Consider the following 72089-nt stretch of genomic DNA (forward strand, 5'->3'; position numbering starts at 1 on the left):
TATCAAAATTGGTGAAACCCCTGGGGGTTTGAAATGTACACTATACCCCTAGATGAATTCCCTGAGGGGTGTACTTTGCAAAATGGGGTGACTTGTGGGGGGGTTCCACTCTATTGGTGCTTTGGGAGTCTTGCTAATGCAACATGGCACCCACCATTCATTCCACCAAAATCTGTGCTGCCAAATCCAAAAATCACTCCTTCCCTTCTGAGTCCTGCCATGCGCCCAACTGGTATTTTTTGGTCACATGTGAGGCATTGCCGTACTCGGGAGAAATTGGGGCACAGATTTTGGGGTGCTTTGTCTCCTTCATTCCTTGTGAAAATGAAAAATTTTGAGCCAGAACTGCATTTTTGTGTAAAAAAATGTAATTTTTCATTTTCACTGCCCAGTTGTATCAAAATTGGTGAAACCCCTGGGGGTTTGAAATGTACACTATACCCCTAGATGAATTCCCTGAGGGGTGTACTTTGCAAAATGGGGTGACTTGTGGGGGGGTTCCACTCTATTGGTGCTTTGGGAGTCTTGCTAATGCAACATGGCACCCACCATTCATTCCACCAAAATCTGTGCTGCCAAATCCAAAAATCACTCCTTCCCTTCTGAGTCCTGCCATGCGCCCAACTGGTATTTTTTGGTCACATGTGAGGCATTGCCGTACTCGGGAGAAATTGGGGCACAGATTTTGGGGTGCTTTGTCTCCTTCATTCCTTGTGAAAATGAAAAATTTTGAGCCAGAACTGCATTTTTGTGTAAAAAAATGTAATTTTTCATTTTCACTGCCCAGTTGTATCAAAATTGGTGAAACCCCTGGGGGTTTGAAATGTACACTATACCCCTAGATGAATTCCCTGAGGGGTGTACTTTGCAAAATGGGGTGACTTGTGGGGGGGTTCCACTGTATTGGTGCTTTGGGAGTCTTGCTAATGCAACATGGCACCCACCATTCATTCCACCAAAATCTGTGCTGCCAAATCCAAAAATCACTCCTTCCCTTCTGAGTCCTGCCATGCGCCCCACTGGTATTTTTTGGTCACATGTGAGGCATTGCCGTACTCGGGAGAAATTGGGGCACAGATTTTGGGGTGCTTTGTCTCCTTCATTCCTTGTGAAAATGAAAAATTTTGAGCCAGAACTGCATTTTTGTGTAAAAAAATGTAATTTTTCATTTTCACTGCCCAGTTGTATCAAAATTGGTGAAACCCCTGGGGGTTTGAAATGTACACTATACCCCTAGATGAATTCCCTGAGGGGTGTACTTTGCAAAATGAGGTGACTTGTGGGGGGGTTCCACTGTATTGGTGCTTTGGGAGTCTTGCTAATGCAACATGGCACCCACCATTCATTCCACCAAAATCTGTGCTGCCAAATCCAAAAATCACTCCTTCCCTTCTGAGTCCTGCCATGCGCCCCACTGGTATTTTTTGGTCACATGTGAGGCATTGCCGTACTCGGGAGAAATTGGGGCACAGATTTTGGGGTGCTTTGTCTCCTTCATTCCTTGTGAAAATGAAAAATTTTGAGCCAGAACTGCATGTTTGTGTAAAAAAATGTAATTTTCCATTTTCACATCCCAGTTGTACCAAAATTGGTGAAACCCCTGGGGGTTTGAAATGTACACTATACCCCTAGATGAATTCCCTGAGGGGTGTACTTTGCAAAATGGGGTGACTTGTGGGGGGGTTCCACTGTATTGGTGCAACATAGCACCCACCATTCATTCCACCAAAATCTGTGCTGCAAAATCCAAAAATCACTCCTTCCCTTCTGAGTCCTGCCATGCACCCAACTGGTATTTTTTGGTCACATGTGAGGCATTGCCGTACTCGGGAGAAATTGGGGCACAGATTTTGGGGTGCTTTGTCTCCTTCATTCCTTGTGAAAATGAAAAATTTTGAGCCATAACTGCATGTTTGTGTAAAAAAATGTAATTTTCCATTTTCACATCCCAGTTGTATCAAAATTGGTGAAACCCCTGGGGGTTTGAAATGTACACTATACCCCTAGATGAATTCCCTGAGGGGTGTACTTTGCAAAATGGGGTGACTTGTGGGGGGGTTCCACTGTATTGGTGCTTTGGGAGTCTTGCTAATGCAACATGGCACCCACCATTCATTCCACCAAAATCTGTGCTGCCAAATCCAAAAATCACTCCTTCCCTTCTGAGTCCTGCTATGCGCCCCACTGGTATTTTTTGGTCACATGTGAGGCATTGCCGTACTCGGGAGAAATTGGGGCAGAGATTTTGGGGTGCTTTGTCTCCTTCATTCCTTGTGAAAATGAAAAATTTTGAGCCAGAACTGCATGTTTGTGTAAAAAAATGTAATTTTCCATTTTCACATCCCAGTTGTACCAAAATTGGTGAAACCCCTGGGGGTTTGAAATGTACACTATACCCCTAGATGAATTCCCTGAGGGGTGTAGATTGCAAAATGGGGTGACTTGTGGGGAAGGTTCCTAACTTTTAGCACTTATGGTGGCTAGAAACCTACATGGTGCCTAAAAAAAAATCTCATAAAAAGGAGGCTCCAAAATCAAGTAGGTGCTCCTTCTATTATGAAGCCTGTGGTTTGGTCAACGTGCACACTAGGGCCACATATAGGATATTTTTGAAAACACAAGAATTGGGGGAATCAATTTTTAGTCACATTTCTCTAGTAAAATCTACTGTATTTGTTAGAAAAATGTATTAAAATTGAAACTCTGCAAAAAAAAAGAAATTTTGAAATTTCACCTACACTTTGTTTTAATTCCTGTGAAACACCTAAAGGGTTAACAAACTTCCAAAATGCTGTTTTGAATACTGTGAGGGGTGCAGTTTATGAAATGGCATCATTTATGGGGGTGTCTCACATACAAGTCCCTCAAAGTCACATCAGAACTGAACTGGTCCCTAAAAAAATCAGTGTTTGAAATTTTCTTGAAAATTTGAGAATTTGCTAGTCATATTTGAAGCCTCCTAGTGTCCAAAAAAATGAAAAGGGGGTTGAAATAATGATGGCAACATAAAGTAGACATATGGTCTATGTTAGTTATTAACTATTTTGAGTGGTATGATTATTTGTCTCACAAGCAGAAAATTTAACATTTTGCATATTGCTAAATTTTCCATTTTTTCACGATATTTTGGTATTTTTCACAAAAAAACACAGACTGTATCGACCAAAATTTACCACTAACTTGAAGTACAATGTGTCACGAGAAAACAATCTCAAAATCACTGGGATAAGTAAAAGCAAAAAAAAGTTATCCCCACTTAAGTGAGACATGTCAGATTTGAAAAAAAGGGCTCTGTCATGAAGGCACAAACTGGCTCTGTCATGAAGGGGTTAATAATCTTTTTAAGTGTGTGATAAATGCTCACCAGACAGTACTTTGGGGCAATAGACTAATTACAAAGGACATGCAGAAGTTTATGGGTGGGCACGACATTACTGGTTTGGAAATTTCTAAATATATGTATATAATTTTATGATGTTATCCCCAACGCACAAACATATTGGTGAAAATGACATTCAATGCCCAAGATATCTTATTATGTATATGTAAAATACTGTAATATATATTGAGTCTCCCATATCTCTCCATAAAATTACATAACCAAAGTATTCGGAAAGCTAACAGTTTTTAGCGCAACTAAGATAGTGACTCTGATGGACCTATGTACACAACTTTGTGTTGTCCACAAAATAATTAAACATATATTGTGTAAAATTACACTCAAGCTGCGTGTATAAGGTGTGTGTGTGTATGTCTATATATATATATATCTATATATATAGATATATATCTATATATATAGATATACACACACACAAACACACACATCTTGGCCCTTATTCAGATCTGATCACAGTACAAATTTGCTCTAAAAAAAACATGTGCACTGCAGGTGGGGCAGATTGTCAGATTGGGCTGGTTGGAACAAGATCCTGGTAATGGATGAGGACAAATAACAGTTGACTATTTGCTTTGAAATGCTGAAAAACTGCCAAAAACTCAGATATTACCAGGTTTTTGTTCCAACCAGCCCAATCTGACAATCGATCTGTAGATGTATGGCCAGCTTTAGATTTGTGTGAGTTATTTTGTTTCTGTGCAGGGTAAATACTGGCCGCATTATTTTTACACTGCAATTTAGATTTCAGTTTCAACACACCCCACCCAAATTTAACTCTCTCTGCACATGTTACATTTGCCCCACCTGCAATGCATATGGTTTTGCCCGTTGTAGAACAAAATTGTACTGCGATTAGAGCTGAATAAGGGCCCTTATACACACAACCTGAGTGTAATTTTATACAATCTTTGTAATTATTTTGTAGAAATGGATTTCCTGTAGACTTGGATACCATCCCTAAAATATGCAATCTATGCAAATATTCCCATATGTAAAAAATCCAAAATCCCAAATATTTCCCAAATATCCCAAATATTTCCCAAATATCCCAAATATTTCCCAAATATCCCAAATATTTTCCAAATATCCCAAACATTTCTGGTGCCAAACATTTTAGGGAAGGAATACTATCCTGTATTTTTTTTTTGTGTGTGTCTAAAGCCTGGTACAAACTTGGAGTTTAAATATGGTCCCTATGGAGTATTTGATTCCATCTTCCTTATTCATAAAATCTAGCAAGTCTTAAAGCTGCGTGAATGAATTATGGGTTATGAAGCAATCTCTTCACTCTAGGAGTGATTGAAAATAAATGAATGATGAGGGATATCTAGTCTTGCAATAAATATTCATTACTGTGATCATTAACATCTTAATTGATAATAATATGATGGTGACATATTAACGATTAAAGCCGGGAATTGTTCTATTATCAGTCTGAGAAAGCTTTAAGTGAATATGAACAGAAATACAGTAGTGTTAACTACTGGTATCATTACGCATCAGCTCCAGTGGAGATGAATAAGTAGGGATTCAGTGCATATTTGCTCATAACGGCAACACATTGTCATAGTGAATTACATGGTAAATTGAGGACAGGGATGAGTAAGTTTAAATATTTAATTTGAGTTAAACTTACTAATACTAATGGTCTGAATAGTTTTCTGAAGAATTATATGGTCTGCTAATTTAACAAGGACATTAATGCCACAATCACCGAATCCATTGTTCTGAGTTTTAATTACAATAGAAGAAAATATGGCAATTACTGTAGGTTGCTCTCAAATAAACAGATTGCAATGAGGCGGTTACGTGCGCGTGGTGGTGGGCAGAGCCCTAAGCCAGGACCGCTGTTTAGGATGGCCATGGTGCTCCCTACACTGACTCTATTGACCTTCTCGGGCAGGTGACCGTAGACTGCGGAATGCTAGACTTCTCCTGTAGTCGCCGCGTTCGAAGGAGCGAGTCCAACACCGATACAACCAGGTTTAAGATAATGACAAGTCTACGGCAACCACCAGAGATAGTACCAAGAGGAGATCTAACTAACTGGTGCTATCTGGAAGGAACAACCTACCTGACGGCACCAGGCCAAGGACAGGGAGTGTGACCCAGTCAGAGACAACAAATACGGATGGACTGGGGCTGCCCCCAAACAAAACACACCAAAGTAAATGCTGGGTACACAATAACCTGCGGTATATTTACTCACAACTGTGGGTCTCTCCGCACCGTGGAGAGACAGACCAAAGGTAGACACACTGTAGCAACAAAAACAGGGCAGCGTGTCCACAATAATAAAGAAAGGAATATAGCAGCTTGCCAGAACTTTATAAATAAATAACGAACAGAACCAAGCTCCACTGTGGCACTTACGTGACCTGAACTGGACACCCAGCTGCACCAGATGGATAAGTGCAGGCTCGGAAGGACTGACAGGACTGGACAGAAGCAACGTAGATAGGAACAGGACAGGACCAGACTAAAGGCCCATACAGACACTACGATGTCTTCTTAATGATGATGAACGACCCCATTATAAATCACCTCCTGAACAACCCAGAACGACTACGTTCAGGGTCGTTTAGGAGGTGAATCTTTTAACATCGTCTACTGTTTATGCTGTGAACGACGGACGACTACCAACGATGCACGTACCCGTGGGTCGTTAAAGACCATAGCCATCGTCAATGCATGCAGGTCAATTTGGCTATGGTCGTTAACATTGTTTGTTTTTTCAATAGAAAATGTCCTGCATTGTTTGTGGTCGTTTGTCAGCCGTCGTGCACCAGGGATCACCTGCAATGCTGAGGTCGTTCATTTTCACTTCAAGGGTGAAAATGAAAGATGGTAGTTAACGATGGGTCGTTACTGACACATCTTTGTGTGTGTATGGGCCTTTAGACAGACACACTGCAAGAAGCTGGGCCAGATCCCTGAATTGCAGACTAATTTCAGGTGGCCGAGTGAGCGCCGCCCGGCATCCCCCCATTGCTAAGCAACCGCCGGGTGACACTGACTGTGTGTTCACAGTGTCCCCTAGCCGGGTGGAAGTGATGCAACCCAGCCGGGCGGACATGACATTACTGGAGCTGGTGCCGCCGGCAGAAGTACCCAGGCCACCCTGCTCACTGCGCCGGGACTCCGCAGCAGCACTTATGTCAACGCTGCTGACACAGATATTAAGAATATATTTTTGAACAGGAGCTATGTCCAGTCTTATAATAATAATAATAATAACAATAATGATATTTATATAGCGCTTTTCTCCCAATAGGACTCAAAGTGCTGATGCAGCCACATCCTAAAATGTATGGGGCCAATCCCTTGAGTCCTGTGTGTTTACAAATATTAGTAGAGAGGGTTGAGATGAGGGAGAGAGGGTGCTAGGCTGGTGTTAATCTTAGAAATAGAAGAATACTTGTCCTGATAAGGACTTCATGTGGTTACTCCTTTTTTTTCCCCTCTTATTCTTTCTTCTTTAACTTTGTGGTTTTTCAATCAGTTTACATGGAATGATAATATTAAGGGTGGTTTCAGTTGGGCACTTTTCTACTTAGGAACTATTTTAAAATAATCCTGTCCCAGAGGTGATTCTTTTCACACCTCACTTATATATCAATGTAGTGCGGATAAGTTTATCTGTTTTTTTTTTATTTTACAGATTTTATTTTACAGTTGTCAGTCGATTCAAACTTGAGTACTGGTACACCACAAAAAAAAGATACCTTGATAAGAATAATTCATGTCATATACAGTACATGGGAGTAAGGTATGCCTTTCTTTTTCCATAAGAATTTCAATTTTATTTGGATAAAATCAAATAATAAAAATGTATAAATAAATTATAATATATTACATATAAAAATAATAATTAAAAAATAATAAATAAAAGGGGGATTTTGCTGAGAAGGGAGATGTTTTAGTTCTCAGGGAACAGGCAGGCTTAATCACAGTACTATATCCGTTATCAATGCCTTGATAAAGAGATTTTCATCTTGAAACGCGTTGGTGGAGGACTTGTTGGATTCTAAGGAGTCTTTTTTTGCTGGAGGAACATAGAGCAGCAGTGTCCAGAAGGGGATGGTTGGACGCTTTTGATAATATCAGGTACTATAATTTTTGTAACATACAAATAGAAAAAGAGGATATGTATCCAAAGGAACAAACAATTACTAACTGTATCTAAATAATAAGTGAGTGTATGACTCGCCCTCAAGCTGGGCACATACACCTTGTGGTACACCACTTAAAACTTTGGACAATTTAGAAAATTTTCCATTAACCGCAACTCTCTCTACCCTATTCTGAAGACAACTTTTAACCCAAGTGCAGATTTTGCTTCCTATACCAATCTCCCATATTTAGTAATTCAACCTCATGTGAGGCACCATATCAGAGACCTTAGCAATATCTAGTTAGACCACATCCAATGGCTTTTCAAGGTCTAGGTTCCCACTCACTTCCTCATAAAATCTAATTAATTTGTGTGACATGACCTAACCCTCACGAACCCATGCTGGTTGCCTCTAATAATCTTATTTAACTTTAAGTAATCGAGAATGCTATCCTTTATATTACCATCCAATCATTTCCCCCTATGCATGTCAGAATTACTGGTACTTTAACCCCTTCCTGACACAGCATGTTTTTGCCTTCCTGACAGAGCCCTTTTTTTCAAATCTGACATGTATCACTTAAGTGGGGATAACTTTTTTTTGCTTTTACTTATCCCAGTGATTTTGAGATTGTTTTCTCGTGACACATTGTACTTCAAATTAGTGGTAAATTTGGGTCGATACAGTCTGTGTTTTTTTGTGAAAAATACCAAAATGTCGTAAAAAAATGGAAAATTTAGCAATTTGCAAAATTTTACATTTTCTGCTTGTGAGACAAATAATCATACCACTCAAAATAGTTAATAACTAACATAGACCATATGTCTACTTTATGTTTCCATCATTATTTCAACTTCCTTTTAATTTTTTTGGACACTAGGAGGCTTACAATATGAATAGCAAATTTTCAAATTTTCAAGAAAATTTCAAACACTGATTTTTTTAGGGACCAGTTCAGTTCTGATGTGACTTTGAGGGACTTGTATGTGAGACACCCCCATAAATGATGCCATTTCATAAACTGCACCCCTCACAGTATTCAAAACAGAATTTTGGAAGTTTGTTAACCCTTTAGGTGTTTCACAGGAATTAAAACAAAGTGTAGGTGAAATTTCAAAATTTCATTTTTTTTGCAGATTTGCAATTTTAATACATTTTTCTAAGGAACACAGTAGATTTTACTAGAGAAATGTGACTAAAAATTGATTCCCCCAATTCTTTTGTTTTCATAAATATCCTATATGTGGCCCTAGTGTGCACATTGACCAAACCACAGGCTTCATAATAGAAGGAGCACCTACTTGATTTTGGAGCCTCCTTTTTATGAGATTATTTTTTAGGCACCATGTAGGTTTCTAGGCACCATAAGATGCTAAAAGTTAGGAACCCCCCCACAAGTGACCCCATTTTGCAAACTACACCCCTCAGGGAATTCATCTAGGGGTATAGTGTACATTTCCAACCCCCAGGGGTTTCACCAATTGTGGTACAACTGGGCAGTGAAAATGAAAAATTAATTTTTTTACACAAAAATGCAGTTCTGGCTCAAAATTTTTCATTTTCACAAGGAATGAAGGAGACAAAGCACCCCAAAATCTGTGCCCCAATTTCTCCCGAGTACGGCAATGCCTCACATGTGACCAAAAAATACCATTTGGGTGCATGGCAGGACTCAGAAGGGAAGGAGTGATTTTTGGATTTTGCAGCTCAGATTCTGGTGGAATGTTGGTGGGTGCTATGTTGCATTAGCAAGACCCCCGAAGCACCAATACAGTGGAACCCCCCCACAAGTGACCCCATTTTGCAAACTACACCCCTCAGGGAATTCATCTAGGGGTATAGTGTACATTTCAAACCCCCAGGGGTTTCACCAATTTTGATACAACTGGGCTGTGCAAATGAAAAATTACATTTTTTACACAAAAATGCAGTTCTGGCTCAAAATTTTTCATTTTCACAAGGAATGAAGGAGACAAAGCACCCCAAAATCTGTGCCCCAATTTCTCCCGAGTACGGCAATGCCTCACATGTGACCAAAAAATACCATTTGGGTGCATGGCAGGACTCAGAAGGGAAGGAGTGATTTTTGGATTTTGCAGCTCAGATTCTGGTGGAATGTTGGTGGGTGCTATGTTGCATTAGCAAGACCCCCGAAGCACCAATACAGTGGAACCCCCCCACAAGTGACCCCATTTTCCAAACTACACCCCTCAGGGAATTCATCTAGGGGTATAGTGTACATTTCAAACCCCCAGGGTTTTCACCAATTTTGATACAACTGGGCTGTGCAAATGAAAAATTACATTTTTTACACAAAAATGCAGTTCTGGCTCAAAATTTTTCATTTTCACAAGGAATGAAGGAGACAAAGCACCCCAAAATCTGTGCCCCAATTTCTCCCGAGTACGGCAATGCCTCACATGTGACCAAAAAATACCATTTGGGTGCATGGCAGGACTCAGAAGGGAAGGAGTGATTTTTGGATTTTGCAGCTCAGATTCTGGTGGAATGTTGGTGGGTGCTATGTTGCATTAGCAAGACCCCTGAAGCACCAATACAGTGGAACCCCCCACAAGTGACCCCATTTTGCAAACTACACCCCTCAGGGAATTCATCTAGGGGTATAGTGTACATTTCAAACCCCCAGGGGTTTCACCAATTTTGATACAACTGGGCTGTGCAAATGAAAAATTACATTTTTTACACAAAAATGCAGTTCTGGCTCAAAATTTTTCATTTTCACAAGGAATGAAGGAGACAAAGCACCCCAAAATCTGTGCCCCAATTTCTCCCAAGTATGGCAATGCCTCACATGTGACCAAAAAATACCAGTTGGGTGCATGGCAGGACTCAGAAGGGAAGGAGTGATTTTTGGATTTTGCAGCTCAGATTCTGGTGGAATGTTGGTGGGTGCTATGTTGCATTAGCAAGACCCCTGAAGCACCAATACAGTGGAACCCCCCCACAAGTGACCCCATTTTCCAAACTACACCCCTCAGGGAATTCATCTAGGGGTATAGTGTACATTTCAAACCCCCAGGGGTTTCACCAATTTTGATACAACTGGGCTGTGCAAATGAAAAATTACATTTTTTACACAAAAATGCAGTTCTGGCTCAAAATTTTTCATTTTCACAAGGAATGAAGGAGACAAAGCACCCCAAAATCTGTGCCCCAATTTCTCCCAAGTATGGCAATGCCTCACATGTGACCAAAAAATACCAGTTGGGTGCATGGCAGGACTCAGAAGGGAAGGAGTGATTTTTGGATTTTGCAGCTCAGATTCTGGTGGAATTTTGGTGGGTGCTATGTCGCATTAGCAAGACCCCCGAAGCACCAATACAGTGGAAGCCCCCCACAAGTGACCCCATTTTGCAAACTACACCCCTCTGGGAATTCATCTAGGGGTATAATGTACATTTCAAACCCCCAGGGGTTTCACCAATTGTGGTACAACTGGGCAGTGAAAATGAAAAATTACATTTTTTTACACAAAAATGCAGTTCTGGCTCCAAATTTTTCATTTTCACAAGGAATGAAGGAGACAAAGCACCCCAAAATCTGTGCCCCAATTTCTCCCGAGTATGGCAATGCCTCACATGTGACCAAAAAATACCAGTTGGGTGCATGGCAGGACTCAGAAGGGAAGGAGTGATTTTTGGATTTTGCAGCTCAGATTCTGGTGGAATTTTGGTGGGTGCTATGTCGCATTAGCAAGACCCCCGAAGCACCAATACAGTGGAAGCCCCCCACAAGTGACCCCATTTTGCAAACTAAACCCCTCTGGGAATTCATCTAGGGGTATAATGTACATTTCAAACCCCCAGGGGTTTCACCAATTGTGGTACAACTGGGCAGTGAAAATGAAAAATTACATTTTTTTACACAAAAATGCAGTTCTGGCTCAAAATTTTTCATTTTCACAAGGAATGAAGGAGACAAAGCACCCCAAAATCTGTGCCCCAATTTCTCCCGAGTACAGCAATGCCTCACATGTGACCAAAAAATACCATTTGGGTGCATGGCAGGACTCAGAAGGGAAGGAGTGATTTTTGGATTTTGCAGCACAGATTCTGGTGGAATGTTGGTGGGTGCTATGTTGCATTAGCAAGACCCCCGAAGCACCAATACAGTGGAACCCCCCCACAAGTGACCCCATTTTGCAAACTACACCCCTCAGGGAATTCATCTAGGGGTATAGTGTACATTTCAAACCCCCAGGGGTTTCACCAATTGTGGTACAACTGGGCAGTGAAAATGAAAAATTACATTTTTTTACACAAAAATGCAGTTCTGGCTCAAAATTTTTCATTTTCATAAGGTATGAAGGAGACAAAGCACCCCAAAATCTGTGCCCCAATTTCTCCCGAGTACGGCAATGCCTCATGTGTGACCAAAAAATGGCAGGACTCAGAAGGGAAGGAGTGATATTTGGATTTTGCAGCACAGATTCTGGTGGAATGTTGGTGGGTGCTATGTCGCATTAGCAAGACCCCCAAAGCACCAATACAGTGGAACCCCCACAAGTGACCCCATTTTGCAAACTACACCCCTCAGGGAATTCATCTAGGGGTATAGTGTACATTTCAAACCCCCAGGGGTTTCACCAATTTTGATACAACTGGGCAGTGAAAATGAAAAATTACATTTTTTTTACATAAAAATGCAGTTCTGGCTCAAAATTTTTCATTTTCAGAAGGTATGAAGGAGAAAAAGCACCCCAAAATCTGTGCCCCAATTTCTCCCGAGTACGGCAATGCCTCACATGTGACCAAAAAATACCATTTGGGTGCATGGCAGGACTCAGAAGGGAAGGAGTGATTTTTGGATTTTGCAGCTCAGATTCTGGTGGAATGTTGGTGGGTGCTATGTTGCATTAGCAAGACCCCTGAAGCACCAATACAGTGGAACCCCCCCACAAGTGACCCCATTTTGCAAACTACACCCCTCAGGGAATTCATCTAGGGGTATAGTGTACATTTCAAACCCCCAGGGGTTTCACCAATTTTGATACAACTGGGCTGTGCAAATGAAAAATTACATTTTTTACACAAAAATGCAGTTCTGGCTCAAAATTTTTCATTTTCACAAGGAATGAAGGAGACAAAGCACCCCAAAATCTGTGCCCCAATTTCTCCCAAGTATGGCAATGCCTCACATGTGACCAAAAAATACCAGTTGGGTGCATGGCAGGACTCAGAAGGGAAGGAGTGATTTTTGGATTTTGCAGCTCAGATTCTGGTGGAATTTTGGTGGGTGCTATGTCGCATTAGCAAGACCCCCGAAGCACCAATACAGTGGAAGCCCCCCACAAGTGACCCCATTTTGCAAACTAAACCCCTCTGGGAATTCATCTAGGGGTATAATGTACATTTCAAACCCCCAGGGGTTTCACCAATTGTGGTACAACTGGGCAGTGAAAATGAAAAATTACATTTTTTTACACAAAAATGCAGTTCTGGCTCAAAATTTTTCATTTTCACAAGGAATGAAGGAGACAAAGCACCCCAAAATCTGTGCCCCAATTTCTCCCGAGTACAGCAATGCCTCACATGTGACCAAAAAATACCATTTGGGTGCATGGCAGGACTCAGAAGGGAAGGAGTGATTTTTGGATTTTGCAGCACAGATTCTGGTGGAATGTTGGTGGGTGCTATGTTGCATTAGCAAGACCCCCGAAGCACCAATACAGTGGAACCCCCCCACAAGTGACCCCATTTTGCAAACTACACCCCTCAGGGAATTCATCTAGGGGTATAGTGTACATTTCAAACCCCCAGGGGTTTCACCAATTGTGGTACAACTGGGCAGTGAAAATGAAAAATTACATTTTTTTACACAAAAATGCAGTTCTGGCTCAAAATTTTTCATTTTCATAAGGTATGAAGGAGACAAAGCACCCCAAAATCTGTGCCCCAATTTCTCCCGAGTACGGCAATGCCTCATGTGTGACCAAAAAATGGCAGGACTCAGAAGGGAAGGAGTGATATTTGGATTTTGCAGCACAGATTCTGGTGGAATGTTGGTGGGTGCTATGTCGCATTAGCAAGACCCCCAAAGCACCAATACAGTGGAACCCCCACAAGTGACCCCATTTTGCAAACTACACCCCTCAGGGAATTCATCTAGGGGTATAGTGTACATTTCAAACCCCCAGGGGTTTCACCAATTTTGATACAACTGGGCAGTGAAAATGAAAAATTACATTTTTTTTACATAAAAATGCAGTTCTGGCTCAAAATTTTTCATTTTCAGAAGGTATGAAGGAGAAAAAGCACCCCAAAATCTGTGCCCCAATTTCTCCCGAGTACGGCAATGCCTCACATGTGACCAAAAAATACCATTTGGGTGCATGGCAGGACTCAGAAGGGAAGGAGTGATTTTTGGATTTTGCAGCTCAGATTCTGGTGGAATGTTGGTGGGTGCTATGTTGCATTAGCAAGACCCCTGAAGCACCAATACAGTGGAACCCCCCCACAAGTGACCCCATTTTGCAAACTACACCCCTCAGGGAATTCATCTAGGGGTATAGTGTACATTTCAAACCCCCAGGGGTTTCACCAATTTTGATACAACTGGGCTGTGCAAATGAAAAATTACATTTTTTACACAAAAATGCAGTTCTGGCTCAAAATTTTTCATTTTCACAAGGAATGAAGGAGACAAAGCACCCCAAAATCTGTGCCCCAATTTCTCCCAAGTATGGCAATGCCTCACATGTGACCAAAAAATACCAGTTGGGTGCATGGCAGGACTCAGAAGGGAAGGAGTGATTTTTGGATTTTGCAGCTCAGATTCTGGTGGAATGTTGGTGGGTGCTATGTTGCATTAGCAAGACCCCTGAAGCACCAATACAGTGGAACCCCCCCACAAGTGACCCCATTTTCCAAACTACACCCCTCAGGGAATTCATCTAGGGGTATAGTGTACATTTCAAACCCCCAGGGGTTTCACCAATTTTGATACAACTGGGCTGTGCAAATGAAAAATTACATTTTTTACACAAAAATGCAGTTCTGGCTCAAAATTTTTCATTTTCACAAGGAATGAAGGAGACAAAGCACCCCAAAATCTGTGCCCCAATTTCTCCCGAGTATGGCAATGCCTCACATGTGACCAAAAAATACCAGTTGGGTGCATGGCAGGACTCAGAAGGGAAGGAGTGATTTTTGGATTTTGCAGCTCAGATTCTGGTGGAATTTTGGTGGGTGCTATGTCGCATTAGCAAGACCCCCGAAGCACCAATACAGTGGAAGCCCCCCACAAGTGACCCCATTTTGCAAACTAAACCCCTCTGGGAATTCATCTAGGGGTATAATGTACATTTCAAACCCCCAGGGGTTTCACCAATTGTGGTACAACTGGGCAGTAAAAATGAAAAATTACATTTTTTTACACAAAAATGCAGTTCTGGTTTAAAATTTTTCATTTTCACAAGGAATGAAGGAGACAAAGCACCCCAAAATCTGTGCCCCAATTTCTCCCGAGTACAGCAATGCCTCACATGTGACCAAAAAATACCATTTGGGTGCATGGCAGGACTCAGAAGGGAAGGAGTGATTTTTGGATTTTGCAGCTCAGATTCTGGTGGAATGTTGGTGGGTGCTATGTTGCATTAGCAAGACCCCCGAAGCACCAATACAGTGGAACCCCCCTACAAGTGACCCCATTTTGCAAACTACACCCCTCAGGGAATTCATCTAGGGGTATAGTGTACATTTCAAACCCCCAGGGGTTTCACCAATTGTGGTACAACTGGGCAGTGAAAATGAAAAATTACATTTTTTTACACAAAAATGCAGTTCTGGCTCAAAATTTTTCATTTTCATAAGGTATGAAGGAGACAAAGCACCCCAAAATCTGTGCCCCAATTTCTCCCGAGTACGGCAATGCCTCATGTGTGACCAAAAAATGGCAGGACTCAGAAGGGAAGGAGTGATATTTGGATTTTGCAGCACAGATTCTGGTGGAATGTTGGTGGGTGCTATGTCGCATTAGCAAGACCCCCAAAGCACCAATACAGTGGAACCCCCACAAGTGACCCCATTTTGCAAACTACACCCCTCAGGGAATTCATCTAGGGGTATAGTGTACATTTCAAACCCCCAGGGGTTTCACCAATTTTGATACAACTGGGCAGTGAAAATGAAAAATTACATTTTTTTTACATAAAAATGCAGTTCTGGCTCAAAATTTTTCATTTTCAGAAGGTATGAAGGAGAAAAAGCACCCCAAAATCTGTGCCCCAATTTCTCCCGAGTACGGCAATGCCTCACATGTGACCAAAAAATACCAGTTGGGTGCATGGCAGGACTCAGAAGGGAAGGAGTGATTTTTGGATTTTGCGGCTCAGATTCTGGTGGAATGAATGGTGGGTGCTATGTGGCATTAGCAAGACCCCCGAAGCACGGTGAAATTATGAACCTAATAATCCATAGATGTGTGGTATATTTTAAAACACTCCTTTATACATAGGCCGGGTTTGTCGGGGCAAGTGTCACACTGGAAAATAGTTTGCTTTCTTATTCCCTTTTTATAGCAAACTTTGCACCTTTTTTGTGTCCTGCCCTTTTTTCCAGTGGAGGGGATTTCATCAGGAAAATGCTGCCCTGGTACAATACGGGGGCCAGTACTAGAAGTACTGGGGCCCTCTGCCTGCTGGTTCCCAAATATTAGGCCCTTTATGACTTCCTCTTGAAAGTGCATAAATGTCCCCCTCTGGCTGGTAGAACGGAATAGCACGTAAGCGTTATACAGTGCCATCTGGATGATATACACGGCCAGCTTCTTGTACCAGATTTTTGTTTTCCGCAGGGCACTGTACGGCTTCAGTACCTGATCTGAAAGATCCACTCCGCCCATGTACCTATTGTAATCCAGGATACAATTAGGTTTTGAGGTGTGGGTACTGGTACCTCGTACAGGGACGGAGGTGGTACTGTCTCCGTGAATTGTTGTCAGTATAAGGACATCCCTCTTGTCCTTATATTTGACCAACAACATATTTTCGGTGCATATTCCCCTGCTTTCACCCCTTCTCATTACTTGGGCAATGTGCGTTTTTGGGAGGCCTTTTTGGTTCTTGCGCACAGTACCGCAAGCTGCTGTACCTCTTGAACCAAGGGCCTTAAACAGGGGGATGCTGGTGTAAAAGTTATCCACATAGAGGTGATAACCTTTATCCAGGAAGGGGTGCACTAAATCCCAGACAATTTTTCCACTAACACCTACGAGGGAGGGGGGGCATTCTGGCGGTTCAATTCTTGAATCCTTCCCTTCATATACCCTAAACCTGTGGGTGTACCCTGAGGTGCTTTCACACAGCTTATACATTTTTATGCCATACCTTGCCCTCTTACTGGGAAGGTACTGGCGGAATTTAACCCTTCCTTTAAAATGTATAAGGGACTCGTCTATGCAAATGAATTTATCTGGGATGTACATCTCTTCAAATTTGGCACTGAAGTGATCAATGACCGGCCTGACTTTGAATAGCCGGTCAAAGGTGGGATCATCTCTGGGTGGGCACTGTGCATTATCGTTGTAATGCAAAAATTTAAGGATTAACTCAAAACGAGTCCGGGTCATGGCCATACGGTAAAGTGGGGTGCTGTACAGAACATCTGTACTCCAATATTGCCTAATTTCTGGCTTTTTTACTATGCCCATATGAAACACCAGACCCCAAAACGTCATCATCTCTACTGCATCTACAGGGGTCCACCTAGCAAATGATGACGTGGGGTTTTGAGCAATAAACTGCTGGGCATATAAATTAGTTTGGTCCACCATTAAATTTATAAAATCATCAGAGAAAAATAATTTGAAAAAGTCAATTTCTCTGAGACCTGTGGAATCAAATTGGATTCCTGGGATGGCCAAAAACTCAGGAACCTGGGGCTCAAAATTGTCTGGTGGTGGGGTCCATACGAGATCAATTATTGGGGGGGGGTCTCAGCTGCTCTACGGGGGCATCTTTGAGGGGGTCCCTCATCACTAGAGGAGGAAGAGGAGCTTAAGATGAATCCTTCAAATTCCCCGCTTGCCTCACTGGCTGTGTCAGAGTCAGAGGCAAGCATGGCATATGCCTCCTCCGCTGAATACATTCTTCTGGATGACTGGGATGACATTTGGGATGACATTTGGGATGACATTTGGGATGACATTTGGGATGCCATTTTTATTTTTGTGTTTCTGGTAGTGAAATGTTTCAACACGTGTATAGTGTAGGGGGGGTACAAACTTTATTTCAATGTAGTATGTAGTGTGTAGTGTGTATGTAGTGCAGAATAAAAAAAAAAAGGTCCTGCGCCAAAAATTGAGCACAGATGTTGGTCAGTAGCGTCCGTCACTGAACAGCGCTCAAAGGCAACAGGAATTTGATCAAAAAAATTTGATCAAAAAAAATTTAAAAAAGACCCCACAGCACCCTCAAAAAAAAAAAAAAGGTGATCAGTGATGCGACACTGATTACCAGTGAGGGGCAGCAGGTGAACAACCTTTGGTGCAACTGACAGTGCAACTGGCAGGTATATATAAAAAAAAAACCTCTGCACCCCCAAAAAGTTGCTGATCACCTCAGATATAGTGATCAGCACAAAAGGGGGGGGCAGCAGACACAAAATATAGCACTCTCTATCACTCTCTGTCACTATCTCTCTCTATCTCTCTCTATCTCTCTCTATCTCTCACTATCTATCACTCTATGACACTGCAGCAGCAGCACTGACAGTTATATATATATATAAAAAATAACCCCTGCACCCCCAAAAAGTTGCTGGGGGTGCACAAAAGGGGGGCAGCCGACACAAAATATAGCACTCTCTATCACTCTCTGTCACTATCTCTCTCTATCTCTCTCTATCTATCACTCTATGACACTGCAGCAGCAGCACTGACAGTTATATATATATAAAAAATAACCCCTGCACCCCCAAAAAGTTGCTGGGGGTGCACAAAAGGGGGGCAGCAGACACAAAATATAGCACTTTCTATCACTATCTCTCTCTATCTCTCTATCTCTCACTATCTATCACTCTATGACACTGCAGCAGCAGCACTGACAGGTATATATATAAAAAAAAAACCCTGCGCCCCCAAAAAGTTGCTGATCAGTTAATTTATACTGATCAGCACAAAAGGGGGGGGGCAGCAGTCAGTTGCACACGCAGTACAGCTGTATATATATAAAAAATATATAGCACAATCTGTCACTATCTCTCTATCTCTCTCTATCTCTCTCTATCTCTCTATCTATAACTCTATCACACTGCAGCAGCACAAAATATAGCACTCTCTGTCACTAGCCCTCTCTATCTCTTTCTATCTATCTCTCTCTATCTATAACTCGAACACACTGCAGCAGCACAGCAGCACAACACAGCACAGCACAACACAGGAAGTCACAAGAAGTAACAAGATCCAGGAACGCTACAAGCAGTGATCAGGTAAGTGTTTGCAAGGATCAGGTCAGTATATCGCGGCAGATAGGCACGGTGACCGCACTGCACGCAATTCCAGACCGGAATGGCGTCTGCAGTGCAGTCACCGTTAGTTTAAATCACCCTCCATGGCTGTGATTGGTTCGTCGGTCCGACGAACCAATCACGGCCTTTGGGGGCGGGTTGGGTGAGGTGGGGTGACACCAGTGTCACCCTTACACCCCGTGGTGATTGGTGCTGTACTTTACAGCACCAATCACCACCGATCCCTGTGTCACCGGCGAACGTTATTCGCCGGTGACACAGAAAACGCTGTAATTGGCTGTTCACACTGAACAGCCAATCACAGCGATCGCCGACGGGAGGGCGGCATCGCAGCCCCCCCTGGGTATGCAGGGACATGTCTGCTGTCAGGGACAGCAGACATGTTTGAACTGTTACCGTGTCTATAGACGCGGTGACAGTTTAAAGCCATGACGTACATTTACGCCATGTGTCGGGAAGTACATCCCGGCCATGACGTAAATGTACGTCAAATGTCGGGAAGGGGTTAAGTAATAATTTTCTATTTGAGTATTCTTACCTTTTTAAATAGAGGCATTATGGGCCTTATTCTAGTTCACTCTTAGAGGCAAATTCCTTCTTAGCACTGCAGGGGGGCAGATGTAACAGGTGCAGATAGAATTAGATTTGGTGAGTTATTTTGTTTCTGTTCAGGTAAAATACTGACTGCTCTATTTTTACACTGCAATTTAGATCTCACTTTGAAGAAAAACCCCACCCAAATCTAATTCTTTCTGCACAAGTAACATCTGCCCCATCTGCAGTGCACATGGTTTTGTCCAGCTAAGAAGGAATTTACCTTTAAGAGTGAACTAGAATAAGGCCCTATGTCCGCAATTCACCAGTCCCTAGGCAATCTTTCATAAAGATTGATCGTTTAAAGCCCATACCAACTTGAGGGTGATTGTTCCTGGTGCAAAGTGTGCACTAATGAGGATGATGATGAGCAAAAATCTAAATGAGCTCAGCATGCCTTGGTCATACTGCTAATAAATTATTAGTTTGGCTGTTACAGTTAATTTGATTTATTTAATTGATATTTGCAAAGAAGATTCCCATTAGTATTTTTTTTAATTGGGAGACAATTGACATTTATATTTAACTGAAATTAATTTGTACTTTTAGGTATTATTTCCATATGTACTTTGCATGATAATAACAATATCAATATTATGGTAAGGTTAATTTGGCTGCAGCCACAAGGTTAGGTTTAGACACTAGGGCAGAGTTTAGGGTTAGGCTGCGAGAGGGGAGTTAGACACTAACGGGAGACCTAGGAGTAGAGATTAGGGTGATAGAAAGCTCACACAAATGCTAAAGGGGTCACATGACCACCAGGACCCAGAAGATATCCCTGGAGCCGTTGGAAGCAGGTAATTGCCAAATGGGACAATATGTTAACATACTAACTTGTCGAAATTCTATCAGTGTCTACATGATGAATGTCGACATGCTCGATATCAACATTATAACAATGTTGACAGTCTCTTGTCAACAAGATGACTGTCTACATTTTGTACCAAACCCAACTAACACTATCCAGATTCAGGTAGACTATCTTATGTATATTACCTTAAAAAAAACACTTTGTTGTGCACAAATGAGGCACAAATGACATAAACTACCAACACTGTGAATCCACTGCATCTGGAACAAACCATGAGCATATGCTTCTGCTTTATCGCGGTGTAAAACTGGTGCACATAGCACTCTTGTAATGTTTATTGAATTTCTAGATGTGTCTAACTCATCCTACAGACTATGCAAAATGTATTTTACACCCAAAAAATTCAGCATCTATGTTTTTTATTATTATTATTATTATTATTATGATTACTAGTGTGCTCCTGCATTAAAATGGAATACATTTGTTTTTGCATCTGCATTTACTATTATACTGAACTTATTTTTAGTTAGTTATGTACAATTGCTCCTGCGAGTTTCTTGCCATTGTAATGGTCATTAAATTATAGAGTTGGTTTGATCGCGCTTCCTGTCTTGATGGAGAGCTCCCACCACAGAAGCTCATCCCTATCTTGAATGTTCTATTGAAAAGTACCCCGTTGAGCGCTGGCACTCTGGCGTTTTTTGCATTTTCTGCTTTAATTCACTGCTTCCAGGCATTATGTTTTTCTTTTTTTTCTTCTTTTTTTTTGTGGGTAAAGTTCATTTAAAAATGATATGTATATGCACAATACCTTTCTAAATGCTTTCATTTACTTCTAAGTCTGAGCCTCAAAGTATTCGAATAGACTTTCAAACTGGTAGTTGCAACAGGCACAGGCAATGCAACCGATAGAACAGGCTGAATGGCCGCGATGATACCAAACAAAACACACAAATGGTCCATGGAATTTTTGAGGAGATTTCTTAGCCCGTCAGAGCAAAGCTGCCCAAGCTTAGTGGAAAACAGTAACGGCATGAAAATTAAATAGACAAGTGGAATAAGCACATACAAAAACTACATAGATGGAAAAGAGCTTTATGCAAATCGGAGCGACTCAGTGAAACCTTGGGCAGAAATGCCATCTACCGGGAACAATTAGTTTGGATTCCTAATCCAATATGTATCTGTGCGTGACCAATAATGAAAGACCTAAAGTTATTTTCCTTTTTAGCAAAAGCTTTTAAATTCAGGTATTATATTAGTTATAAACTAAATGATTTAAATAAAATTTGCAAAGTAAATAGTTAAGTTTTAAACTGAAAACCATACATGGGGCTAAGTGATGTCAGCATATAAAACAATATTAGATGTTGGTACTTATTAATAACATGAATGTGTTTGATAGGCTAGCAAAGGGTATAATGTATATTTAAGGTATACTCTATGTCATTTAAAAAAAACACTTTTATTCATTAGTAAGAAAACATAAATACTATCCAGTAAATGGCAGATACAGAACCAGATGTATCAAACTTCAAAAAGTGATAAAATGGAGAGTAAAAAACAACCAGCCAATCAGCCATGTTACAGGCTGGGTTAAAAAAAATGACAGGTAGCAGCTGATTGGCTGGTGTTTATCACTCTACATTTTATCACTTTTTGAAGATTGAAACATATGGCCCATAGTTAGGATAACATTATCATAATATAAAAATTACATTACTATAAATCAGAACATTAAAAATAGTAATGTTATAGCAATACCACAATAGCATGTCATTTGGGTTTTATATGACTAAAAAATGGCAACTATGAATCATGGACTGTGGCTCTGATTCGGAGACCTATGGTAATAGGTTTGGGTGAGTTGTTTTGTTTTTGTGCAGGGTAAATACTGGCTGCTTTATTTGTACACTGCAATTTAGATTTCAGTTTGAACATTTGAACACACCCTACCCAAATCTAACTCTCTCTGCACATGTTACATTTGCCTCACCTGCAGTGCAGCATGGTTTTGTCCATTTTAAATCAATATTTGCACTGCGATCAGGTATGATTTAACCATAAGGATGTAGCGTCCGCTACTGATCTGTTGATTATTGAACTGAGTAGCCACATGGTTTGCTTATAGAAACATAGAAACATAGAATTTTACGGCAGATAAGAACCATTTGGCCCATCTAGTCTGCCCCTTTTTTACCCTTCAGGTAATATCAACCCTTTTTAATCCTTATTTCTTTGTAAGGATATTCATATGCCTATCCCAAGCATGTTTATATTGTTCTACTGTCTAAGCCTCTACCACCTCTGATGGGAGGCTATTCCACTTATCCACTACCCGTTCTGTGAAGTAATTATTTCTAACATTTCCCCTGAACCTACCTCCCTCCAGTTTCAGTGAATGTCCTCGTGTTCTATTACTTCTTTTCCTTTGAAGAAAATTTCCCTCCTGTACTATGTTAAAACCCTTGATCTATTTCAAGATTTCTATCATGTCCCCCCTTTCCCTTCTCTGCTCCAAACTATACATGTTAAGATCTTTTAGTCTTTCCAGGTAAGTTTTGTGATGTAGGCCATGCACCATTTTAGTTGCCCTTCTTTGTACACTCTCTAATGTATTTATATCCTTCTGAAGATTATGGTCTCCAGAACTGGACACAGTATTCCAGATGAGGCCGTACCAATGACCTATAAAGTGGCAATATTATTTCTTTTTTTTCTGCTACTGATTCCTCTCCCTATGCAACCAAGCATCTGACTAGCCTTCCTCATTGCTTTGCTACATTGCTTTCCTGCCTTTAAGTCACTTGAAATAGTGACTCCTAGATCTCTTTCCTCCTCAGTAGTTTCCATTATAGTACCCTTGATACTAAATTGAGCCTTTGGGTTTTTGAGTCCCAAGTGCATAATTTTGCATTTTTTAGCATTAAACTGTAGTTGCCATGCTCTTGACAATTCTCAAGTTTACTTAGATCATCAGTCATTTGATTTACCCCTCCTGGTGTGTCTACTCTGTTGCATATCTTTGTGTCATCTGCAAAAAGGCATACTGTACTTTCCCTTCAATACCATTTGCAATATCAATAACAAAGATATTAAAGAGCACTGGTCCAAGTACAGATCCCTGGGGTAATCCACTGGTAACATGTCCCTCCATAGAATGCACTCCATTTACTACAACTGTCTGTTTCCTATCCTGCAACCAGGTTCTTATCCATTTAATTGTTTTATAATCCAACCCCACACTTTCAAGTTTATTTAGCAGCCTGCGATGTGGGACAGTGTCAAATGCCTTACTAAAGTCTAGATATGCCACATCTACAGCCCCCCCTTCATCTAGTATTTTGGTCAATCACAAGGTAGCAGACTAGCTTTCGAAGCATATGCTTTGAGCATGCTTACTAGTATATAAAAAAAGTCCATGTAGCATTTTCCTTTATTATGCAGCTTCTGTTAGAGTATAATGTACAAATAATAGTGCTTTTGCAGATGATTGTGAGAAAAAATCCTCAATGTACGGGGCTCACTGATCATCGATTATGACCAAACGACCTGTGAACCACTGTGAAATATTGGTTATGTGTAGGCACAATTGATGAGTAACTTTATAGGCATATAAAGTTCTCTCCTTTTGATTATTTAATCTATTTTTACACAGCCCACCAAAAAGAATGTGTTTAATTAGCAAGGACATTTGGGGTAATTTAGGATTTTGATTAATTTAAAAATGAACATAATTTTTTTGAATAGGAAATTTAGCTACAGGTACTTGAGCCAGTATCAATGTTGCAGAGCCTCTGTAGGATCCTTTGGATGCTCCAAACAAGTACCCTTGTGTCTGTTCAGCTGTTCTACATCGGGACACTCAGTGCTTTACTTCCTTGTGCTAGCGGACCAGCCCCCTCTGCACAAATCAAGATGTTCTGTGCTTAGGGGGGTAGGTGGGCACATATAGCTCCAAGGCCCTGATACACTACTGCATACAGAAAAAACATATTCTATTAAACTAACAGTTTACTCTGAGTATAGTCACTACCAGGGCATCTCATATACATAGGCTAGATGTTGCCAGTTTCTTCGCTCATGTTAAAGTAGTGACTGCTAAAAAAAAATTTTATTAGTTCATATATCTGTGGCACATAAGTCATAACAAATTGTGGTGATAGAAGCGGAGGTGTTAAAACAGTTTGGTGAATAAAAATATGTTCTTTATAGGAAATGCATGGTGGTATAGCAGTCCGGTGAGTGCCCTGCTCTATGGTTGGGGATTGTGGTGGGCTAACTACAGTAGCTGTCCCTTTATTTTTGCTTTTACCCTGCTTTTATATTTAATTTTTGTTTATTTTTCATACATACAATCTCTCTCTCTCTCTCTCTCTCTCTCTCGGTCACATCAGTTAGCCTGACATTTCGAGGCGTCTCCTCTTTTTCAAGGTATGAATAAAGTGCTGTAAAATAATCTTACCTTAAATAACAGAATTTAATGTATGTAAACACATGTGTGTGAGGTTTGCCGGCATCTCCCGTCCGTACGATCATTGCGGAGTACTTCCGGTGACTAATATATTTATTATCACTTAAACCCGTGATATGGCATGTACTTTATTATTTGGAAGGCACCACGTATTCAAGATCCAGCAAACTTGTGTACCGACCTTTCGACATATATATATATATATATACAACAATTATCAATAATAAATGTGATAATAAATGTGATACTGACACAACTCTATATATATGTAGCAAGGAACACAATTTGAATATATTTTTATTTATTGAGGTGCTATCGGCCTGTGCTTAAATTCAAATTGATAATTGTTGGAGTGGGGGGGTGAATGTGCCTTAAAAATTGGAAAAATTCTCTAATGCAATCAGCAGCATTACAGAGTTTACCGATGCTGGCATCCCAAAGCATAGAATTCCAACAGGGGTTGATATTCATACTTACCTTCCCCCTGCCCTCCCCTAACCCTCCCTTACTAATGCTACAGCCTAACAGGGCTGGTGTAAGGCTTCTCAACACCCAAGGCAAAACTTCAACCTACTCCCCCCCCCCAAATTAAAGCAAATCACGTGGTCTTACCATCCCCAACCGGGAAGGTGGGCAAGTACCCTGCTTTCCCTAAAGGCCATCAGCATCCTCCCCTTTGCCACCCAACACAGAGTACAATGAGGGGGGGCAGCAATGTAGGGAAGTATGTCTCAAGGTAAAGTATGGAGGTGAGGTCTTAGAAGTTCCACAGCCGCCACCTGCATTAAGTACAACTAGGATTCTCATAGACATCCTTAGTTTTTTGATTTGCAGACTTGGTGGCGAAGCCCCCCCCCCCCCAGATCCCGGCGCCCTAGGCAAATGCCTAAAGCTGCCTAATGGTAGAGCCGGCCCTGCAGCCTAACACTACTTCCATGGGAGTGCCTATCCCTCCTACCCTGCCACCTAAACCTTACATTCCTGCCTCGTGGCCTAAACCTAATCTCCCTTCATGTCTAAGTACCTAACCCTCCCTCCCCACAACCTAACCCTCCTACCCCACCACCTAAACCTTACAATCCTGCCCCATGGCCTAAACCTAATCCCCCCCCCCCCCCACTTCTAAGTGCCTAACCCTCCCTCTCCGCAATCTAACCCGCCACCTAAACCTTACACTCCTGCCCCATAGCCTAAACCTAATCTCCCCCCCCCCCCCACATCTAAGTGCCTAACCCTCCCTCCTTGTAACTTAACCCCCCAGAATAACCCTACATACTGTACATTGCAAATCAGAATGATGGCAGCAGGGATTCCAGTGTCTGCACACTCATCGATGTTAGCATTCCTGTTCCAGTCTTCTAGTCACTAGTCAGAATAGCGGCATCAGTATTTTGACTGCCGGCATCCTACCAGACAGGATGCTAACTGCATCCCATTGGTACACAAGGATTATTATTATGTTATGCTTTTAGTATTTACCTTTGCTTATATAGTAAACAATATACTAGAAACACATACAGTACAAAGATCTATAGCTAAAGAATCATTTTAATAAGTAAATATTTAATAATATTCAAAAAAAATATTAGTTTAGATACTGGTGCTTACACTAACGAGGCACATTAATTGTTATATAACACTGCGTGCTGTAAAAATGATGTACACTTAAGCAAAATCCTGAAACTACAGCAACATACAACACACTGGGATGTTTTACCTTGGTGATGAATGGCACAATGATGTAATTGAAAGACCAAAGTCAGTAATTTCAAAGTAAACATGATTATATCAGAAAGCTTATATAGAGTTTCCACTGATAAGTGATTTGTAGGGAGGGGAAAAAACAAAGTATTATTTTTCTGTACTATAGCGAGCGTGTCAATGAGGCCAGAAGCATTTCTCGCTGATTTAATAACCCATCAGATCATTTAAGTCTTTTTCTATTTTTTAAGTACATTTTGTCAGACAAATGAAATGGAAAATCAACATTATCCTTTTATGAGTTGATTATGTGTAATGGAGCCTTGACAAGTGCAGCATCCTTACTCCTCTTACCTCATATTATCCAATCACTGAACATATCAGCACTAGAAACCGTCTCCTTTTCATTCCGTTTATTAAGGATTCCCCCTGCAATGCTCTGACATGGCAATCTGATTTTATTCTTTTCAAAGAAGTATTTGCAAGGTGAAAGATTGATATTCTGCTAAATATTTTACTTGTCATCGCTTTTGTGTTCTGCTAGAGTCCCGTCCCGAGACGTTGTGTGACAGATTGATTCAGTCATCACATTTTAGACAATGGAGTGACTTTCTCAAAGCCTTGATCATACTGCTCTCGTGTGGTTTCTCGGGAGAATCAGGAGGAACAATTCCATTTTCACAGGTTAACCGCCTCACCGATGCTGAAACAGAGCTACAAGAAGAATTAAAAAAAAGTTGAACAATCTGATTATTTCAGGAATTCTATTTTCAGATTCACAGATTGCTTAACCCCTTCTCTGCAGAAAGGAGAAGTTAATGTGTCCAGGCGGAACTACACATATACCCACTGACATATCAATAATGGTTGCAAGGTGTGTGATGCCCCGTATGCGGTCAATAAGTCAACAGTCAAGAGGTCAACCACTATTGGTCAACAGGCCAAGAGTCGACATGGCCTGTCGACATGGTTCAGTCAACATTTTCAAAAATATTGTTCCTCCTGATTCTCCCGAGAAACCACTCGAGAGCAGTATGATCAAGGCTTTGAAAAAGTCGACACAACCCAAATGTCGACAAGGGAAAAGGTCAACTTTAGTTTTTAATGATCTTTTTTTTTTAAATACGACTTATTCATACTTAAAGGGGCATACACACTAGAGCAAAATTGTGCTATTTTCTAAGCAATCTAGTCAGATTGTGTGTGTATGCTCCAGAGATTAGATATCTCTTTCTAACTAAATCAGTGCATGCAGTCAAAATCTAGTCAGATTGCTTAGCAAAATTGCTTAGCAAAACTGCTTAGCACAGATCTCTACGTGTGTATGCCCCTTTAATCATCCTTTTCCCATGTTGACCGTTTCCATACCGACCTTTTGCTCACGTCAACCTTTTGAACATGTCTATTTAAACCATGTTGATCTTTTCATTGTGTCAACATTTGGCCTGTACAGTCAACCAATAACAGTCGACCCATTGACTGTCGACTTAATAACTGTCCACAAAACAATCCACCCCCACTGTGCCCATGGGCCCCTAGGTCCAGTAGGGCCAACACACAGCACACCTTGCCTCAATTTAATCATACTCACCTCTCTGTCGGTCCAACACTGGCTGCACAGATCTGCAACTGCAAAAATCATGATTTGCGTGTGTCCCGGGAATGCGGAGCAGGTGCCATGTTGCCAGAGACCTGTACATTTGCAGTAAATTCTGGCACAATGCCATAGTCTACTGCATCACCGAAGAGGAGGGGAACCAATCGGAGCTTGCACACGGGCCCCCTTTTCTCTTAAAGCTCTTCTGCACATACTATATTGTATGTTCCGCAGGTTAAAGCTTGCAGTACATTTTAATAATGTGTATTGCCAGTATGAGTGCAGCGTGCTAGCAAATGTAATTGTATTGAATAGGATGAATGGCATATATTTGTGATTACAGATAGCAATGTCTATCATTTCTTATATGAAGACTCCAGGTAAACTCACAAAAATATCTTATGCTTAAGCAGTTTTGAATGTTTAGCTAATAAATAATACTTACTAATGGGCCATAACCTACACACAGCGAAGGTGGCCATGTTGAAAGCTAAACTAAAATTCACAGGAATGCATCGTACTGTATAAATGATCTGGCAACTAACATCGCTGATGCGTGTACTGATCATCCTACTGAGCATTGCTTTGTCCTAGTCGTGTCAGTGGTTCCTAGTGCTTTGAGATGGGTCGGGCATATTGGGCAAACCACAAATGATTGTCTCTAAATGTGGGCGCTTTGTGGCTGCAACAGAGTTGGGAGCAAAATGGGTTTATGTTGTTCTAAAGAGACAAGCGCAGAAAAATATATGTATACAAAGTTGGGCATGAGTAGGATGTAGCCACCTCTTCATTTGCAACTGATTGTCTTCTAGTCATCATCAGTGTTTAATTACTCCTACGCTTTACTAGGTGCAGAAGACATACCTCCAAATTGTGTATTTTGGATTATGTTCAACTGCGCATTTGAAAGAACTCCCATTACTGAGTTTTACCTTTACCCTATTATGACTCATTTACACCTCATTATCGTAAGTGTAGATGTAAATGAAATGTTTGCAAGTCTAAATCCCTCGCATTTGTGTGCGCTCAGTTATGACTTTTCACTAGGGCCGGCTCTATGGCCCTTCACAGGACACATTGATGCAAGATATGGCCCATTTATGTGACGTTCTGATAAAGAATTAAAGACTGCATTTGTCCAGAATGACCTATATGACATATCTGACAGCATTATATGCAAATGAGTTCATTATATTCAGCATGCATTCTAATAGTTTAAAAAGCAAAAGCAAATGGAAAAGCATTTAAAAAGTCAACCCGACAAGTCCTTAAAAGTCTATAACTATTTTCAGTCATGTAGTAGTACTATAAGATTGGATTCATAAAAAAAGAGAGAGGGAGTGGCGTGCATGTGTGTGTGTGTCCGTGCGCGTGCGTGTGTGCATGTGTGTGTGTGTGTGTGTGTGCGTGTGTGTTTTTGGTTCGTTTCTTGGGATTATATTAAAAAATCACCAAAACATGCAAGAACGAATCGCTCAGAATGTACATAGACAAGAAAAATAATATTTGTAGCCTTGGTTAATGTCTACAAATGCAAAGTGGCTGAAGCACTCCGACAGTGCAATGGATTCAGTGGCAGAGGTCTCTGGAAATATGGCCCATGCTGCATTTCCAGGGACATTTCTATTGCGCATGGGTGAATCACCAATAAAATGTCAGCTCTAGAACCACAGAGAGGTTGAATACAGAGAGTGTGGTTTGTGGACTCCATGATACCGGTGCCTGTGTGCACCGCACACCTTGTACCCCTTGTACCCATCATAGATACACCAATGCAAAGTAGCCAGACTTCTAAAATTAGGCAACAAAACCAAAAAGTTCAATATTAATCACAGTCCAAAAAAATATGTCAAGCGTTCCTTTCCCACAGGTTGAGGAAACCATTTAGAAGCATCAATATATCCGTAATCTTCATTTTTCACCACACTCTATGGAAATACCACAGATACAGAACACATTTTCCAATGCACAAGATGCCAGCAGGTTAAATAATATTTATAAAGAGGTGTTGCCTTTAGTTCTAGAAAAGATGTGGAAAGCGGGATGCAGTGACTCACCATTGGCCTTACTGTACTTTACAAACATCTATTCTAAGAAAAACATGTTGACAGTTCCTCTTCTCCCAGCAGGAAAGTGATGTGTGGTGCAATTCCATGCAAAGACCACATCATCGTCTACAGTTGGCAGATGATGAACAAATACTTATTAAACTGTAACTAAATCTACAAAACAGTAAATTGATGAATTACACTGGTTTATGGTTTTCCCGTTGCCAGGAAATGCAATATTTACTATATTTACACAGAAATTGGCTACTAATAGATCATTGGATGCTTACAGTCATTTAAATAAAATATATTTATTCTTTTTATGTGTCCAGTTATGCTCTAACATTAACAAGAATTGTACCCATAGACCAGTACAACACTCATATAATAAAGGTTGAGTTCCATAGTTAAGTTTTTCACTGCTAGTATCCCCTTCCCGACATTGCCTTTTATGCTAATTTTTTTTTTTTTTCCTCCTTGCGTTCAAATAAGCGTAACTTTTTTAATTTTCCGGCTATATAGACACATGAGGGCTTTTTTTTTGCGGGACAAGTTGTACTTTGTAATGGTACCATTTACTATACCGTATAATATTCTGGGGAATCAGAAAATAATTCAATGTGGGGTAAAAAAAAAAAAAAACGCCATTCCACAATTTTGCGCTGGTTACGGTTTTTTTGGAGTTCATAGTTCGTTTAAAATGATGGGTTATCTTTATTCTATGGGTCGTTACGATTCTGGTGATACCAAACTTATATAGTTTTCGTTATGTTTTACCACTAAAAAAAAAAATCGCAACTTTTACGGTTTTTCTAATTTGCGTTGCGTCGCCATGTTCTGCGGCTTATAACTTTTTTATTTTTCCACCTACGGACCTGGGTGAGGGCTCATTTTTTGCGGGCTGAAGTGTACTTTTTAATTAATTTAATTATGGGATATGGGCGACTTTCTGATCTCTTTTAGTTATTTTTTTTTGGGTACGCGATGCGACCAAAAAACGTAGTTTTGGCGTTTGGAATTATTTTCCGTTTACGCCTTTAACCGTGCGGGATAACTAATGTTATATTTTAATAGATCGGACTTTTAGGAACGCGGCGATACCAAATATGTTTTTTTTTTTTTTTTTTATTTATTTTTATTTGTGAAATGGGGAAAGGGGGGTGATTTGAACTTTTAATATTTTTTTATTTTTTTTTTATTTTTAAACTTTATTTTTTTTTTTTTTTTACTTTAACTACAAGGCCCCCTAGTGTACTTGACCACTAGGGGGCGCGATCGCCTGTACTAGGTTCAGCCATAGAGCTCTATGGCTGAACGTAGTGATTTTATGCACTTTTATTCCTATTGTGCACCTGCACCTTGACTTTGTATGCAGTTCTACTGAAAGGTCTCCGCAGGGTCGCACCTCTCAATTGGTGTGCACCCCAGGACCCCACCCCTGTATATCTAATGCCGTGTATTTCCATACACATTAGAAGGCCAGAGACCCCTTCTGCGCCTGGTGGTAGCACCCACGCCCACCTGTCCTATATATTGGTTTTAATTAGGTTCCTGACATTTCTTAGACTGCATGCAGAGCAAGGTGAGACCTGCACAAATGTTTAATGGATTATCAGATGGGGGGGTGCATTTCTGGGTTGTGGGCCCCCCTGGACTGGTGTCGCTGTTTGGCCTCAGGAGCAACACAAATTAACACTTATTTTCATTTTCATCCCTATTGTGTGTTTTATTTCAATGTAATTCATTTCTAACCTTTACCTCTCACTACTTCACCTCTCACTACTTTATCTCTCATTTTTTTACCTCTCACTTACTTATCCCTGCTATCTTTTAGCAGCCTCTCTCACTAACCTATCCTCACTTTGTTTCACTATATATTTCTTTCTTTCAGTCTTGTGTTGCCCTGGGGTCACTCAGCTGCACCATTTTGGGGTGCCCCGTGCCCTAGATTTGTACCCCGCAAAATGTTAGGGACTTGCCCGACTAATGAGGTCACCTGGTCGCGGTGGGCAAGCCGTTACTTATGGCCATAACTAAGCGAAGAACCTCGCTAAAAATGCAAAATTTTATTGCAAAAATTTTTGAAATTGGGAGTTTAATTTGTGCACCTGCACCTTGACTTTGTATGCAGTTCTACTGAAAGGTCTCCGCAGGGTCGCACCTCTCAATTGGTGTGCACCCCAGGACCCCACCCCTGTATATCTAATGCCGTGTATTTCCATACACATTAGAAGGCCAGAGACCCCTTCTGCGCCTGGTGGTAGCACCCACGCCCACCTGTCCTATATATTGGTTTTAATTAGGTTCCTGACATTTCTTAGACTGCATGCAGAGCAAGGTGAGACCTGCACAAATGTTTAATGGATTATCAGATGGGGGGGTGCATTTCTGGGTTGTGGGCCCCCCTGGACTGGTGTCGCTGTTTGGCCTCAGGAGCAACACAAATTAACACTTATTTTCATTTTCATCCCTATTGTGTGTTTTATTTCAATGTAATTCATTTCTAACCTTTACCTCTCACTACTTCACCTCTCACTACTTTATCTCTCATTTTTTTACCTCTCACTTACTTATCCCTGCTATCTTTTAGCAGCCTCTCTCACTAACCTATCCTCACTTTGTTTCACTATATATTTCTTTCTTTCAGTCTTGTGTTGCCCTGGGGTCACTCAGCTGCACCATTTTGGGGTGCCCCGTGCCCTAGATTTGTACCCCGCAAAATGTTAGGGACTTGCCCGACTAATGAGGTCACCTGGTCGCGGTGGGCAAGCCGTTACTTATGGCCATAACTAAGCGAAGAACCTCGCTAAAAATGCAAAATTTTATTGCAAAAATTTTTGAAATTGGGAGTTTAATTTGTGCACCTGCACCTTGACTTTGTATGCAGTTCTACTGAAAGGTCTCCGCAGGGTCGCACCTCTCAATTGGTGTGCACCCCAGGACCCCACCCCTGCACTTCCTATTACATCCTGCCTGAGGCAGGATGTAATAGGTATGCATACACGGCCAGCACAGGGGTCTACATTAGACCCCTGGCTACCATGGCAACCGATCGGCACCCTCCGATCTCGCTGCGGGGGGCCCCGATCGGCGCCGGAGGGGGGCGCCCCCCCTCCGATCAGCTATTTAAGCACTGCGGTCGCTTTGCCCGCGGTGCTTAAAGGGTTAAACGGCCACGATCGGCGAACTCGCCGCTCGTGGCCGTGAGAGCAGGGACCTGGCTGTAATATACAGCCATTACCTGCTCTCTGTCAAGCCAGCTCACTCCGTTAGCTGGCTTGATTTCCCCGCACCCGACATATGACGTAAATGTACGTCATATGTCGGGAAGGGGGTATAGGTACATTGAAGTTTTTCCTAGTATATTCCAACTTTTCAGAAACACAATTTTTAATGAACAAGAATAAAATCACAACATAAAATACTGTTGATTTTATGTTATTTTTGTTAGAAGATTCTATCTCAGTTAGAGATCGCTTAAGAACGTTGAGAAGCATTAACCCCTTTAGTGGTGGGGTTTTTTTTTTGGAAGCGCTCCCCACTGGGCGAGTTTTTTATGGGGAGCGCTCCCTTAAAAAAAACCACCACTGCCTCCCTGGGTCCGGGCAGCGCCGCTGCACTGTCAATCAGCGGCTGCCCGGACCTGCGCCCCCGCACTGCGTCCCTGTCCCCGGCAGCCAGCTTGTCATAAGCCGGCGCCGGGGACTTCATACAAAACCCGGAGGGGAGGGGGGAGGAGGAGGGAGCCGGAGGTGCCGCAGACGGGAGGGAGCAGCAGCGCTGCCCAGCTCTAAACAGTGGCAATCCCGAGAATTTTACGGGCTTGCCAGACTGGGCACAGCCCGGAAAATTCTCGGGATTGCCACTGAAGGGGTTAAAAATACTAACTGGAAAACTAAGGTACTTGTTTCCTAGCACGGCCACACCGATTTACATCGGGGTGGTCGTGTCGGAAAAATCGGATCGATCGCATCGCATGCGATTTGGTCGCATGCGATGCGATCGACGCGACCGACCGATTTTCGACCCGATTTTTTCATTGAATGAAATGTAAATCGGGTCCCTGGGACCCTATTTTACATTGGATTCAATGTAAAATATTCCCAACCCCCCCAAATTTAACGGCGTACACCCCACCCCACGATAGACGCCAACCCGAAGCGTGGCGAGCGCAGCGAGCCCGCGAGGGGCGGCGGTGCGCGTCCTCCGACCTTTTCATTCCCCTACTATCCACGTCGGCGTGGAGTTGAGAATAGAATAGTGTGGCGAGCGCAGCGAGCCACCGAGCCCGAAGCGTGGCGAGCGCAGCGAGCCCCGCGAGGGGACGCGTATACCTGTGAAGTTATACGCGTCACCTCGCGGGGCTCGCTGCGCTCGCCACGCTTCGGGCTCGGTGGCTCGCTGCGCTCGCCACACTATTCTATTCTCAACTCCACGCCGACGTGGATAGTAGGGGAATGAAAAGGTCGGAGGACGTGCACCGCCGCCCTTCGCGGGCTCGCTGCGCTCGCCACGCTTCGGGTTGGCGTCTATCGTGGGGTGACGACGGGGACATCTATAATGTGAAATGGGTCATATTGGCCCATTTCACATTTTTCACATTTTTTCACGATTTCAATGTTAAAAAATATTTTAACATTGAAGCCTATGGAAAAATCGGGGGCATCGCGTCGGGACCAATGTTAATGGTCCCGACCGACGCGATGCCCCCGATATTTTACCTTTCCCGACACGATTTCAATGTTAAAATATTTTTTAACATTGAAGCCTATGGAAATATCGGGGGCATCGCGTCGGTCGCGTCGGGACCAATGTTAATGGTCCCGACCGACGCGATGCCCCCGATATTGTGTCCTAGCCGGCAAAATGGACCTGATTTCAAAGGAAATCGGATCCATCTTATGGATCGTGTACCTTAACTTAAAGGTACACGATCCATAAGATTGTGGCCGTGCTAGGAAACAAGTACCAAAACTAATATTCAATGTTATTAAATACACTAGCCAACAAAAAAACTACTTTTTATTTGCTTCTTTTACAAAAAATAGACATTTTTTACTAAATTTGGGTCAGGAAAACCGAATATGACCTTAGAATTTGTTTATTACAGTAGCTCTAGTTTTTTAGATACACTGCTTGTGATACATGTACTTCTGTAGTAAAAAACAATATTATATTAATATGATATCTGTACACAACAGAAGTAGCAATTGTTTTATTTCAATCTATGTACAGGTAAATTAGCAGAAAATAATATAACAAGCCTTGCTATTTCGTATGACGACCTATTTATGAGTGCACCTTCGTTTTGCTTGTTGTTTGTACTCTTGTCCTGGAGCATCTCTTGTCACCGTCCAACAGTAGTCTGCAAGCATGGAAACATCCCATTTACCCTAATACCTTCGTTCCATAGTTTAAATATCTAGGTGGAATCTCGCACCATGCTCATCACTTACTGCCAGGGCTGGCAACAGAAATCTTGGGGCCATGTAAAATTATATTTCTGGGGCCCCCACCTAATCCCAAATCCACACAACCCTCTTCTGTACGAGCCTCATTTCTCCAGATCCTGCTTTCAGGTGCGGACTTCTCTCCTTCTCCGTCCTGTTGGCCTGGCTTCTGGCTGCTGCCTTCTGCTGGCCTGTCACTTTCACAAAAGAACGTCGAGCACTACAAGCAGGCACAGAACAGACGACCCGCACATGTGCTATAAAGTACAGGAGCCAGAGACTGAGGCTACAGTGCCAGCGGCGGGTATGGCACACACATGTGCACACACAGAGTAGATGGCTCTGAGCACCGAACGGCAAGGCACACACACAGTAGACAGCAGTGGCACACAGTGAGTCAGACTCAGCCACACACAGATGGTGCACAGTAGACGGCCTGGCCACGAGGGTCACTGACAGGCCAGCGACAGTGATGGGGCATGGAAGCTCTGGGGTCCTTGAGATTGCTGCGGCCCATCACACTTGTCCCCCTTGACCTCCCTGTCTCCTGCCCTGCTTACTGCACTACAATTCTGAGGCAAGAAGTCCAGATGAGAATCGAGAAAATGAATTTTGAGCGACATATATGAGTAACATATATATTGAGTAACAAAATATGGCTGACAATAACTCAGGATACCTGTACTAAGGATTGCCAACATACAATTTATTTAAATAAAAAAAATCCATCTGGCATCTGCACTGTATCTTCCACTCTTCAACCATATGACCAAATGCCTAATTGGCTCAAAAGTGCTCGCTACCATATGGAGCAGTGAACAATTTTGTGCAACAGTGGCACGGCTATTTGCCACGGATCACTGCGGTTCCGCTACTCACCCATCCATTCCTGTTGGCAACTTTCCTTAGGACTGAGGAGGCCAGGGGAGCATGGAAAGAGGGCGGGCGGCTGTGCAGGTCCCGGCAGCAACCCAGCACAGGTAGGGGAAGCTGAGTGAGATCCCAGCATGGCGCCACCATATTATTTGAAGGCAAAACTGTGATTTTGCCAGGAGAGGCTCGTTCTGACTTCACGGTTTGAGCAGCCAATGACAGCAGTCCTCGGTCCATAAAAGGGATCTGCCTAGGCAGCTCAGGGACAGTACAAAGATCAGTTCTGGTCAGCATCCTTGGCTTCTCCCTGGCTCCAGGTTCCACGCTATCCAGTCTGCCTGAGTTTTGCTGTACATCCAGACTCTGCTCAGTCCTCCGTTTCAGCCCGCTCAGTTGCATAGCCCATGTTGCTGATTCCTGCTTGGTCTGCCTCCTGTCTCCTAGCTTCCCCCCAAAGTTGTCCTGCTCTGTTGGTGCAAAATAAAAACCATTACCAGTGGATAGAATAATGCGAGGCACATTTGCACATAGTAAGAAAATTCACGTTTCTACAGCTCTATAATGACTAGCTTGTGTCTGCTTGAACCTCCATATGGTGAAAGGGTATGGGTCATAGTGTCGGCACTATGAGGGTCAACATCATTAGGTCGACCAAAAATATATCAACATGGCTATGATCTACAGGGTTGGAAGGTCGACCAAACATTACAGATGTAGCTGACCTCATCCTTTGCCGGTGCCCACCAGATCACCTTCTCTGGCGAGCGCCGGTGACAGGGACCTGGGACGCACGTGTGTCTCACACGCACATGCGTCCCAATATCACAGCTGCTGGGCAGCCTCTCCCTGCCCATCTCCGCTTCAGGGAGATGCTGCCCCATTTTGGGGGGGGCAGGGTGACGAGGGGGACCGGCGGCGACAGCGGGGGAGGCGGCGGGGACCTGCGGCTCCATCTGTAGGTCGATAATCGGAAGGTCAACAGTCAAATGGTCAACATGAGTTTCGAATTTCGATGTAAGTCAACATGGACACCAGGTAACCGCTGCGCTCGCCATGCTTCAGGCACACTATTATATTCTTCCTCCACGCCCTAGAGGAGGGTAGGATATGAAATACCGCCTGTTGGCACAAGTCAGCTCAAAAAGACTTAAAAACTCATGTTGACCTTTTGTCTGTCAACCTTCCCATTATTGACCTAATGCTTGTATTGACCTTCTGACCCTGTCAACCTTAGCCATGTCAACCTATTTCATGTGTTGACCTCATCCCTGTCGACCTTTAGTGGTCGGTCGAATGTAGTGTATGTTGACTTTCAAAGTGTCAACCTAACGTCCGTTTCCCGTTGTGAAATGTTTTCAGAATTATTCACTTTAATCTTTTAATAACAGAATATCACACAGAACAAGTGGTGAACAATATGTTATATTTCTAGTCATTTCCATTTTAAAGCATCATAAAGAGAGTGAGCTGGGTCTTAATGTGTGGCAGGCCTGTTAGCTTAGTGAATAGTTGAAATTGAGTGGTTTTGCAAAGAAAAGGTCAGACATATGTCGGTACTTAACTTATTGATTTTTTTCATATAAATAAAATTGCTGCATGACTTACAGTGACTGTGGAGCTTGAATGTTCAATATTGGTCTTAAGTATTTTTATTGCAAGTCACGGCTGGTGCAAGGGTGCACTGATCAGTGCTGGGTAAAGGCTTTGGAAGGGCACTTAAGCTAAGGGGATCATATTGGTCTAAAATAAAGACCATTGTGTCATTATCAGGGGAGTACTGCAACTGCTATTCATAAAGCATGGAGAGCCTGGGGCAGCCCTGCATCTGGTAGAGCCCGGCATTTCCAAGAGCCCAGCATCTCAGAGCTCAGAATCTTAAAGAGCCCAGTATCTTAGAGCCCAGCATCTTATAGTCCAGCATCTTGGAGAACTCAGCATCTCAGAGTCCAGCATCACAGAGATCCCATTATCTCCGAAAGCCCAGCATATCAGAGCCCAGCTTCCCAGAGAGCCCAGCATATTAGCGCCTAGCATCTCAGAGAGCCGAGCATCTAAGAAAGCCCAGCCCCTCAGAGAGGCCAGCATCTTGGGTAGCCCAGCATCTTAGAGCACAGCATCTTATAGGCCAGCATCTTGGAGAACTCAGCATCCTAAAGCCTAGCATCTCAGAGAGCCTAACATTGCGGATGCTGTCACAGAGAAGGGAGAGCGTGGAGGCAGAGGCCGGTGCCAGAAGACTACACCCTTTCTACATGAGGTTCTGCCCCTCACTATAAAGCTTCACCCCTTTTTTTGGATGGAGCAATGTTAACAATACAAACATTGGATCTGAAAGCGTTTATTATATTAGCAGTGCAGTAGCTAAAAGTAAAACATCAGAAAAGGTATTCCGTACATTCCATTTATGATCAAATAAAAAGTTGACTGATTATTTTTTTATTATAGTTGATGTCTACTTTGATTAAGGATTTTGGGTGAGATGCATAGGCGTGCGCAGCCCCTTTTCTTAGGGGGTGCACCATTGGAGGGGCGTGGCCATCACTACCTAATGGGCGTGTCCATCATCGCCTATTATTACACATAATGCAACCCACTAATGCCCATCAGACATAATGCCACGCACAATAATGCCCATCACAAATGCCATACACCGTAATGCCCATTACACATAATCAGGGCTTAAAAAAATATTAGTAAAACAGGGACAATAGGGACTGTGCGCGTCAAAGGCGCGCGCCAAAAATTTACACCGTAATGCATATTACACATCACATAGCCACCACATTCCATAATGCCCATTACACGTTACGCCTCACACCGTGATGACCATTACACGTTACGCCTCACACCGTGATGCCCATTACAGGTTACAACTCACACAGTGATGCCCATTACACGTTACGCCTCACACCGTGATGCCCATTACAGGTTACCCCTCACACCATGATGCCCATTACAGGTTACTCCTCACACCGTGATGCCCATTACACGTTACGCCTCACACCGTGATGCCCATTACAGGTTACGCCTCACACCGTGATGCCCATTACAGGTTACGCCTCACACCATGATGCCCATTACAGGTTACCCCTCACACCGTGATGCCCATTACAGGTTACCCCTCACAACAACATATCCCCAATTGTCTCTTGAATTTTTTAATTTATTTTTTCAAGAGTGTCGCTGTTATGTGCTTTTTTATTTGTTTTCTTTGCCAACACACCTCATCTATTTAAGCTGTAAATTGAATCTAAAAGGTATATTAAAATAGCCGTGGAGACAGGTTATTACATTTAATCTGCACCCAAAACAGAGGATCATGTAAACTGTGGAATCATTAGGTTTCCCATACATGAGGGTAGATGATTTTGCTATTTTATCACAAACTGTACCCGTTAAAGCTTCTTAAGAAAAAAATCAAAAGAAGAGGTTGTGAAGATACAGTATTCATGTAGTATTTTGTTAATGTGTTTTTTTTGGGGGGGGCATCCCCATGAAAACACTGGGCAATCCCCTGGGAACGCAAGCAGGCCAATGCCTGCCAGGGGTGGGCAGCTGACATCACATGACGTCAGCGCCCCACCCCCTCTTCAACAGACTCCGACAAAAATAAAACGTTTAAACTGAATTTTATTTCCGAATGGGAGAGAAAACATTCGATAATCAGCTACCATCGAATGATTTCTCTCCCCTTCGGCCGCATGCGAAGGGATGTGGTCGCGTGCATCCCCTCACATGGTACAAGGATATTTAGCAGAGTGTGGGGGGGTGGCACCAGGGAGGTGGGCGTTCAGCCGGGCAGTGGGCAGCGTCAAGGGGCTTGCTAGGCAGTGAACGGCCGCTGCATAATAAGCCAACCTGAATCACCCCCTTTGCTTCTTGCTTTCACTCAGTCGTATACTGAAAGTCCTTTAAATTGCCTAATTTATATTGCGGTTTCTAAAGCGTATATATATATATATATTTTTCTCTTTTAGAAAAAATGTAACCTTTTATCTCGCAAAAGTTATATTTATAACATTTAAAAATATTTTGAATTCTGTTTTTTGATACACAGAAAAATAATGAACCTCTGGGAAAACCATCAATTTAATAGCATCTTAGTACTTACGATATCATCCTTTTACAAGTCATTTAGAATAATACATGAAATAATAATGAAAATGTAGTAATTAAAACAACGTATCTTGACCCTTCTGATTAACTACTGCTAACCTTCCAGTCAATAGCCTTCTTATGTCTCCTACTAGGGTTTTATTTTAGCAGAAAATGACACGCACAACCATTTATTTGGCTTAAAGAACACATTAATTTATCTGCTTTATAGAATTTAAACATCTGACGAATGTCACTGGCGCTGATTTTATTCATCAGTTAATTGGTTCACCACCTGGAGCTGAGGCAGTTATATATGCAGCTTTTAAAACATTCGGAAAAGGATCTCAATTATTCTTTAATTTGTTCCTTGAATTTAAAGTAGGGAAGGCTGGTTTAATCAAACATTGTCTCAATCCCATTGGGACATGTCTAGTTACCTTATAACAAGGTAAGCTTTCATTTAATCATATGATATGATAATTCCCCACTTTCAGTTTGGCAATCCTGTTACTTACAATCAATTTTCAAGATAAAAAAAAAATAAACATTGTCTGTTTCTTGAAATCCCAGTAGAGAAAATGGCCCTTTTTAGCGAGTCGCTGTTAATACAACACAGTGAATTTCTCCACAGGAAACCTATAAACTGGATAATTTGACAATTCTGATCAGCTCGATGCCGCTTTTCACCAGTCTTTTTTGGCATGCCAGGACGCCAATAATGAGAACACCCACTGACAGATAGGACAACATCTACAGTCAACCATTCAGAATGTTGCCATTCATCTAAAAAAAATGGACTGGAAAGTAATAGAAATTAAGTCCCCAGATATTTCGCTACTGTTTAAAAAAAAATCTAAACAGTGAGTGAAATTTACTTATAAGTTGTTGACAGTGAGAAAAACCATATGAAGCACATGTTTAAGATTTCATATATCAAAATCTATAATAATAAAAAAGTAACCTCCTGCAATACCAGGAGATTAATAGTGCATTGCACTGGACAAAAACAGGGATTCTTTTCAAGTGGGGTGTAGGCTTTTTTTTACAGTTCAGTTATGTTAATCTAAGCCTCTGGTAGAGAGACACATAATATTAATAATAATACTAGTAGTAGAAATAATAATAATAAAAGTAGTAGTGGGCAGGATGGCAAACCTAGGCAGAATCCCCTCTTGACCAGATACCCTGGTAGTTGTCATCCTAGCAGGCCTTTAGTTAATTCAGGATAAATAACTTACAACTACTGTATGTTGGTAAGTATGGGGGGAATTCAATTAGATGTGAGTTTGCTCCTGAAATCTGAATTGCATTGCTTATTACATTTGCAATTCAATTCCAAACCACTTGCACAACTCCCACCTGGGATGAGGGATACAAAGACATGAAACATAGCCAATTGCTGTAGAAATCTTAAAACATTCATCCAAAATAACTCAGGAGAGGATGTGGAAACACTACAAAGTGACTTAAATAAACTGGAAAGGCAGGTGGAAAATGCAGTTTAACGTTGAAAAATGTAAAGTAATTAATTATGGGAATAAAAATGAACAAGCTAATTATGGGCTAAATGGAGTTATTATAGGGAATTCTGCTGTAGAGAAGGACTTGGGGGTCATCATAGATGAAAAATTGGGTAATAGTGCCCACTGCTTAGGTGCAGCAGCAAAGCAAACAGGACACTGGCATGCATTAAATGGGGAATGGATTCAAGGGATGTCAATGTGATAGTGTCTCTTTACAAAGCATTGGTGAGACCACACTTGGAATACTGTGTTCAGTTCTGGTCACTGCACCTTAAAAGGGACATAAATGAATTGGAACAGGTACAGAGAAGGGCGACTAAGCTAGTAAAAGGTCTTGAATCACTAGACTACAAAGATAGTTTAACCAGGCTGAATATGTTTTCACTGGAGAAACAGAGGTTGAGAGGTGATATGATTAGTATGTTCAAATACAGGATTGGGAATCATATGGAACTGGGAGATGATTTGTTCACTAACAGGCCTATACTTAGGACACAAGGGCATGTACTAAGGCTTGAGGAAAATAAATTATGTACTGAATTAAGAAGAGAATTCTTCACCATTAGAGCAGTAACATTCTGGAACTCATTGCCGGTGGGGGTGGTTACAGCAACTACTGTTAATGAATTTAAACCAAACTGGATGCATTTTTGGCCACTAAAGGGAATCCTATAGATATGACTTACTCAAGTCAATAGTTACAAGTTAGATAGGTTGAACTCGATGGACGAACATCTTTTTTCAGCCTTAATTACTATGTTACCATGTTACTTATCTATTGTTATGAGCCACCTCCGGCGGTTCTGTGTTACTGTAGCCTGACTTCTGTATGTGCAGTCCCACCTGTCATAATCAGGCCATTAACACTCTGCCTGTGTGTTTGACTGTCCAGCTGCATTGATTAGGAGGCGTGTCCTTTCTGGTTGTTTTCATTGGGAGTTGCTCCCTATATTTCCTAGACTGCCCTAAGCTATGTGCTGGTTATACTGCTAGTTTCTAGTGCTATTACTGGTCATACCCGATTACTACTGTATTTCCTGAATTATCTGTTTCTTTGCATTCACTGTGCCTGTTATTTTGCATATACTGTGCACTCCAGCCTGTATGTACCATACCTCCCAACATGACCCACTCCAGGAGGGACACAATGCTCTGCTTCTGGACTTCCCTCTTAATTTATAATTGCCATCACCTGTGGTTACACATCGTTCTTTTCAAATAGCCTGTTCAACACAAGTGAGGGCAATCATACATTAAGAGGGAAGTCCAGGAACCGAGCATTGTGTCCCTCCTGGAGAGGGTGATGTTGGGAGGTATGTCTACCTGCTATGATAGGGCTCCTGTTTGTCACCCTGTGGGTGGATCTGTTCCCTTAATGTATATGCTCTGAAAAAGTTTATTTGTGTCACCCGTCTGATTTACCTATGTCCTTTATGCACCCACACTTGTTGAGCTTCAGTTTATTTACCCCCCCCCCCCCCAGCCTATCACTTGGGTAGCTATTCCACCATCTATGCACCTAGATATAGCGCTAAGGACCCCAATATACAGAGAAGTCTTGACGACGGCTTGGCAGCTTACATATAAATGTACGCAAATATATGTAACCAATATCTCTGAATTATATTATCATGTAGTGTTCTAGACTGGCTATTAATACCATTCAGTGAGCTGAGGGAAACCATGTATTGCTTACTTACTCAGTATTACCCCTCCTTTTCATGCACCTGAATGGTATTTCTAAACTAATTGAGCCCTTGGCACTATATATATATATATATATATATATATATATATATATATATATATATATATATATATATATATAGACGTGCAGAGGTGCGGCACTCCTGGTATAAATGAAGACTCGCAGTCAGGAAACTGTAACAACGTTTCAGTTCATTAGAGAACTTGTTTGGAGTGCCAGAGCATCGATGGATGTATGTATATATATATATATATATATATATACATATACAAGTAGAAAAAAGATGCGGCACTCAAAGGGTCTTCATATAAATATATTCAAAGGTTTTTGCTCAGAAAAGTACAAGCAACATGGGATTTAGCCCCGACGTTTCAATGCCCACACTGGCATTTTTCTCAAGGGCCCATGTGATGCTAAAACAGTTCAAACACAAAATGACAGAATGCATAAATTTTATACTAACCTTGCCGGGTGCTGGGCGGGAGCCGGGTGCAGCGTGGAGCGGTACTCACGTTTCCGTGTGTCCGCCCGTCCACTGCTGATGACGTCTGCCTGGCTTGGTTTCTCCGTTACCTAGGTGACTGAATCCGTTGCCGGAGCGTCACTGCGGGGTTCGGTCTACCTCTGCCTGCAATCGCCTCGCCGGCTCCCTGCCCAGCACAGAGCTGCAATTTAAACAAAATGGAACATGGGCACAATGTGAAGCACTACATATAATGTTAATGATACCATGTTAATAATACTGCTATGATGATACATGCGAAGAGGGCATGATAAAGGGACGTTACTGCCATACTTATATACAATACGTAAATGCTTCATTTAGAATTAATATGCTGACATGATAGATTCAATAGCGACTAATTCAAGGGGAATGATTAAGAGGAATAGAGTTGAAATTTTGCAGGAAAGACACTCTATAGTGGTGAAATGTTAGGGTAATAAAGGTTTGAAATGTAGCAGAGAAGACATACTTAAGTGGTGAAAAAAGATTGGTTTCGGATGTTTCCGAAGCCATATACGGCTAATGTTAGTTGCCTCTAGAAAGCAGAGGCGTAGGGAGGGCGGAGCCACCGGAGCTCCTGCTCCAGGCGCCGATTGGTTGACTGGCGCCGCCGGCCCGCCCCCCCTCCGCAAATGATCCCTGCAAGTGTGGTGTGAGACTATGAGTAACGTCTGTATACTTACGGCCCGGGCAGCGTGCGCAGCGCCGACGGCTGCCCTGCCCGGCGCCTGCCTCCTGCCATGCTCGCCCAGTCCCTGCCGCCAAGCGTCACGGGCGGTGAGGCCGGGCGGCGGGCTGACACGTCCTCCTCCTGCCTCTGAATTGCTGCTGCTCGGTCCGGCTTCCGGGCAGCGCAGGCAGCGTAGGCAGCGTAGCAGCACTGACAGTGACACACTGTCCCAGCGGCAGCCAGAGTCACCTGTCTCTGACCCCCTCCCTCGCTACAGCAGCGTCACTCATCAGCCTTCCCAAGCGCTGGCTGTAGCCTGGAGGAGGAGAAGGTGTCTTGCTGGCTGCCGCCCAGTGGCGGGCTGGGCAGGGGGGCAGGGTGCCCGTTGCCCCCCAGCCCAGCAAACTGTACCTGTTTGGGGCCGCAGGTGTGTGCTGCACTTGCACATTCATGTGGCCGGGAGACATTGCAGCGTGTGCTCCTCGCTGCACTGACAGCCGTTCAGGGCTGGTGAAGTCGGGTCAGGCTGCAGGCACACTCAGTACAGCCAGTACGGAGCCTCAGGCTCAGCCTACTGTACACAGCTCAGCTGCAATACTTGATACTGGGGCCAGCCCCTTTACTGGGACCAGCCACCAATGAGCTGAGCTCCCATACAGGCTGGCCCCTCCCCTCCTGTGTCCCGACCTCCTACTCTCCTCTCCTCCCGGGCAGCAGCATGCATCCTACTCCCTCCCTTCTCTCTTCCCTGCTTGTACTGGAGAGGTACACCCCTGTACCCACCCCTGGGTGAGTGCTTGGTTGGAAACTGGAAAAAGGGACATGGGTAGGGATATGTTACTGGGAGCTGTTGTTTTCTTGTTCATTAAGTGTGTGTGTGTGTGTGTGGAAAAATACATGTGTGGGGGGGCTGTTATCTTGTTTAGTGAGTGTGTGGACTACTAGATGTGTCTGCATGTGAGTGTAAAAATATATGTGTAACTGTTGCATACATGTGTGTGTGTGTGTGTGGGGGGGGGGGGGTTGCTGGTGTTTTCTTTAAAAATATAAATATATCAGTGTTGCATACATGTCTGTGGGGGGCTTGTTGCTTTATTCTTTATTTTGTGTGTGTGTGTGTGACTAATTGTGCACATATTTAAGTTGCAGTTGGCAGAGCTGTAGCCCAGACCACCAAAACGCGGAGGGTGTCACATAAACCCCATACCATCCTTCTATAACATGGTATTAGCAGCGGCCCACTAGCCCCAAACTCTGTCCCTCATTTCACACTGCTGCTCTGTCCCCTGCCATTCTGGTCATCTGTGCTGTGGTTCCAGCCCAGATGCCTTCCCCCAGATCTCGTCCCATTCACTCTCCTAAGTCTCCTCCCCTTTCCTAGGAGCCAGGCCAGCTGCCTGTCTGAGCATTTTGAGTGTGGTATGTAAAGGTGTATTTTGTGTATATAAAATTAAATATATGTATGAGTGCACGTGTGCATATTGTATATTTATCAATTGAGTTTAAAGGGAGCGGTCATATACAGATGGAGCAGCTTTCGTTTAGCGGGGGTCTGGCAGGAGGGCCCCGCCAGCCACCGGAAGGGGACGCGCGCGTACAAGACACTCGCGTGTTCCCTTCCGTCGTTGGTCCCCGCTGTCGTCTCGTCGTCATTCCTCGGTGGTCCCCTCCGCCTCCCCGCACCCCCCTAACACTGCCCGTCTCCCTGAAGCGAAGACGGGCAGGGTTCGCGTCTCCCGACGCCAAAAAACTGGGGCGTACGTGCGTGTGAGATGCTCGCACGTCCCAGTCAGATAGAGCGCCTCTCCACTGGCGATCGCCAGCAGGGACATTCTGGCGATCTCCGGCACTGAACGAGAGGCGCTCCATCTGTGGAATAGGCTTCACACAGGTCAGTAATCTAGGGAAGAGAGTTCAGTAGCACAGGGTACAGATGCCGTGCATCAAGTACTGTAATGTTTAAACTTAGATATGTTAATTTTTTTGTGTTGGATTGGGTTTTGTAAAGGAAGTTTTGTGCTCCATCTGTCTGTCTGTTCATATACTGTATACAAAAAATTATATTTGGGACTTATGAATAGGACTTATTGATTCAGGTTGTTATTATAATAGTATCTAGGGATTTTAATTTTTTTTTTTATTTATTTCATAATATATTGTTTCCTACTGTAGATGGGTTCTGTATACTCACTGGGGCAGGGTGCATCAAAGGTAAAAATGTGGCCAAACCTCTGAAAATCCATAGTCAGAGGTCTGACCACATTTCTCATATACACCAAGCTCCTGAATGTGATACATTCTAGAGCTGGGGTAGCCAACTCCAGTACTCGAGAGCTACCAACAGTTAATGTTTTCCAGGTCTCCTCACAGAATCACAAGTGATGTAATTAGCTCCACCTGTGGATCTTTTAAAATGTGTCAGTCAGTAATGAGTGCACCTGTGTGCCTGCGAGGTGAGCTGGAAACTGTGATCTGCTGGTAGCTCTCGCGGACTGGAGTTGGCTACCCCTGTTCTAGAGCATGGACTTGGTAGGCATTGCCATCTGTAAATGGCATTGCCTTATAGAAGCCTATGGGTTTCTTTTTGCAATGTGTACTGAGAGGGATTTAATCGGTCACCTCCCAGTGTCCCATGCAGCGCATTTTTCTGATGCATGCGCAGAAGGATGCAGTGGAGAGTGAATCTCTGGCTTCTGCTGCTACCCTGGCCTGCTGTGCTGTATATATCTTTATTTATGCTGTATATATCTATCTGTATTTATTTATCTTTATTTACAGCTGTCAGCATGTTATATAGCGCAGCAGCTTCCTTTAAAGTGTCTTATATAGCGCAGCAGCTTCCTTTAAAGTGTCTTATATAGTGCAGCAGATTCCGTTACAGCGTCTTATATAGCGCAGCAGGTTCCGTTAAAGTGTCTTATATAGCGCAGCAGATTCTGTTACGGTTTCTTATATAGCGCAGCAGATTCCGTTACAGTTACTTATATAGCGCAGCAGATTCCGTTACAGCGTCTTATATAGCGCAGCAGATTCTGTTACAGCGTCTTATATAGCGCTGCAGATTCCGTTACAGCGTCTTATATAGCGCTGCAGATTCCGTTACAGTGTCTTATATAGTGTCTTATTTTTTACGGTTTTTCTTTTCAAATGTAACATGCCAACACATGTTAGCCACGCCCCAATTCATTACCGGGAAGGGGGGGGCGCGAAATATGTCCTTGCTCCGGGCACCATGGCGCCTAGCTACACCGCTGCTAGAAAGGAGTAAAATTTAGCAGAAAAGACACACTGCAGAGATGAAAAGAAGAGAAAATGTTATAACAGTGTTGAAATATAGCAGAGAAGACACACTAAAGTGGTGAAATAGGAGAATTATAGTGTTGAAATGTAGCAGAGAAGACATACTTGAGTGATGAAAAAAAGGAGATGATAGGTAAAGCATTACCTTAATGTTTGGTAAAGCATTACCTTAATGTTTGAGGGTCCATTGGGCCCATAATAGAGATGAAATTTAGCAGAGAAGACACACTAAAAGGGGTGAAATGGGAGAATGTTAGAGGTGAAAGATAGCAGAGAAGACACACTTTAGTGGTGAAAAGAGAAGTATAGGGTAAATGCTTCAGAAAGTCCAACAGACTCTAAACAGGAATGAAATTTAGTAGAGAAGACACACTTAAAGGGATGAAAAATAGAAGAATATTAGAGTTGAAATTTAGCAGAGAAGGCACACTATAGTGGTGAAAAAGAAGAAATATGATTAAAGAGTGTGAACTTGTAGATAATGCACACTTTAGAAGTGAAATCAGAGAATTTGTACTAATATATTCTAGGAAAACTTGTGGTAGCTACTTGTATCTATTTTCCATTGGAGGCACCTGGGCAGCTATCTTTAAACAAGGAGTGCCGGCTCACACAAGCAACCTATATATATATATATATATATATATATTCCACCATCAAGAGCAAGGCGACTCTGCCCTGTAAACCCTTATATCAGGAAATTCCAGGTGCTGCTGATTGCACACCTGGGATTCTGCTACTGCTTCCAAAACCTGTTCTGGATCCTCCAAATGTGGGAAATGCTTATTCTGATCTCAAAAGCAATTCTGGGGATTGCTACGGAGGACAAATGGGTAGTACACATTTAACTATTCTCAGTAAAAAATAGTATACACATGTATATCTTAAAATTATATATAAATGTAAGAGAGAGCACCACACATCTGGAGAATATAGGGATAAAATAGGTACATGTATTTACTATAATTCAATTAATTAAAAATAAAGACATAAAAACAAAATGCATAAAAGCTCAATAGTAATTTCAGATTAGCAGTGCAACATATCAGCTAGACCAACCCCGGAGTGGTACCACTTTTTCAGAGGGAATTAGTTAATTAGTAAGTAGATGAAGTCTCTGAGATGTGTAGAAAAAAGAAATATACCAAATATTCCGGTTGTATGATTAAAAAACGTAATTGTAAACGGGCAGTTCTTATGAATCCCGTAATTTGGAAAAACAGGTGCGGTAGTGATTGGCCCACCTGACGTAATAAGGTAAATGTATACTACCCCTTTCTACTACAGTCTGAAGTCATCATCACATGGGCAGTACTACTGGTTAGCATTACTGCCTCACAGCACTTACAGAGAATATTTGAACATTCACATCCGTCCCTGCCCCAGTGGAGCTTACAATCTATATTCCCTACCACATGTACTGTACACGCACACAGACATACTAGGGTTAATTTTTGTTGGGAGCAATTAGCCTACCAGTATCTTTTTGGATTGTGGGAGGAAACCTACGTAAGCACGGGGAGAATATACAAACTCTGCACAGTTAGAGCAATGGTGGGAATCGAACCCATGACCTCAGCGCTGTGAGGTAGTAATGCTAACCACTTCACCATCCGTACTGGTAAATAAAACTCATTTGCTTTAACATGTCTTAACATCAGAACAGTGTTTACTCTGTAAGAATAAAAAATTTCTTTTAGGCATTACATATACCACCAGGGTTACCGTTGTAATGCACACAAATTGGTTGCCTTGCCTGGCATGATGGATGTATAAAAACACAATACAGGAGGTTATTCTGGTTGGTGCGGTCCACACGCCACGCCGAAACGCCCACCGGTCCTCCTCATTCGGACGGACTCACACTTTAAGAACAGGGCGTGTTTACGGACGACATCCAAACCTTGTGTGTGCGGTGGACACACACATATTCTGCACGGTCTCACGGCGTCTGCACGGTCTTACCGCGTCAGCACGGACGGGAACCTGCCCGTACGCACCGATGCGGTGTATTATCGCAAAACTCACCACTATTATCTGAACTCAGAAATCGGTCACATGACCCACTTATGCAATTAGGCAACCTCATTAAAAAGTGTTTGTTTTGAATTGGAATCAATTAAATCCTGATAGATACTTAAACAGATTACTACCACATTCATTACAGACATTACCCTTACATCATGTGAAATGCTATTTATTCATTGTTACCTTTATCTAGGTTTTATGTATGCATATTATATCATAATTGCACGTCAAATGCAATATTCTACAATGTGCTAATTATTACTAACACATACTAAAGGAAACTTAACAACAGTTATAAACACAGTGTGTGTGTGTGTGTGTGTGTGTGTGTATTTTGTTGTTTGGATAATGTAAATTGATCTACAATTATAGTACATTTGTGTATTGCAAGGATGTGCACACTACAATAACATACATCTATATACAGTATGTACCTTTTGCTACTTAAAAATATTCTAAACAATTTACACAAATACTGTTTAATGTCAAAAAAACACACAGACAACTTCTAACTGTAATCAACTATTTATTTTTTTAACAAAATATTTAAAAGTAAAAATGTAAAAAAAAAAAAATCTCAGCAGCAGGTCAGTTAAGTCCTGCAGATCTGCCAGGACCAGGTGCAGGTGTTCCCTGAGTCGCAGGAGGGCCCCACGTACACCCTCATCTGCTTGGGTAGGCTCATCTGTGGGCATGTTAAAGGGGGTAAAATTAGTAATAATAATCATGAATACATTTAACATAGTCATACATAAATCTAATAAATGCAAGGTGACATGTGTATATATATATATATATATATATATATATATGTATATAGAGACATATATAAATATATATGACACATACATATATACATGCATACATACTAAATGTAAAGCCTGTTTTTGGCCCTCTACCCTTTACTCTGTAGAAGACCTCACAGTCATAGTGCTCCTTCTGAATCCCAACCCACCCATGACTAAGCTATGAGAATCATTTAATGAGCTCCACCAATAACAACTCATCAAAAACCGCTCAGTGTCTGTTCTCTGATGCAACGTGGCATGGGACTTAGTTAACTCTCAGGAATGCACAGTACACTTGTGCAATCATGGATGGCTTGGCTGCTGATGGTCTGCTCCATAAATCATTGTCATATTGCCAGTTAGGTGAAGCTGCAGCACTAACCCACTTCCATGCACAAAATCATTATTAAGACAAAATCAACCAACAATCATGTTGGCAAAAATACATGCCAACCACAGGGGGTGGCTAGCTAGACGAGGGCCCAGGGGCACTGACCACTTGTGACTCCATTATAAGGCACGTCTGTCCATTCATCCCTTTAATCCAGGATCCAGATTAACTACACAGGTTCTGTGGCAGTTAAAATTGCGCTGAAAGCCATCCCCAGAACCTGTGTAATTAAGATGTGTCCCGGATGAAAGGGATGACTTGGTCACCCTATCTAACCCCTAAGTGTGTCTGTTGCTACCCACTTTGTTTTATTACTTTATACTATTTTAAAACACAATTGATTCACCAGTGCTACATAACAAATAGTAGTCCCCAAAATAATTAATGATGCATTATGGATACATACCACTTTCATCCACCTGCACCACCTCACAGGCCTCCTCCTCCTCCGGCTCGACCTCCTCAACTTCATCCCTGGCCTCCTCCACCGCCACCACCTCCTCCTCGACTTCCTCCTCAGCCACCACCTCCTCCACTTCCTCCGCCACACCTCCTCCTCCACTTCCTCCTCCACCACCACCTCCTCCACTTTCTCCGCCACCACCTCCTCCTCCACTTCCTCCTCTGCCACCACCTCCTCCACTTCCTCTGCCACCACCTCCTCCTCCATCTTCTCTGGCACCACCTCCTCCTCCATCTCCTCCGGCACCTCCTCCCGGGCCTGCCCCGCCTCTGCCTCCTCCCGGGCCTGTCGTGCTCGTTCCCGTGCTGTGTTGGAGAAAAGAATGATTAGTACCAATTAAGGGTCATTGAAGCAGATGTATTAAGCCTTAACAAAAGATAAATGTAAGGGTGATAATGAGAGATAAATGTCCAGCCAATCAGCTCCTTACTGACTTTTTTCAAACACAGCCTGTAACATGGCAGTTATGATGCGATTGGATGTACGTTTATCTCTCCTTATCACCCTTGGATTTATCTATTGTTAAAGCTTAATACATCTGCCCCATTGTATGCATCACAATCAATAATCCTATAGAATTACATATTATATCCACATGACTGCATGTGAAAGAGGAAGTAGCACACATATAGTGTATGCCATTTTTAACTCATGATCAGCCAGTTTACCTTATTGACTTTAAAAAGTTAATTTAAGCAATCATTTAAAAATGTGCATTTATTGTGTAAACACTCACATCGAGCTATCCTGCCCCTTATTTGCTGGAGCAATTCTGGCTGTCATCTCCGGAGGTCTGACCATCGCCTCTCCAGCTGGGCGATGGTCCTCCGCACCTGGGTGCGGGCGAATATTCTGCGGCGGGCCGCAGCATAGGCACTGCGCTTCTGCCTATTACTTATAAAAGGCCCCGCACTGCCCAGCCTAGTCTCCATAACGGAGACCAGTGCCCTAAGCTCCGCAGGCGAGAATGGGGCTGCTCTCCCATAGGCCGCCATCTTAGCAATGGGGCAATACAAGCAATAATGTCCTGTAATTGGTTGTTCACAGTGAAATTTGTTAAAAACTTTGTTGATAATTTTTACATTAACAGCGTGTATGCGCCATAACAAACGGCTAAAACATCGCATGGCAAAACAACACTTGCTGTAGGTTGGCATCGCTGAGCTAACCTTGGCATTACTTAGTATATACAAAACAGACAGGGTGAAAGAAGTTTGAAAACCAATATAATCACCAAACATGCCAGAAATCAACAGGTGAAATAGTGTGCCACAATATAGAGTTACACATTTTTGTACAAGGTACTACATTAGTCAGCCTTATTGGTCAGAAAGCAATACACCACTAACATACAAAATAGTGCTATACCTTTTCCCTGTCCCATGGTGCCATTTATGTACCTAGCATCAAGGCAATATTCATAGGCCTATCACATGTGATTTGGATGCAAGCAGTGATTACTAATGCATGAGTTGTGCAGTGGATTAACATATGGAATGGGTTAGTGTCATTTGTTGTACATACCAAACAAGTGCACAGTACAAATGAACATTCACATACAGATTTTATGTCTGGCCAAAGTTGTAGGTGTTTATTGGTGTTTTAAATCTGGAAATGAGTACAAAATCAGACTTGGAAAGTATGCCTGGTTTTGTACATTTGTTTGTCCGTTGGTATGGGCGTGGCCTAAGCGCCGCACGGTGTACGTAGCCGTACAGAACGCACGGTGGGGCTGATGTACGCCAATTAAAGCAATGTGTATATATAGGTGTGCATGGAACAAAAGATTGTGCGGCAAACATGTCTGGGTCACAATCAGAGGGAGAGCAGGAGCATCAGAGCCTCCTAGCTCAGCTGGACTCCATCACCTCCAATGTGCACCTCACCAGAGACCAGCCATTGGGGGGTGAGCAGACAGCTGCCCCATGTACAGCTGGCCCATCTTCTGCCTCAGCAGAATCATTGGGAACACAGCAGGTGGCTTCACAAGAGAGTAGCCAGGCAAGCACTTCAAGTACAGCGACTGGTGGCCGTGGGCGTGGCCGAAAGAGGCCAACAGAGGAACCAACCAGCAGGAATATGGCATTTGAACCGCAGGAGTTTGACATACTGGTACCCCATGCACGGGATTGGATAGAGTGTCCACAGGATAGGTTGACACACACAAGGAGATGGAAGATTTGGGAGGACATAACTGTGGAAATTAATGCGGTAGCTCCACAAGTTCGTGAGACGGAGCACGTGAAAAAGAGGCAAGTTCTAGTGTGTTAAATTTGAGCAAAACAAGACCAGTAATGTTTTTATTAGATGTTAGATGGAGGTGGAAAATGGTTGGTCACATTGCTAGGAGCAACAGACATGACATGATTGCCATGTCACTTATTCTATATTTATTGTCGGGTCAGTGTGAATTTGTTGGTTTTATAGTTTAACATAATGTAAGTTATGTTGAATGAAGCACACGTTGAAATCTGTAGCAGATTCCAATGCAAGCTACATCAATCGTCAGGGGTGACATGTCATAATATGTAAACTTTGGTTGCAGGTGGCATGACTTCAAAACCAACTTCAAGAAGAAACTGACCAAACGGTGGGAACACAGCCACACCTCTGGGGCTGGCCCCATGCCACGTCGGCTGCAGATCACCCCCCTGGAGGAGATGGCTGAGGGCTGCATAGCAATTGAGGAGGTCCGGGGGGTGAGCAACATGGATAGTGAGTCCCCGGTGGACGTTTTTGCTACTGACTTAGAAGGTACAGTAATTTGTTTGCATGGCATAAGTATTTTGTACTAATTTTATAGGAATGTAATGTAATTGCAAGTTTCTCTTTCAGCATCATCCCCACCATTTGGTAGTGAAACTCTTGAGGAGGCGGAGGAGTCAGTGCCACCTGCCACACGTGCCAGCCATGTGCAGCAGCCAACGGCCACACAGGATTTGGGAAGGTGGGTGCAGATGCTTGGCCAGATTCGCCAGCAGGGAGAGTTAGCATCAGAGCGGCTGCATAGGACCAAGGAGGTCATGCAGGGTATTGTCAGCACCCAGCAGGCAATAGCTGGGAGCCAGGAGACAATTGCTGCCACCCAGCAGGCCATGGCTGGCACCCAGCAGTCCATAGCTGCCAGCCTGCAGGTGTTGGCAGATCAAGCCCTGTGCCAAAATGACCTCCTCCTCCGCCATAATGAGCTTATGGTGGAGCTAGTTACCACCAATAGGGCCCTATTGTCAGCCGTTTCTGGTGCATTTCCAACACCAGTACTCCCTGCTGGCAGAAGGGGAATACCATCCCCCCCTTCCACATCATCTGCTCCACCTGCCCCACCATCCCAACGTGGCCGTGGCTGAGGAGCTGCTGCACGTGGCAAGGGCCCTACCAAGGCCAAACAGTCCCGCAAATGAACTTGGCTCCGCATTAATCTCCACCCTTATGTCTTCCCAAATCTTTCATTTTGCTGTGTGTCAGCTTCCTGTGTGCAACCCAATCCCGTGCACAGGGTACCCACATTTGCCCTTGGTTCGAATGTTTTGTTTGGTTCCCCTGTTGCCCTCTTTCAGCTACCATTACTGTCTGCTGTACTTGAAGTGTTGGTGCTATACTTTTCTTGTGAAGCCACCTGATGTGTTCCTAATGATTCTGCTGTGGGTATTTATGAAAATAATACATGTTTGTATTTTTTTTAATTAAAAATTCCTGTTATGGTACCTTTAATTTTTGGCATGTGCCAAATAACATGCTATAAAAATGTTATGTTTTCCCTACCTGTAATAAATTTTTCATTTGATCCCCAAATGTGTGATGTTATTGGGAATGTAAAAGTGACATGTATATTTATATTAGTGATAGCAAGTTCTGTCCATTGCTTGGAGTGTAAATGTGTTTAAAAAATGCAGCCGTGCTTTCAGCATAGATTTGTGTGTTTTGTAATGGTCCATTTAAGCTGCAATGGTTCCAATTGAAGCAATGACAAGAGTGTAATTAATGAGTAATGAGTAGAGGAGTGGATTGTATTGTGTTCAGCTGACATTGGTTCAGGTGCGGCCGTACTGATTGGGCGTTCCGAATGCCTAGCACATGACCGAGTGGTGTCCGCAAAGCAATACTTGCTTATGGAGACCGCATATTTCCTGCCTTTTGGTTCGTTTGCAGTCGGTGTGCTGTCCGAATGCACGCCTACCAGAATTAGTGCACTCCCTCGTGTACGCCCATGTTTACGCCCATGTTTACGCCCAGTTTAGCCCACTTTGAAACTACGCCCCTGTGCAGGTCCGAATGACGCCCATATTACGCCCATATCTGCCGAGTGAATGCGGTGCACATTTCTGTACGGTATTAGTAAGAACGAGTACGGAGACCGCGCATGGCACATGCACATAGCGTTGCCCACACATGCGCAGACGGCTAAAAAACGCCATCCAAAAGAATTCGGAAAAATACGCATCGACCAGAATAAGGCCCACAGTGTTTTGGTTATACCAGTGGTTCCCAAACTTTTTAACTCATGGCACCATCGAGAATCTGCAGTTTTTTTTCATGGCACCCTAGGATAAAAGCTTTTATTGATTAAGTAATTAAGTAAATTGTGCATACCTGTCATCCATAGGTTCAGTTCTTTGTTGGTGTACAGCTGTAATAAGAACTGTCCACATATTCTATGATTACCAGCCACTAGCACTGGTTTTTCCTATCACCTTGACAATAATTAATTTCACCACCAACATAAGGCACCACTGCAATAACCTCATGGCACCCCAGGGTGCCTACGCACACAGTTTGGGAACTACTGTGTTATACTTTTGAAAGATAATTAGCCAACACTTAGAAATAAGAAAAGAGAAATATGTTATAAGACAATTACAACAAAACAATGTGAAATTAAAAAATCTAGAATATTTCCAATTTTTTGTTATTTAAATATGTTATTTTGCAACTGTTTATGTTCAAAAAGCATAAGCCTATTATGTCTTGAAATTATAAGCATTTTTTTATTTGATTATTTCCAGATTGGGGGTACTAAAATTCGATGAGAAAAAATTTCCTTTTTTTAGAATTATTTTGAAGTGAAAATTCTATGTGGAATTTGTAGTATAAAGTACTGTATCTTTGACCTCCTAAGATACAAACCGGAGAAATAAAAGATCAAACAATAACTCAAAACCTTTTTAATCTTGTGCTCAGAACAACACTAAAAGTGACTTTTTATAATATTATAGACTAGCATCTCCAGAAGGCACAGCTTAAAGGATATAATGGTGCCATAATGGGCACTACTGTATAACATAAGATGAATAAACTGAAGTGCTGTGTGAAATTATGTGTATATTGTGTGCTACTGTGGTGCAATGTGAATAAGTTGCACTAATATATGGCAACATTTTAATTGGTACTATTGTGTGGCCCCACCCCTTCTCATAAAACAATAGGGGGTACTAATCTTTCTGGCACAGGGCACTAAAATGTCTAGTTACAGCTCTGGTGTCGCCAACCTTATTAGGAACCTTTAGGAACACCTACTGTACATGCAGCTATAATAGTTCCTAAGGCTCTCCTTATAGATGGTAGGGTTGAGGATGGTCTGCCTTGCTAGGTGGTAGTAGTAGTAGTAGTAGTAGTAGTAGTAGTAGTAGTAGTAGTAGTAGTAGTAGTAGTAGTAGTAGTGCAGCTTTAAAATATATGCCATACTGAATAATTTCAGAAATGACATGCGTGAACACATACAGTATATCTTATAACTATATAGTACCAGAGGCATATGTAATAGAGTCTGAATTTGCTGGAGGTGTGGGATGCCAAAAACCAGGTTAGTTTTGTCTTGTAAATAATTGCTGGTCTAAAATAACATCAAAGATCGTCCAGCATATATACATATATATATTGTCTAGTGTCTGATTGTTTCTCCAAAACACAGCCACCGGTTGGCAGCAAGTGAAACTACATATTTTTCTTTCTCACGCAAGCACAAACACAGAGGCAATCACAAGGTAGCAGAATAGCTTTCGAAGCATTTGCGTCAAGCGGGCTTACTAGTAAATTATATAAGTGCACAGTGGATAATGCTATAACATTGGTATTAGAAAACAGGGACAAATGTCGGGCATACTTTGATAAATTGCATCCATTGAATGTGTCTTTGTTTAACATCATATATAAATTCAAAATATAGAGATTCACCATATCAAAATAAGCTACAATACAAAAATATACATTAAAAATGGCATTCTGAAATGGGAATGCAAACAATGGCCCTTATTGTGATCGGTGCGTCCGGATCCGAATATGCGGGCAGGAACGTGCGTCCGAAACCCCGCCTTCCATACAGATCGCCAACTCCGTCCGAACGCGGTAAGAAGCTGTCCGAACGGACCGCAAGTGTATTTCTCATGGAATACGCCTCCTCCATCTCAGGTAACCTCCCCCATCGCAGACCATCGAATGCAGGACCGAGTGGTCCACCAGCTCCCGCAACCTCAGACCACAGCTGACATCCGGCAATGTCATATGTCCGCCCCCTACACGTGCGTCACCATATGTACGCCCAGCGTTTTCATGGGAACGCCCATAAAACGCGGGGCGTATGCATATGGTAATGAGCTCAAATAGCCCTTCACGCCCCTCTCCACCCCCTGATCGTAGTGTTCACATTTCATGCGGAATTTGGCCGTACGCCCCGCTCGCACATGCGCAGAGACGCCTCTGCACATGCGCAGACACAAAACATCGGCGGCACGAACGCACGCGGATATTACCGCACCAACCAGAATAAGGGCCAATATGTGGAGTAAAAAAAAATAAAGTATTTCTTTTGAATTTGTTTTACGGTTGTAATTTGCGTACTCTTTAACTTTACACAGGGAAAAACTAAAATAAAGAAAAATTAAATGAGCAATTAATCTGTGATTCTGTAAATTCGATGCTCAATCTGTCAGTGCTCAGTGTTTAAAATGCATTCTGATCGAAACACTTTAAGAATTTTATTTTATAAGAAACAATGACCACATCTTCCAGTAAGATAAATTTTAGCTCTTGTTCATGGATATCTTGGCAATGCAACTATAAATTAGTTTTAGGCAATAAATAATCTTAGGAATCTTAAAAGTCCATTAGTGGAGATTTTTTATCACAAAGAATATGAATCGTTTGTAAAAATGTGCACATTTTGCAGTCATTTTATCTCTTATCTTGATGAGTTGCCATTATTTGCTTCATAACTAATAGAGAGAACTTAAAAATGTCTTGTAGCGAAGGATTTTTATTATTTGTAATTAGTAAAAAGCCTAGATTGTATACAAAGTGACATTGCTGTGTTTACTATATTTACAATATATAAAAAAGTTTCTCTTTCAGGGCTGATGTATTATTCATGCAAACTTAGTACAACTGTTTTAAAGAGATACGGTTAAAATCCCGGTGGTCAGAATCCCAACCGCCGCAATGCTGGCACCTTGTCCCTCTATGGGTGTCCACGACACCCATAGAGGGAGAATAAAATAGTGCGCCGAGCATAGCGAGGCACCGGGCCCGCTGCGTGGCGGGCGCAGCGAGCCCGCAAGGCGGTCGGGATTCCGGCTTTGGTATTTCGACCGTCGGGATACCCACCGCCGGGATTCCCACCGCCGGGATTTCATACTGATCCCGTTTTATTTTAAATAACGTGTGTTTCGGATTATTGTATTATGGTGCATGGGTATATAATTAATGTGTGTTTATAGGTGCACCTGTCACTTCAAATGGTCAAACAAAACATGATACATAAAAATAATTCCTACTGTATACAGTATTTTGAAGTTATTTCAAATTAATGCAGTGATCTGCACCTTTAAACAATGGTTTGTATGTTCCTAGGGTGTGGTATATTTTGCCAACATACACAATATCAACATGAAGATGATGACATTGTCAGAATGTCAACATACAGCATGTCAATATGCTTGGCATGCCGACTTTGGCCATGTTGACATTCATCCCATTGGCACTGAGGAAATATCAACATAATTAGAATGTTGACAAAAGTTTCCTGGTTACTAGTGATGACTTACCTTGTACGGCTGCATCAGTTGTGTTTTCTGTGTTCGACTGTGACATCATTACTAACCCCTAACCTTAACCTCGTTGTGCCTAAACTTTATCTGACCTCCTGTAGGCCTACCATATCCCTTCCAGTATTGCCTAACCCTAACCATACCTCCCACAATCAAACCATAACCCTTCTTTGCCAGTTTGTGCAGAATGTTGACATTCTGCAGATCCGCAATGTTCAATGTCAACATTTCAACAATGACACCATCAAAATTGTCAACATCATGACTTCATCCCAGTTCCTCCACATGTATGTTGGTTGATGCACCATCAATTCCAACTTAGTGTATCTGGTGCATATAAAGTGATTTGGAGCTAAAGAGGTTGTAGTAATTGGGTTTTATCTTTGCAGTGAATGTCACAACTGTTTTTTTATTTACTATATGCTAGTATATGACACTAATTTTAAACAACCTGTTTTACTATTTATTTTAATATTTAAAAGGCATTCATGACACAGGATACTCCCTTGTAATTAGTAATGTAGCGCATGCTAATTTTACATTTAAAATTTGTTTTCAGGACTTGATTATTGAGAACAGTAAAAGTCTTCTGTTTCCTATTTTCTGACTTTAATGCAGCCCCTCATATACAGTATATATGTTCTCCAACCCATCAACATTTGGCATTACACATCTTCTCATCTATGCAGCTTTGGCAGTCCTAGTGTGTCTCTAATGGCCAAATGGGTCTCTCCCAAGACAAACACCTCAAAGACTTATATTTGAGTGAAAGGGGTTTTAATGGGCCTCTTCAGAACCCCTTATGAGCCTGTTACACATATGGAAATTCTAGATTCCACATATTTTTTAAACGGAACAATTATTTTTTAGGGTCTTAATAGGACTCTGAAAACCAAAACTCAAAGGTATATTTAGATAGTGCTGATTGCTCCTTCCTATAAGAATGAAGTATGGGATTGCAAAGAGGAATCTGAGCATATCCCTCCGCCTATTCAGTGACCTGCAGCCGTGAACATGCGTGCGCGACCTTATCTCATTCATGCGCACAGGGAAGACCCAGCACCTCTTAGTATGACAGCTACTGGAGTATCATGGTTCCTGATCTCATGGACTGCTGCCCCTGAGCAATACTCAACTGTTCAGCTAAATAAGTATTAGCCTCTGCAACTTGCAATGAGTCCGATACTTAATTATTGGGAACCACTTGGCCCCCTGGTGATAAATAAGTCCCTCTATGAGACAATTTTCTGTTTTAGATCAGTGTTCAGAGTAATGCTATATTATTAGCTTCCTACTGTGATATATGTTTAAGTGAAGTAAAGATTGCAATTAAACATTTGTTCTGTCCTAATTGGTTTATAGAGCTTTTTATTTATCTCAGACATTTGGGGGTTCATTTACTAAGAATGGGAGTTCTATTGAAGAAGGGATGTTGCTATGGGCAACTAATCAAATTCTATCTATTATCTTCTAGAAGACCTAAATATATAAAAAGTAGGTTCCATCTTCAATAGAACTCTCATCTTAGTAGTCTCAGAGTCACAGTTTCATGCATTGCGGGCTCAGAAATGATTTTGGATATTTGCCTTTTATTATTATTTATTTATTAACAGTTTCTTATATAGCGCACACATATTCCAGCGCTGTACAAGAATATTTGAACATTCACATCAGTCCCTGCCCCTGTGGAGCCTACAATCTATATCCCCTACCACATGTACACGCACACAGACATGCTAGGGTTAATTTTTGTTAGGAGCCAATTAGCCTACCAGTATATTTTTGGATTGCGGGAGGAAACCGGAGCACCCGGAGGAAACCCACGCAAGTACGGGGAGAATATACAAACTCCGCCCAGTTAGGGCCATGGTGGGAATCAAACCCAAGACCTCAGTGCTGTGAGTCAGTAATGCTACTTGCATGCTGCCAAATACATACATTTCATTTATTCCTACAACAGCTTCAGTAATATTATTTGCAATTAGCAAATATGATTACAAGACTAAGGTGTCTAACTGCCATGTCATTGAAAAATGACTGTTAGGAGTTGATTGGCTGGTACTTTATATGCATCCCGTTTATCTCTCTCTAAGGGGGTTAGTCAGATCTGGTCACTGCTCTGCAAAATGGCAGAGCCCAGCGATCAGATAGCCGCCACCCTGTCAATGTGAAAACCGACCCTGTGGAAGTCTGTGAATGGCTTGCAAAAATCGTTGATTGTCATACAGCTGCAAATCCATACACAACTCAATCACTATTGGATGATTTTCCCCTGTTTGCAGTCTGTGCGTAACCCTGACCCTTCCACTACTCTATGATAGAAACAGGCTGGTCGTGGACATATCTGACGTCACGCGCCTTCGCTGAAAATGCCTGGACATGCCTGTGTTATCCCTGACTCTCCCAGATAACGGACAGTTACCATCCACAAACAGCAGCCAGCTTGCAATGAAATGAAATGCACACCAGCAATTACAGTAGGTCTGAATAACCCCCTAATTTGAACGGTCAATGGCGTTTTTGCACCGAGGGCCGATGTTTGCGTTCTGCACATGCGTATATATTCTCATATGTGCATGTGCAGGGCTGCTTTGCTGATGCCTGGCACGGGGAGGGATGGAGGTGGGCAGGGGGTGTGCACATGGGGACGCTCAGCATTTCCTGGGTGTACCCACAAAAACTGTTGGTGTGACCAGGAAAATTCTGGGTGTCCCCATGCGAATGTGGGCGAGCAGCTGACGGCACACAAGACAGTGGATGTGGCCCCTCTCTTTGAATTTTGGTCTGTGCTGGAGCACAACCTCTGTAACTGCCACTGGCAGGGAAGTCCAGGAACAGAGCATTTTGTACCTAATGGAATGGGTCATGTTGGAGGGTATGCGTATACTCGCAGCGTAGGGAACAGGTAAACATCACCCGCCGGCTGATCGAAGGCCCGCCCACCCTCCACCCCCCGTCGGGCAAATCCCCGCACCAACCATCTAATGATTTTTTCCCCATTTGTCTAGACTTGGTCTTGGCTGGAGATAGCTGAATTCGGGGTGGACGCTGACATTATGTGATGTCAGCCGCCCACCCTGAGCAGGCATTGCCACACCTGCGTTCACAGGGGAATGTCCAGTGCTTTCATCAGCTCACCCATAAAATGCTGGGTGTTCCCCTGCACGAGCCCCCTGTCCGCCCCCTTCTCTCCCCTCACAGTGTGAACACCTCGGCAAGAAGGGGGGCAGGCGGCGGAAGGGGGGGTGCTTACCTGTTCGCTAGGCTGCAAGTATATGCAGCCAAGGGAACACGTCTGAATAAGGGCCCATTGTATCAGAAAAAAAACTTATTTGGTAAAGCACAAAGGGCTATATGCACTAAGCTTCAAACGTGATACAATGGAGAGTTATAAAAAACCAGCCAATCAGCTCCTGCCTGCCATGTGTTTGACAGGAGCTGATTGGCTGGTTATTTATCACTCTCCATTGTAACACTTTTAAAGCTTAGTGCATCTGGCCCAAAAACTTTGCTGTGATCACATCATATAAATAAGTATTGACCTGGTAAGGAGGGTGCAAAAGACATATAGTCATGAAGTGGTTAATATAAGTACATTTTACGAATAGTTATAAAAATAAATGATCTGAGCCAGACAAAAAAAAAAAAAACTCTTTACAGAGTGCATGGAAAGTTTAAGGCTTTTTAGCTGTTCTGGATAAAATGAAGGACACATCAGTGAATACGGGACTCTTAGGAAGCGTATTTGCAAATAAGCTGCTGGGAAACAGAAATTAGCAATAACGAACCTACACAAAGATCAGCCCTATGCCCTTTTTCAGCTTAGGCCCGATACTTTGATCTTTCATATTTCTAGTGAGTAATGATGCCTTGGGTCTCAGCCAAAGAAGCTTCAACATTTTGTAGATGAATTTGCTTTACAGAACCACTTATATATAACCTCCAATTGATCTTTCTCCTTTTAAAATATAAACCTTGTTACAGTGATTTACACATATGCTTAGACAATGAAGAAAATACTATTGTCTCTTGTTCTTTGTGTTGTCAAGTCAAGTAGCAATACATAAATGGGAAAACATTCATCTTCTTACATTATTAACTATGACCCATAAACGCAACCTATTAATATAATGCTTTTATTATTTTATTGCACGTTATAACTGTGTGTGTAGATTAAAACCATAATTTCGTAATAGACCAGGGGTTCGTAAACTGAGGTACACGTACTCTTGGGGTCCTGCTAACAGATTCAAAAGGATGCATTCAATGATAATGAATGTGCTAAAAATAAATAAAACGTATTCAAAACTAATTAGGATGATTATTGATTAAATATTTATACATAAGGAACGTGTTGTAAACATTTATATTTATTAGGGAGTACCCAGGATCATTTTTACAAAATACTTATGCGCTCATTGGTCATCTCCAGATTGGACTACTGTAATCTCCTCCTTTCTGGCCTCTCTCCACTCCCAATCGATCCTCAATGCTGCTGCCCAGCTCGTCTTCCTCTCCAAACATACTATGTCCACTTCTCCTCTCTTACAAGCCCTATATTGGCTCCTCTTCAGAATACAATTCAGGCTGCTCACACTCACTTACTGTATAAAGCCATCACCCATTCCTTTCCCACCTACATATCGTAACCTTATGTCTGCTTATATTCCCTCCCACTCTCTTCAGTCCACAAATGCCTCTCCTGCCAACTGGTTACTTTCTCCCATTCCCACCTCCAAGACTTTGACAGTTACGCTCCTTATCTCTGGAATTCTCTAAGACTTTCTGCATAACATTCTGTGATAGATTTTCTAATCCACCAATTTACAGAAAACACAAATGCGTTGCAAGAGATAATTAGAATGTTGTAACTTAACAAAATGGGTTTATTCTGTATTTTTTTTTTTATATTTGGACCATTATTCTTACTGAATGCAATTTATTTTTCTTAACTCAGGGGGTTATTCAGTCCTGATCGCTACTGTGCTAATTTGCAGACCCCTGTGTTCAGTAAATTGCCTCCCAGCCACAGTGAAATTCCTCCCTGTGCAAGCCTGCGAAAAGTTTGAAGCCCTGCAATTAGCTGCAAATCCATTCGCAACCACTCACCACTGAATGATTTTTTTCACTGCGCGTAGCCCAGGACCTACTCAGCCAGTGCGATAGAAACAGGCTGCTTGGGGGCAGAGCTGACGTCAAACACCCTCGATGAAAACGCCTGTGAACGCCTGCATTTTTCCTGACACTCCCAGAAAACAGCTGGGTGACTCCTGCCTCCTGTCAACCAACTTGAAAACTGCCAGAGATTAAAAAAGATGATGGGCTTTATCGCAGATGGCCTCCAACATGCGTGCTACCATCCATGCTCATGCACAGTCATTTGAAAATTGGTCACCCTGCAATTTCGCAGATGCCCTATCAGGTCTGAATAACCCCTTTAGGCTGGGTACACACCTAAATGATCCAACCTGGTAACTGAGTGACCAATGTGATTAGCTACATTATACACACTTACCAATTGGCCACTTGATGTCGCTAACTCGGTTAGCGGTTACATTCCCCCGCCCAGTGTGTGATCATTGTGGTTTTCCTGTGGCCACATAATGGTTTAGTCAGAGGGTTGCCTGTATACACCGTTGACTGTGCTGCGGAGCCAACTTAGGGCCTGATTCAGGTTTGATTGGTCGAGGCTAAATTCGGTCCTGTTTTAGATTGTGTGGGTCTGTGCATGCAGACTCCGTGAGTGAACGCCTTTGGCAAGTGTTACACTCGTGAGGCATTCGCACATGCTGGGCTGGGAAAGGGGCGGGCAGGAGGCAGCAGCAAAGGAACGCCCATAAAATGTCCCTTTAAAAACGCTAGCCATTCCCCTGGGAACGCAGGCGTGTCAATTCCTGCGTGGGTGGGTGGCTGATGTTGCATGAAATCATGGCGCCCACCCTGAATTTGGCCATATCCGTTGAAAATAAAAGTCATCCTAGATGGTTTTGCAATTATGGGATTGGTTTGGATTAGGCACTAGTGGACTTATTGAAAAAAATAACCTAATACCGATATACACATGATCAAACAAGAGCATTTTATGACGCTGGACACTGAGGCTTAGTAAATTCAGTCCCCTACACATCCATGAATGTTCGCATGTCTGCGTAATAATTATTGTATTTTTTCAGCCTTTTTCCTACAATAAGACTCACTAGTCAATGTCCTGCAGATCAGTTTTCAGAATGATTTGCAACATTCTATTATTCTATTTCTGGGAATTATTCATCGTTCCTCACTAGTTAAAAAAATGTTTTAGGGATAAAAAATTTGTTTCGAAACTACTGTACTGTATATTTTTATTTTCTTTGTGTTTTATTTATAGAATGTGTTAATAGTTGAAAGTTAAAAAATTAAAAAAGAGATGAAAGAACTTATTACAGCCCTATAAAATCAGTGATTACTCCTTATAAATGAATGTTTTTAAATAACATTTCAATAGACAATTTTGATCCAAGTGTTGTTTGTCGTAAGTCATATGTTAGGTTTGAATTACTGAAAGTCTGGGAAATTCATATTTTGATGAGTCAAACTTCAGACTGTTAGCGATTTTTGTTGTTGTTTGGCATCACACAAGCACATTGTGGCAAAGATTCATGCACAGTCATTTGATAATCCATCACCATGTGAATTCGTACAGCAGTGATCAGGTTTTAATAATTCCCTAGATAAGGTTTATAATGTATGGAATGGTATTCTTGTATGTGTGCAGATTTTCACCCACACTCCAAAAAGTACTCAAAGTACAACAAAAGTGAAACCTACTTTTTCCGGTACTTATATGTCGGCGTGGAGTTGATTTTATATAGTGTGGCGAGCGCAGGGAGCCACCGAGCCGAAGCGTGGTGAGCGGACACGGAAAACTAAGCAAATAACTTAGTGGGCGCCCAACTAACATATAAGTACCTTTTTTCCTTAATAAGCACAATCCTGTGTCACCACCCCACTCAATTGATGATCATATTTTGTAAGTTGGAAAGTTAATGTCTAACTTGCAAGAAATGCACTTGATGAATGATCACCACAATGACATATGAAATTATAAATAACATGCTCTATCCGGCACATTAAATGGTGTCTCAAGGAGACGGCCATCATGAGCAGATTTGCGTTCCCTTAGTAGTGAAAGGCAGGCACCGACAGGTCTACTCATTTGTGCTTTGTTGGTGGCTGTGTTCCTCTGTAACGAGAGGCAGGGTTGCAATCAGATGTGGAGCAGCAGAGAATCTGCTAGATATTGTAGGCATATTAGTTGTTTTCCAGTTAGAAATGTCCCTTTCTTAGAGGCATCCCCTCCTGTCCGTGCCACAAAAGTTCACAGTCAGGAAGCACACGTTGGCATCAGGGCTTTCTCTTTTATATACTGTGCCCTCAAGGCTAGGGCCATGCACTCCCCTCAATGCCAGGGTACTGTGGTCCCAGCATAATAGACAACACCACCTTGTGGATGTTTGGAAACCGAGTCTACAAAGATAGGTCCCAGAGCCTCATAACCCAGACACAAATGTGTATTGATACATACTAGTAGTGGCATTGACATCAGTCATGGAGTCAGTGGCTGTACTACTATGCCCCCTATAGGATGATGCCCATAGGTGGGCACTCTGCTCGAATGACATTTGAGCTGTGCCATGAGTTCCAGTTACTGTTGCATGCCTTTTAGGCCTTATATCTGTAATGTATATTCCCTGTAACTATGTGCCTTATTCTAGTTCACTCTTTCTGACAAAATCCTTCTTAGATGGACAAATCCATGTGCATTGCAGGTGTGGCAGATGTTACTAGTGCAGAGAGAATTAGATTTGGGTGGGGTTTTACTTCAAAGTGAGATCTATATTGCAGTGTAAAAATAAAGCAGCCAATATTTACCCTGCACAGAAACAAAATAACTCACCCAAATCTAATACTCTCTGCACATTTTACATCTGCCCCCCTGCAGTTCACATGGTTTTGTCCAGCTAAGAAGGATTTTGTCAGAAAGAGTGAACTAGAATAAGGCCCCTATATATGTCCCAGAACTCCTAAATAAATTGCAGGCTCGTTGAGGCATATCCATTGTAACTACAGTGCATCATTGCACCAGAAAAGTAAATATAATTTTGCCATTTAATTAACAAGTGTTTCCACCACAGTCACATGCCATATGTCCAACAGTATCTTAACGCCTATTTTTCACATGATAGTTCATTGTTTTAATTAGTTACAGTACACCCAAAGAAATATTCCACACACTAGTACAAAATAATGAAGCAGACTTCTACAGTTGAATAATTGCAAGATTATTATGAAAGGTATGGGATTTACTAATAGCACCAATGGGAATTTTTTTATTTTCAAGGAACAAAAAGAAAAAAAAAAGTGCTTCAATTGGTTATTTATATCTCTACTTCCCTTCAGTTTGAAATGTGCCAGGAGAGAAAACAAAATGAAGCAGGCTGCGTTATTACACTGGAACATATTGTCACTGTTATAAACAGCCCACGTTCACTTTAGCTGCCAATTATTCCCCAGTCGCCATTTTTTTTATTCAGATTGATCTCTTTATGCTGGAGGCTGTTTCACACCCGTGACTCTGTAACATCCCTTGTGGCCTGTTGGCTAATTAAGAGCAAAATCCATCTTTTGATGAAATAATGCTGCCACTGGATAAGATTTCTACGATTTATTTTATTATTTTTTTAATCATGCTGGAAAAAGAACACTGGAACACTGATATCCAGCATAGCGAACACGGGTTATAGCTAGCAATTAAATGTGATTAAAGGGACAGCTATATAATTTATGTAGCAGTGTCATTTTTATCACAGTAAATGAGTTTTCTGGGCAAGACACCTGCATATGCTTATTGTCACTTAGAGCTTGGGCAGTAGAACAAAACCAACCAAATACCAGGAAGGTGCTGGATTTCATGTAAGTCATTTTGACACCGGTGTGAAACGAGCAAATCAGCAATGTAAGGAATGACTTTACACTTTGAAGAGACAAGCAGACATCCTGCGTGTGTGTGGGGTGACACCAATCAGCAGAGTAAAATAAAGCCCAACACAGCGCAGCAAAGCACTATGGGAAAGTTAACCTGTCTGCTATCACACACAATTCATGCTTGTAGTCATCCCCTCTAGTGCCTGTATAGTGATGCCATGTATAATATATAACTTTAAAAAAAAACAGGCAGAGCTAAGAATTGCAATGTGCATGTTTGTACTCAAAAATTCTACATTCCTGAAGTTAGCAGTATCAAAAAATAATGATGCAATATATCAGAAAATGACATTTTAGACTGCAAACAGCAAATGCGGAGCAGAAATGTTGTTGAAAGAAAAGCAATTTATATTGACTGGTGGAAAGGCAGAGATTGGAAATGATCCGCCGAAATCAAGATGCTAAAATAACAGTGAAAACGGTGATTTATAAATTTGGATGAACAATTGACAGAAATTTTTACTTTTCATAATAAAAAGAAAAAAAGCTAAAAGGTTAAATAATAAAATATGCAGGCACACACAATAAACAAACAAACACAATAAACGCACACTGTGATTGTGTCACCAAAGAAGGTGGTGAATAGCAGCTGTCTCCGTGTGGGGCTGAAGGGACCCGCCCACACAGACAAGAAAAGGAACTTAATGGTCAGTGTACCTAATGGTTGTAGCAGAGAGGGTCAGTCAGTCAGTGGGCATATCCGTCCAGTCCTTCACGGAAATTGCTGCTCATAAGTGCCATCTTTGGTGACACTAACAATATATAAATATATATATCTATCTCTCAAACCCCAATATTACTCTACGCGCTATTAGATTATACAAAATATATAAACAATTGAAAGAATTGGCTGCCCAACCACAATGCTCCGTGAGGGTTTAAGGAACAATCACCACAATACTTGCCCCAATAGTGGTAAGGCGCCTAATAGTAGATACACAGTCCGTATGATATGATCCAATTTCAAACAAGTGACGAAGATTTCATCCAATAATTGTTTTATTTGGTCCTTCAATGAGCAGTCACAATTAAAAGAGAATATTACAAATGTGCCAATGCGTTTCGTCTTTTAAAATACTTAATCAGGGGAACAATGGTACAATCTTGTGGAGAGGCTCACAATTACTGCATTTATCTTTAGATGAAAAGGTTTCCATCTTTTTATTGGTGATTGGTGAATTCTAAGGGTTTTGGCCAGATAGGCCATTCAGAAAATCTTTTATGGTTTATTAATAACCTTTTTAGAACATTATTATCAAAGGACTTTGTGAAAGTGTTATTAAAGTTTTAGGACAAAAAAATGGACTATACAGGACCTTTTTTATGATTATTGGAAATCCTACATCATCCACAAGATTTTACCACTGTTCCCCTGATGAAGTATTTTTAAAGACGAAACGCATTGGGACAATTGTGACTGTTCATCGAAGGACTGAATAAAACAATCATTGGATGAAATCTTCGTCATTTTATTGAAATTGGATCATATTATACGGACTGTGTATCTACTATTAGGTGCCTTATCACTATTGGGGAATATATATATATATACTAGGTGATTCATCGCGCCCTACGGGCGCTCTTCACACCGTCGTAAGGGGCTGCGCCCCCTTAATTTGTGAACATTTGCATATGAGAAAGATGGTTAGAATTGTATGAAAGATGGCCTGTATTGCAACTTGAGTTATAGGTGAAATGTGTTAAATAGAGAGCATATGATGTGGAAGGGGGTGTGTATTGTTTTGTTTAATTAAAAAGCGGTTACAGAGTAAGATGTACATTGATAGTGTGGATGGTACAGTGACATTTGTGGGTGTGGGGGGGGGCTGTGTGTGCATGTTGTTTAGGTGTGTGTGTGCAATAGTATAGTAGGGTGTTTCTGAGTCAGCGGCTCCCCACTGGCGGAGGTCACGACACAGGAAAACAGGAGGCTGGGTAGTGATAGGGGTGTGTGGGCATAAGGGGGACTAAAGAGGAGGGTGGGAGATACTGTGCAGCTTCTGCCAGTGGGTGAGGGTCCAGCGTGGCAGTACAGGATGGTGGCCCTTAGTCAGTGTCTCCTCCTACTGGGTGGGAGTTCGGGTGCATGAGAGCAGGAGGCTGGGCTATGAGGCATGATAGGGGCATGTGGGCAAAACAGACTCCCCAGTGGTGGAAGTTACGGTTCAGGAGAGCAGGAAGCTGGGTAGTGATAGGGGTGTGTGAGTATATGGGGGACTAAAGAGGGGCTTAGGGGTGCTGTGAATTGCGGGAGGGGCGCGGGGGTGCCGTGAATTAAGGGAGGGGGGGCGCAGGTGTCGGCGAATCGCGGGAGAGGGTGCGCAAAGCGTGGGAGGGGGCGTGAATTGCGCGAGGGGGGTTGCGAATCGCGGGAGGGGGGTGCGCGGGGGGTCCGTGAATTGCGGGAGGGGGGGGAGGGAGGGGGTGAGGGGTGTCCGCTAATCACGGGAGGAGGGGTCGTTGGTGGATGCCGTGAATTGCGGGAGGGGGGGGGTCGCGGGGGGGTGTGGGTGCCGCGAATTGCCGCAATGACAGGAGGGGGGTCAGGGGTGGGGAATCGCGGAAGGGGGCGTCGTGGGGGGAACCGTAAACCGCGGGAGGGGGGGCGGCGCGAATCGTGGGAGGGGGGTCGCGGGGTGCCGCGAATCGCAGGAGGGGGGGTGTCACGGGGTGGGGCCGCGAATCGCGGGAGTCACCGGGGGTGCCGCGAATTGCGGGGGGTGTGCTGCAAATCGCGGGTGGGGGGTCGCGGGGGGTGCCGCGAATTGCCACAAGAAAAAATCAACACAGAAAGTTCAACACATGTAAATGTTGACATAAGTGTCCATGTTGACACATGAGAATGAATATGAAAACATTCAAAAAAAGAAAAATAAATCTTCAAAAACTTTTTCATTGTCGACCATAGCTGTGCCAGTGTTTTGCATGTGCCATTTAATCCTGGGGTTGCCGTGAATCGCGCGCGGGGGTGGGGGGGGGGAGGGAGGAGGTGAGGGGTGTCCG

At 42.4% G+C, this 72089-nt stretch overlaps 1 protein-coding gene across 1 annotated transcript; it reads right to left on the bottom strand.

Moving 5' to 3' along the window:
• Window positions 1-26941: 26941 nt before the first annotated feature.
• Window positions 26942-44435, bottom strand: LOC146062483 (uncharacterized). The gene is made up of 3 exons (XM_083174609.1): window positions 44342-44435; window positions 36556-37016; window positions 26942-27295 (listed from the first exon to the last, which is right to left on the bottom strand). Exons 2-3 carry the CDS (start codon window positions 36946-36948, stop codon window positions 27260-27262), a joined length of 429 nt encoding a protein of 142 aa, XP_083030735.1. The 5' UTR covers window positions 36949-37016; window positions 44342-44435; the 3' UTR covers window positions 26942-27259.
• Between the last annotated feature and the right edge of the window lie 27654 nt (window positions 44436-72089).

Source organism: Crinia signifera, chromosome 3 (assembly GCF_055691185.1).
Source record: "Crinia signifera chromosome 3, ASM5569118v1, whole genome shotgun sequence".
In the NCBI taxonomy this organism is placed as follows: domain Eukaryota; kingdom Metazoa; phylum Chordata; class Amphibia; order Anura; family Myobatrachidae; genus Crinia; species Crinia signifera.

What these genes read in the sequence shown, in the direction of transcription:
- LOC146062483 (XM_083174609.1), bottom strand. Translation starts at nt 36,948, where the DNA reads ATGCAACTGAGCGGGCTGAAACGGAGGACTGAGCAGAGTCTGGATGTA. An exon ending in TTGCCAACAGGAATGGATGG is followed by an intron (nt 27,296 to 36,555) that starts GTGAGTAGCGGA and finishes TTCTTCTTGTAG; the next exon opens with CTCTGTTTCAGCATCGGTGA.